Below are 72089 nucleotides of genomic sequence, written 5' to 3' on the forward strand. Positions count from 1 at the left end.
ACCCTGTGGTCTCTGAAAGGGTAGATGTGTTGTTGCTGGTGTTGGTTTCTAGTCAGGTGCTTGAGAATGACAACAGTTAGAGGCGACAGCATGTGAGGAGTTGTTATATGATGTATATATGTTACTGCCAGTTGTCAGGAAAAGCATGTTTATACAGTTGGAATATAAAGTCTTTATTTAGGATACACAACAAAACCTAAGGACTGTGAATTCATTCAGGTTTATGGAACAGAAACATAACCATTTAAAAGTGTAGAAAGATGTGGGAAAACTCGGATATCTGTGAAATGTGATGCAAAATGTTCACTGAGAGCAGTAACTTATAAAGCACTGAACAATAATTCAGATGACACAAACAGACAACACAGGAGGATGACAAGCAGATGACAGGAAGGCTGACACAACAACAATGGATGACTGTAGATAATGGCAAATGTATTTTACAAAACACTTGACACTTTTAGCACAAATGGAATGACATGATAGATTTTCTTGCAAGTAAACAAAGCAAGGAACATAGTTGCTATGATTGCTAACATAGCCTGAAAACAGCACAGATTTGTAAACCAAAAATTGACCTTAATGAATTACTTTATTTACCTGGTTGCTAAAACCTGACAAGCTTTGTTCTGTGTTCTGCATTATCTTGGTCAGCCAGGTCCAAAGCTGGTAGGTAGGCTTTCTGTTGACATCTTGTGGCCAGAAGAGAATCATGCAGCTATGCAATATTTAATTTGGTGCCGCTGTCTCCACTGACTAATCACTTTTCTCTTCATCTTTTTTTGTTCGTTTGTTTTTTTGGCAACACTTTATAATAACTGCACATTATGAATCATTAGTTAACCATTAGTAAATAGTCAGTTCATTCTTTAAAAAGCATTGTTTCAATATTAATAAGCATTAGTAAGCAGTTTATGAATACAGGTATACATGTTTTGTTATTGAGCATATCTAAGTTCAAGTTCAAGTTCAAGTTCATTTGTGTAGCGCTTTTTATGATACAAATCGTTGCAAAGCAGCTCTACAGGAATTTAAGTTTCCACAATATATTTATATATTGCAGAACCTTAATATATTTAACTTATGGCAAAATTTGGTAATTCTGTATGTTGTCTGAGCGTTGGCATCCTCTGAGGTCCTCTGAGGGGTTGGCATCATCTTTTCTCAGGTGTTCGGTCATCTCAGATCATTTAAGGGTTGGATCCAGACTGAAGCTTCTGTCATTCCTAGTTACCACGGGATGTTAATCAACAGAGAAACAAATAGAGACATAATTAGCGTAGCTGCTGTTCCATCTAAGCAAAAATGATTTGTTCAACCCAAGCTCAAGAATAATAATAATGTACGTCTGATCAGATATAACTGCAGTACAAGATTATAAGATGCATTATGTGAATGCTTGGCTAAAGAGATGTGTCTTTAATCTAGATTTAAACAGAGAGAGTGTGTCTGAACCCCGAACGTTATCAGGAAGGCTATTCCAGAGTTTGGGAACCAAATGTGAAAAAGCTCTACCTCCTTTAGTGGACTTTGCTATCCTAGGTACTACCAAAAGTCCAGAGTTTTGTGACCTTAGGGAGCGGGTTGGATTGTAGCGTGGTAGAAGACAAATTAGGTACGCAGGAGCTAAACCATTTAGGCCCTTATAGGCAAGTAATAATATTTTGTAAATGATACGAAACTTAATAGGTAGCCAGTGCAGAGACTGTAAAATTGGGGTAATATGATAATATTTTCTTGATCTGGTAAGAACTCTAGCCGCTGCATTTTGGACTATCTGTAGCTTGTTTATTGAAGATGCAGGACAAGCAGCTAGCAGTGCATTACAATAGTCCAGTCTAGAGCTCATGAATGCATGAACTAGCTTTTCTGCATCAGAAACAGGTAGCATGTTTCGAAGCTTGGCAATGTTTCTAAGATGGAAGAATGCTGTTTTTGTAACATGGGAAATATGATTTTCAAAGGACAAGTTGCTGTCTAATATAACACCCAGATTTTTGACTTTAGAGGACGTGACAGTGCATCCGTCTAGTTGCAAATTGTAATCCAAGAGATTCTGTGTACTGTTTTTTGGTCCAATAAGTAATATCGCTGTCTTATCTGAATATAATAGGAGGAAATTATTGGTCATACAATCTTTTACATTTTTTACACAATCTATTATCTTAGTTTAGAAGTTTCATCTGGTCTTGTTGAGATATATAGTTGAATATCATCAGCATAGCAATGAAAACTAATCCCGTATTTTCTAATAATATTACCAAGAGGCAACATGTATATTGAAAATAGCAGAGGACCTAGGACAGATCCTTGTGGTACTCCATACTTTACTGGTGATAATTGAGATGACTCCCCATTTAAATGAACAAAGTGGTAGCGATCGGACAGGTAGGATCTAAACCATCTTAAAGCCTGCCCTTGAATACCAGTATAGTTTTGTAATCGATCTATGAGTATGTCATGGTCTATAGTGTCGAACGCAGCACTAAGATCAAGTAATACTAGCAATGAGATGCAGCCTTGGTCTGAAGCAAGAAGCAAGTCATTTGTAATTTTAACAAGTGCAGTTTCTGTTCTGGTGAGGCCTGAAACCTGACTGAAATTCTTCATAGAGATCATTTTTTTGCAAGAAGGAGCTCAATTGAGCAGACAGAACTTTTTCTAAAATTTTTGACTTAAACGGAAGATTTGAAATGGGTCTGTAATTTGCCAGTTCATTAAAATCTAGTTGTGGTTTCTTAATAGGAGGCGTAATAACCGCCAGCTTGAATGGTTTTGGGACGTGACCTAAAGATAACGATGAGTTAATAATATTGAGAAGCGGTTCTTCTGCTACGGGTAACAACTCTTTCAGTAGTTTAGTGGGTACAGGATCTAATAAACACGTTGTTGGTTTAGATGCACTGATAAGTTTATTTAGCTCTTCCTGTCCTATAGTTGTAAAGCACTGCAGTTTTTCTTTGGGTGCGATGAATGAAGCTGAAATACTAGACGCAGTAGAATCTACATTTGATATTGTATTTCTGATGTTATCTATTTTATCAGTAAAGAAATTCATAAAGTCATTACTATTAAACTGTGAGGGAATATTTAGATTGGGTGGCGTGTGTTTATTTGTTAATCTAGCCACTGTGCTAAATAAGAACCTTGGATTGTTTTGGTTATTATCTATGAGTTTGCGGATATGCTCTACCCCGGCAGCTTTTAGAGGCTGTCTATAGCTGGACATACTGTTTTTCCATGCAATTCTAAAAACTTAAAAGTTAGTTTTTCTCCATTTGTGCTCAAGTTTACGAGTTTGTTTCTTGAGAGAATAGGTATAACTGTTGTACCATGGCGCAGTATGTTTTTCTCTATGACTATAATGTTTAATAATTGCATTTTCATACTTTATTAATGATCAATTTATAATTTCTAAATTATTACGTTATTTACAAACCAGTTATTTAGGAGCAGTCAGTACATTTATAATTCTTATTATTTAGACACATGATAATAGTTGCTCAGTGTGTTAATAAATGCTTTATTAACACATATTCCTGCTGTAATTTGAGACTAAGTCAGGTAGATATAAAACATTTAGTAGTTGCCAGCCATCTATTTGTGTGAGCTCATCTAAAGTGAGGACTATTTATTCCTTGTAAAGCATTTACAAAGGACATTTAAAGGCTCATTTATCTCCCAAACAGAAAAGTTAAACAAACACAACACAGAGGGATCGACACAGAACAGCCGGTTCTCCAACCCAGCCAATCACAGCGCACCAACTCACCTGAGTATTGATCACCTGCACCTGCAAATCATTCAGTCATTCATCACTCAGCGTACTTAAGCACCATCACCAGCTCACTCCAGTGTCCGGTCTTGTTGATACATTGTGGACTCATTTGGTATGCAAAGCTATTCTAAGTGTTATATACTATACTTACCTCCTGTATTCTCCTCAGTGTGTTCTCCTCGTCCTTGTTCTCCATCGTCTCCAGTTCGTCCTCGTCTCCAGTCAGTCTGCTCCTGTGCCTGCCTCCATTCATCCATCAACCCACGATCTCCTGGATCTGTAAGCAAGGCCTGTCATGACCATACCCATCAAGTTTAAATAAATACCCATTCATCGTCTTCTCTGTGTCCTGGAGTCCTTCCATAACAGAGATACAGAACAAAGAAATATTTTTTCAAGATGCAAAAATTGAAACTGTACAATTGTACACTTGACAAAAAAATTAAAAATAACCTCTGCAATTGCATGAAATCAAGTGTAGTTAATTTTTTTTTGCATCTTGAAATAAGTATTTCTGAGTTCTGTATCCATCTATGTTGTGTTTGTTTATTTTTTCTGTTAGGAAGATGACTGAGCCTTTAAATCTTGTTTGTAATAGATATGCTTATAAATCAAGAACAAGGCATTTATTGCTGTACTTATAAATTGCTTACTAATGACTATTAATGTTGGGACAGTGCTTTATAAAGAATGAACTGACTATTTACTAATGCTTGCCTAATGATTGATAGCGTGCAGTTATTATAAAGTGTTACCTTTTAGAAGAAATCTCATAATAATAATAATTATTATTATTTATTATATTTTTCATAAAGAGTGAATGCATGCCTTACTTTTTTAGGGTATTTGTGTCAGTCTTTAGTTTGGGGACCATTTCTCACTATTAACTAAATTAACCAAAAATGTATGCCTCAATAAACTCCTAATTTGCTGCCTATTAACTTACTAAATGTAAGGTATTTGTTAAGTTTAGGTATGGTGTGTAGGATTAAGGGTTTTAAAATATGTAATAATATGTGCTTTATAAGCACTAATAAACAGCCAATATGCTAGTACGTGATATGCATGCTTGTAAGAAACTAGTTAATAGTGAGAATTTAAAATCATGAATTTAATAGTGAGAAGTTAAAATCAGCTCGTATAAAAAAGGTTATTATACCGTGGCAGCCGTCGTGTAAAGCCCTCCTTGTGTGAAGAAAGAGTGTAAAGACCATCGACTCTACCGTGCGACTCCACTGGGCTAGGACACTGGCAAAGGATATAAGTATCGCTTTTTATTTTTCCTCTTTCCTACTACTTGTTTCACTTCTGTTTCAGTTTTTATAACCATTTCTTACTATGTGTAAGCTGTTTTAAAACATGTGTGCTTGGCTCAGTGTTGATGTCTGTATAGGTTGTTTATTCAGTTTTAGCTTTATTTAATTTGAGTTATTTTAGTACTTCATACTATATGGAAAGGAAATTGTATATTGAATTTATTTTTATATGTATGTATATGTATATGTGTGTGGCTGTACATACACAGGAAGTTGTTTTTTTGTGTTTGGCTTAGTGTTATGTTAGAAGCATTATTATACTCATACCTTTTGTTGTTTTAATATTTTGAATTGTTTTTAGCTTATTTTTTTGTTTTCATTTAAATGTTTAGTATTGAAATGTTGTTGTATGCATTTGTCAATTTAATTTCATTTCTTTATTTTCTTAAATGTGTGCATATAGTATTTACAGAGTTTTGACGTTTAGTTTGTTTTTCTTATTTGTAAGTCGCTTTGGAAAAAAAGCGTCTGCTAAATGACTAAAAGTAAAGTAAAGTAAAGTAAAGAATTGGTCCCTGAACTAAAGTGTTAACAAGGATGTTTCCAGTTCCATCAGATTATCAAGCGGTGCATAGTGTCGTTCATTACTTAAAGGTGCAGTGCGTTATTTCTGGAAGATGCTATTGATATTTGAAATCAACACAACAAGCACGCCCCTACCCAAAAGGATAACGCCGTATCGACAGGATGAGGATGCGGGTTGATGTAGCCTGCACAAAGTCAACAGAATGTGCCATCATATGCGGTGAAGAAGTTGAAGTATCTTCTGGTGTGTCTTCGACGATGGCAGAGTTGATTCCATCTTCAGGAAATTTCCACTTATCAGGGCTGCATTTCCCAAAAGCATTGTAAGCCTAAGTTGATCATAGCTCCATTGGTTTCAAAGGGTTTACGATGTACTTAAGCCTTCGATGCTTTTGGGAAACACAGCCCAGGTCAGTGAAGTGAAGGAAAAGATTCTGATGCAGTTGCCACTCTCGCCGCATTGCCTGTCAGTATTTGCATGCAATTTGCGGTAACACTTTATTTTAGGGTCTCTTAACTAGTTGCTTATTAGCATGCATATTACTAGAATATTAACCATTTATTAGTACTAATTAAGCACATATTAAAGTGCCCCATTATGCCTACCTATTTTTAAGGTAGCTAATATTGTTTTATGAGTCTCCTAAAACAGGTTTACATGCATCCAACGTCAAAAAACACTTTAGTTTTCTCCAAAAATACCTTTAATTTGACCTCATTTCTAAATGATTCCTAAACGACTCGTGCAACGCAGTTCAAAGAATCAGTCTCTCTAAACCGCTCCTTTCCGTGAGCTCTCACTGCTGTGATTGGTCAGATGGCACAGTCCTTTGTGACCGATCTACCGCGTACAGCACGAATAACAGCCCATGGGCCGACATTATGCAAATATGTTACTTCGTGACGTACAGCCATAACAGAATAAGATTTGAATTCCTATCGACTCGTTTAGGCGATTGCGAGCCGACTCTTTTTTTTTTTGATAGACAATAATTTTATATATCGTGCACTTTCGGTTTCACAACTTTGCAGAAAGTTTATGTTCGCATATTGCGACATGACACACTGCATGAAAGGTAATATTTGAAAAGGCATAATAGGGGCACTTTAATGCCTTATTCTACATCCCTAATCTTACCCAATACCTAAACTTAACAACTACCTTACTAACTATTAATAAGCAGCAAATTAGGAATTTATTGAGAGAAAAGTTGTAGTTAATAGTGAATAAATGTTCCCTATTCTAAAGTGTTACCCAATTTGCATAGATATCCTATAAGACTTCAGGATTGCAGAGAAGGGGAGTAGTTTCTCATAGTGATTCTGGCTATATAGAGTGAACGCTTGATAAGGGAACCAATGTTGGAGAACTCATGTATGGAGGAGAAATAAAGCAAACTTGGTGTCCATTTTCAAGCCTTTCCGCTATTTAAGGATCTCCAGCGCTGGAATATCTGGTTAATATCTGGTTTTCACTCACCGACAGTTTTGTGGAAATGGCTAACAAATGGCCGATATTGAAGGCAATTGGCATGCTAAATATCTGGACCTACCAGCAACACACTCCAGTGTGAATCACAGATATATATATATATATATATATATATATATATATACATATATATATATATATATATATGACTCATTAGCGACTGTTTCTATGGGCCATGATACCCTCAAGCAAGTTGACTGTGTGTGTCTACAACAACAAATTATAAGCATGTATTATCTTTGAATATTCATTGATTATTATGTTGAATGACATCAAGTTGCCTGTTCTAAAACGGCAGACGTGTCGATGTATCTAGAGCGGTCAAATGTGGAATCTATACATATCTATGGTGTGAAATGTGTTTTGACTGGAAATGACATCAGAGATGACCTACAACCAATTAGAAAGCAGAGTACAGGGCAGGGGAGAGTTCAGAATTTGGACCTCTCTATCCAGCCTATCTGAGAAATTGATGAGTGGAACATAAATCTCTGCATAGGGAATTTTACTTGGCAAGTCTTAATCATCTGCTATAATTTGTTCCAAGATGTTAACAATATTTGTTTACTCAATCATCACCCGTCTGTGATGTCACGCCCTTCCATTGGACAGATTACAAAAAGCGTGGTGATGCAGCTCGAGTTCCCGAGAAGGAACAGTATAAGCTGTTTTGGGGAAAAAAAGATGGGCTCCAGTCGGACTCAGGCCGAGAATTCTGATAAGCTGTCGGACAAGGACTGGGCTAGGGCCTATATTTGAGGCCCGGGCAGGGCTCTAGTCCACTTCATCCAACGCTGTTTTGTTCTCTGTTGTTTTCATCTGTGAGCATGCTCTTGATAGATGTATTTGACCATTTTGTTGAGTTTATAACGTGACACTTCGTTCTGCTCTCACTGATCATTTGGTCCTCCCACAAAAAAAAAAAAAAAAACTCTGTGTACCCTCGGAAGAAATGCTATAGGCGCCCCTGATTCAACCCAACTAAAAATATTACCTTTGCATTCTGGAGTGGGGCTCTAATTTGTCTAAAACTCCTTAAATATAAAATTTTAGAAAACAAAACAAAAAAGGTGGCTACTCGGGGCATGAGAATGATTCGCTTGGCCACCATCTGCCAATCTGGTTCTGTGGAGAGAGGAGAAATGGTTATTTTAACCTCTTTAATACATACTACATTGCTCCACTTAAAGATAGTTGCTTTTGTTTACTCTCCTCTACCAACCAGCTGTTTCACATCACCCAGTGTTATTTCACAAGTCATAAGCTTCATCTCTGAAACTACCTTCTGGTCTATTTTTCTGTAACTAAAGTCTGTAACTAAAGAAATCTTGAGTTTACATTCTTTAGGTTTGTTTGGTCCAGATTCAGTTAACTATTTGTTTTGAAATACTGAGAGATTTTGACCTAGTTTACACCTTGATTCCTTTGGTCACTTTTAACAGCCCCTGTTTATATGCCCAGTTCCCTAAAGGTTGGAAATGCATTTAGGAAAAATTAGCTTTTTACTTCTCCATTCTAGTGTATTTGAAGAATACTGTATATATATATATATATATATATATATAAAATGAAAAAATAACTGAAATAAAATAATTCCAGCTGCAATGTTCAGTTTAAACATATCCCCATTGTGATTTGAACAGTCAGTGTGGGCCCTTTTCTCACATATTTCACATTGAATCCATTTCCTCCCACTGTCCCACACTTAACCAAAACCATTTGCTGCAGCATCTGAATGCCTGCACTGGATGAGGACATTTGCTAAACAAACACATTTTTAACAAATTGGGTCTTTTTTACTGGCCCTTTGTTTGTGTGTGTTTGCCCGTGCTTTCTCCTCTAAGATCATTTTATAAGAGAGAATGTGATAAAACTGGCACACTTTGCTTTCCTCTTCCATTGTCTGCACTGTTGCAATTTTGATATTGCGAGTGACAGTGGAACGGTCACAGTTACAAAAATGTTTTTTTTATTTTTTTTATTTACACGCCGGCAATGTAACTCAGGAGACAACAGAGATAACAACACCATTGTAATAACATAATAAAGCATTAAACCAGTCATTTTCATTATGTGTTTTAGCCCTGCCCCCAAGACCACTAAGCACAATCAAATTTATTGCAATCAACTCAAACTTAAGTTTATTAACTAAAAGAACAACTCTTCCAATAACTTCCTTAGCTATCCCAGAATATCTCCTATCCATAAACTAATTTGTTTGCTGTAATGTTCCCCTACTGAATACAGTTAATTACTTTGAGCATTAGGGTTTACACTGTGTTCTCAATGAGCTGATCCTTATTTCTAATGATATGGTACTACATAAAAGTCACTGTTACATTCATACAGACAGGACTTTTTGAAATTCTTTATCAACATCAGTACCAACAAACAACACAAAAACATGTGAAAGGAGAGGTAAATTGTTCTACACCTCACCTCAGGAGTTACTGGATTTCACGATCCAAGAGAGAACAATGCATTTACATGTTTGAAACTAGCAAATAAAATAAGTTATTTTTTGACAGGGTTATGTCGGATGTGTTAATGTGTGTTGTATTGGTATTATTTGGTGATGGAGAGGATACTGTACTGTCATGGTGAGTTTTGTTGTTGGCTTAAATGTCAATTAAAAAATAAAAAATAAAGTTATTCAAAAACAATTTCAACCCGGATTCCGGAAATGTTGGGACGTTTTTTAAATTTAAATAAAATGAAAACTAAAAGACTTTCAAATCACATGAGCCAATACTGTATTCACAATAGAACATAGAGAACATTACAAATGTTTAAAATTAGAAATTTTACACTTTTATCCACTAAAAGAGCTCATTTCAAATTTGATGCCTGCTACAGGTCTCGGCACGGGGGCAAAAAAGATTCAGCTGGGAGAATATCTAGCAATTAATTAAGTTTATTCACATCAGGTCTGAAAAAAAAAAGTTAATCTATCAACCATAAGCAAATGCTGATGCAATTCCAAATAAGTATTTTATAGTATTTTACATAGAAAGAAGCTTTGATGTGAGTGAGAGGTCTCTGATAGAAGAAAAAAAAAAATCAACAAAGTGGTTGAGTGGACTCTACATCATGGGAAATCTGAAGTTTGGCCTTTTATATTGCTCTTACGAAAGGTTCCAGTTCACTCCAGTGCCTAGTTTTGCTGAATGAGAGGACAGAATAGTGGAAAGCATTACTCAGATTGAGCAGATGAGCCCCCAGACACAAGCTGAGACATGTTTTATGTTTATGCTGTCTATGATGACATACTGGATGATAAAGCCTTGGAGAAAGTGATGCACAGGTGTAAACCTGGAGAGGACCTGATGCCATAAATTAGCAAAAAGTATGAAACAGCTTCCTAATGTGCCAATGTTCCTCTGGTTTTTACTGGTCAATAGTCACCAGCAAATGAAAAGCAGAGAGCTGTTTTCTTCCTCTGGTTCTGAGCCATTGCAGTGATATTAAACAATCTAAAACACATGTTTCATTGTTCTAAAATAAATTTTAAAAGAAAGAAAAAAGAAAACCAGGAGGGATTTGAACTTTGATTGGAATAAAACATGTTAAAAATATTCCTGATCCATGCAGTCTTTATGAATACTCAGCTGGCTTTCCAAGAAATTGTCTGGTTAACCGACATCAAAATAATTGCTATGCTTTCACATTTGTTGGGCTCTGTATTTGATCTCTCTGATTATGTCTGCTACCACACTGGTTTTATAATATTTGATATATAGGCATTTCATACCATTTACAGGACAGGAATCAGGAAAATGCAACGTGTCAAAGTATTGAAAGACAGGGGAAATGGCATTGTGAAATGATGCAGGCCAGACAAATCCTGCTATAAGGTGGACTTTGTGAACCTACAACAGTGCTGACATCTTGTTAAGACTGAGGACATTTTAATTGCATTTTAACTGCATGTTAATTTAATTCTTAAGAGAATGTGTGGTCGCCCTAGTATGTTGTCTTTGGCATAACTTGATGAACTGAATGCAATGTATCAATGTGTTTTTTACTTATATTGTGCTTTATATAATTCAGATTGCTATGAAGGAGCTTCACAGTAATAAACAGGAAAATAATAATTTTTCAAAATTCATAGATTTTGAAACAACTTTTATTTCAGGTCTCAAGAAGACACCAATGTCATTATTCAGCTCAACTCAGAAAGAAAGAAAGAAAGAAAGAAAGTTGCAAAAGGTGTTGGAAATGTAAATAAAAGGGGTTAGCAGAAAGAGCTTACACAATTATATGCACATTTTGTTGCAACACACACACACACACGTTTGTTTTTGCGATGGTTTTTATACTGTACAAACTTTATGTGCTATTGCCCTACATCAATCCTACACCTAAACTTAGCCCTCACAGGAGACTTTGCATTTTTACTTTCTCAAACCCCGCCCCCCAAAAAACTCCTTCTGTATGAATTATAAGCATTTTGAAAAGTGGGGACATGGGACAATGTCCTCATAAGTCACCCTCTCCTTGTAATATCTGTCATAACCATGTCATTATACAAATTTATGTCCTCATTTGTCACAAAAATGCGCGCGCGCACACACACTCTCTCTCTCTCACACACACACACACACACACACACACACACAGAGCCAGCAGCAAAAGTTCTCTAAGGGAAATAATTCAGAATCATTGCCAGACTAGAATGCGGGACATGGAAGAGGTGGTTGTGTAATGGTGATACAGACAGATGGTAACCTAAACTTTGTGGATTTTTGGGTCTGAATCCAAGAGCAATCCTTGATGATTGAAAAACAAAACAAAAATGCTTTCATGTGGTTATTTGTATAATTTGTTGTATAATACTGTTGTAATGCAGCGAGATTATTGTGTGAAAAAGGAGTCTAGTAGCCATTGATCCAGTGTGTTACCTTGCCTTATTCCCAGGCTTAAGCATCCTCCAGCATGTCTCCCTCTGCAGCTGGACTTGACTTGCTCAATAACAGACCACTATTAGAATCAACAACCACAACTCCTCCATCCTTACCTTGAACACTGGTGTACCGCAGGGCTGTGTGCTAAACCCAATCCTCTTCTCCCTCTTCACTTTCGACTGCATACTTGTACACGGCTCTAACTTCATAATCAAGTTTGCAGATCACACCACAGTGGTCGTTTTAATGAGAGGTGACAGTGAGACAGCCTAGGAAGGGTCACACATAAACTCCCATCTACAGTGATGATGCTGGGGCTTTCCTGCACCCTCAACATCTCCACTCTGATCAAAGAGACAACAACACCTCTTTCCTTAGGAACATCCTGCTGAACTGCTACCTCTGCACTATTGAAAGCAACTTAACAAACTGCATCAGAGAGTGGTAAGGCAACCGCACTGTCTCAGAGCAGAAAACCCACCAGCGGGTGGTGAAAACAGCCCAATACATCACTGGTGTTCAGCTAACCTCCATCAGAGACACCTCTCACCCCAGCTATGAACTGTTTACTCTTTTCCCATCTGGGAGACGTTATGGAGTCTTTTCACACTAGTAGACTCAGAAAGTTTCTTCCCCTCAGCTGTCACTGTATTGAACGCTGAACACTACATTTAACTCAGGGCACTTAACCTCCACACTGCACATTTCTATGTTCTTTTGCACATTTCTATGTTCTTTTGCACATTTCTATTTTACTGCCATGTTCTATGTTACTGCCATGTTCTATGTTACTGCCACTATCCAGATGTGCCATATTGCACATCTGGATAGATGCTAAATCCATAGTTCTGTCATGAAACTCATGAAACAGCATTACACAATATTGTAGTTTTCAATATCAATTTTGTAGTTTACAATCAGATTCTAAGCATCTTGGTCACCGATGAAATTAGGACAATTAAAACAGAAATATGTGAATTATTAAGAAATATTAAGAATTCCTTTGATCTGGTTTCTTTTAAAAACTGAACATTTATTGACTATGTAAAGCATTATGTAATATTTTAAGATTATATTTTGAGATGTATTTCAACGTTGTGAGAAACGTCCTGGCAGAAAATTACCAGTGTACCTTTTCTGGACAAGCACAACAAATGCAATGCACTGAAATATTTTAAGTTAAGTGGTTTTTAAAATTTTTAAGGTAAGTGGTTGCAATCAATTTATTTTAGCTACATTTAAATTAACAAATTTAGTTGATTAACTTTCAACATTTTTTTTCAACATTTTGAGTAAACAGTGTGCTTTATTTAAAAAAAATAAATTAAAATAAAATAAATTAAAAAACAATCTGTATGGATAATGCCTTTATATTAACATCGGACCGTAATTTTTATTTTTACGAAGTTTCATTGTTGCGAATACATGACACATTTACACCAGATGCATCTGTTCACAACATCCACACATCACTGCTGTGATATGACAGTTCAACTTTTGACATAACAGTTACAAATCAACACAGACATGGTCCACAGATTCACAATGACTGAAAATGAGAATCCGAAAGTGAAGAAAACTCTCCTTATGATGATGATGTTTTCCTTTTCCTCCGTGTGAACCTCGCGCACTGCAGCGCGCACGAGAGTATGCGCGTAACCGGACGCGCGAGGTGGAGGAGGAGGATTCAGAGCATTCTCTCTCAGTTAAACCATCAGCCGACACGCGCTTCAGCACACTTGATGCTCTACAGAGCAAATCGACGAAGTGAAGGAAACGACTGTTCCTCACCGGAATTCTTTGGATTATTCATTCATCATGTGGACACTGTTTCATGTGAATCTTTATCTAAATAATTCAACTGTGTATTAGGTAAGCGTGTTAACATTAATAACTGCCATTTTGAACTCTAGAAACATTGCATTTTCTCTATATTATTACGAGACGTCCCTAATGCTGAATTTTCACGGAACAATACATGTCAGTGTTTGTTTTACTAAACATTTGGGATGTGCTTATAACAGCCCGATTCTACAAAGTTAATGATATACCAGACGCTGTTCATAATATTTACATATAATCAGTTTTATTTTTTTAATAGGCTATAAATGAATCATTTGTTGAATAAAAATATTTTTTTTGTTATACGTTCTCTCTCTGAAAAAGGTAATGTTTGGTCTCAGGAGAATATGTAAAAGACATTTGTTATGTAGAACTTTGTTAACAGCGGTGAATGGTAATGTAGATATGATTAACATTGTTTTTTTCTTACAGAAAGCTAATGATTAATGGCAACTCGAGCTTGTCAAAAAATAGTGAAGAAACAGACCTCCTTCTCCAGAATGTGTGGCCCGACAGCAGAGTCATGTCTGTTGTGGAGATTCATGGTGATACTGTGTGTTTTGGCCAATATAACACACAGAAGCAGCGGCTGCCCCAAATCATGCGCATGCTACGCTCCGTCAGAAGTGCACTGCACATTCAGATACCTGAGTGAAATACCCAGGGACATTCAGCCAGCTGTTGAAAGAATTAACCTGGGGTAAAACCTAACAGACACTGTGGAGATTTCTCTAAAAAAGTTGTTGAAAAGAACTTAAGGCAAATTCGCAACATTTGCAATTTTGTGTTTCAGGTACAACAGTTTATCAACTCTTAAAGTTAACGACCTCTCTGGACTAAAAAACCTGGAGCTGTTAATGCTGCACAGTAATATTATCAAGACTGTTGAGGACAGCTCGTTCCATGACCTCACATCTCTGCAGGTACAATACTGAATTCATCTCTTTGGGCAATCTTTATTCAGACAATCTGTTCTTTTCAAAACCGTCAGTTCTTGGCCAGAAAGCTTGAATGAGGACCAAACTTCATGCTGCATTAAAAAGTCTGGTTACATAAGACACTAACTCTGTATACAGCAAAAAAACTAAACAAAAAAACATCAATGTCATGTTTTTCTGAGTTTGTTGGCATGTTTATTTTTCTTTATTGTGAAGATGAGATGACGTACTGCTGCTGTCCTGTTCCATCACATCTGGCCCACGGTTACATCAATATCACAAGCAGTCAAGCTATACAAGTGTTTATTTGCCATTAACATGCATATCAAATGCATCTCCTGTGAATCCAAGGGAAGAGTCTCTGATGACTTGACAACATAAATCATGTACTATAACAATACGAATGCATAATAATTTATTTAGGATGCAAGAACAGAACACAGAAAAACATTTTGAAATATTTGAAATACAAAAGCAGGATACATTAGAGAGTTTGTATGTTATGTATCTACATCAAAATGATGATGATGATGATGATGATGATGATGACATATTGATGATGCTCTTGTGGTCATTAATTGAAGTCCAGTTTTCAATGTAAAAATCGGGCAATCCAATAATTAGTAGAGGAACACAAAGGATAACACAAGGTGTTGAAATGAGCAGCGCCAGTATAACTTATAATAACTTTTATTAATAAATCATTAACAAACATTATATAAATCCTGACATTCTATAATGCCTATATAACAGATCATTAGTTAATATATATTAAAATAGCAAAATTTTAGTGAAAATGTGCTTGTAAATGTTTACTAATTAACTTACAGAATAACAATTAACACATCATTAGTTAACATAAATTAAAATGCTTATTAAAATGTTATTAAACTATCATTTCAAATATGATTATGCACTTTATAAAAATATACAAATGATGTTAACAGATGTTATACTCTGATTAACAGTTTATTTACTAATGCATATTTGAATGCTTACAAATGCCATTTAACTGGTTGTTTAAACTGATTAAAATGATTAATATAAGCACTTCACATTATTCATGCTGACATATGATTAATTAACTCAACCACAGTCTGTAAACGTGTCTGTAAAAGTCATTTATTATTGTAATTGTTCAGGTTTTTTGCAGTACCCAATCTAACACTGTAATAGTTGACACTATTCATAATTTGTAAATGTTTATAAACATACTATTAATAATTAGTACCTTATTGGGAAACAAAGTTTGTGTAATGTGTGATTAGTTAAATATATTCTTGCTAAAGACAAAAATAATATAAATTCTGTTAACCAGAATTTATGACTTTTGGTTGTAAAAACTGAAAAAAATGTATATAGAATTTGAGGCCTTTATTCATGTCCAAGTATTTGGATATCTAAGTATTTTTTATAATTTAGAAAACAAAGTGAAGTATTCAGTTCTGCTTGTGGATGTCTACTCACTACTAACTGCTTCAAACAAAGCTAGCTTCTTTCAATATCTTTCAAAGATCTGATACGATGAATATGACAAACTTCTGCGAATAGTGGCTAGTTCCTCCTCAAAAGCATGTTATATATATATATATATATATATATATATGCATCAGTGAATGGACTTGGTGGTCTGCAGGCATAACATTCGAGGCTGAGGCTGAGAAATTTAGAAAGAAAGCTTACATTGCTTACTGCACATCAAGTCAAGTTCAATTTCATGCATAATCATGGTAATGTAAAACTCTTTAAAAAAGAAAAACACTTGAAACATCAGTCAAATGTTTAGGACACAACTGACTTGCATAATATTGCTAATAAATATTCATCCAACAATAAGACAAATGCTTAGCATGTTGTAACTGAGTTTGAATTGACTAATATTTAAATCAGCACCCCACTTTGAGTAATATTTTAATAATGTACAAATTTCACAGTGAGTCATACCAGAGGAATAGCAAGCCATGGCATTTTAACAATTCATTTAAAATATAAAGTGTAGACAAACTGATTTCAATTATTGTGACAATATATTGCATGTCATATCACGATTGACTCTGGACATTGTGTAGGAGTAAACCATTGATTTTGATTTTGAAACCGGTAGATGTCAGATCTAGCCATCGTCCATAAAGTATCTGGGTCTGCCATCCTGACCCTGTATTTAGTCTGAAGCTAGTCTGAAATGAGAGTCTATTTAAATATTAGAGACAGTTACTTTATTTTCACTCTTAACACCATATATTTTTTTAATCTACTTCTAGGTTCTGAAAATGAGTTATAATCGAGTTGAGAAACTAAACAAGGACACATTTAGAGGCCTGGACAATCTTGTACGTCTTCATATGGACCATAATCACATTACCTTCATCCACCCAGAGAGTTTTTATGGATTAAAAATGCTGCAGTTGATCAACCTTGAGGGGAACCTGCTCCAACAGCTTCATCCAGACACTTTTATATCACTGTGGTTTGGCCAGATTTTAAAATGGTCATCTCTCAAGACTATTTACTTGTCAGACAATGCTTTAACCACATTGCCTGCAACTATATTTTCTGGCTGCAACAAGATAGAGAATCTCTTCCTTAGTGGAAACCCCTGGTCATGTGATTGTCGGCTGGGTTGGCTTGAACAATGGCTAGAAAAACACCCTGGTGAGATTCTGGACTATATTAAACAAATGTTCTATTAAAAATAGCAGAATTGTTTTTTTTTTTGTTAATATAGAAAGACAAAAGCAAGTGCAAAAGGAACATTCTAGTAAATAAAATTGCTTTTATTTAAATATATACATCAACATATAATGATAATTAATTTTGCATTTACAGGTGTACTAAAATGCAAAAGAGACAGGAAGTTTCTCAAAGAACAGTGTCCTATTTGTGAATTCCCAATTTCCTTGAGAGGCAGCAGCATTGTGCGTTTGCAAAGGGATAGCTACACATGCAGCAGACCTTCGATTCATCCTCACTTGAAACAGAGCAATTTTACCTTGGATCATGGTGGCTATACCTCAGTCTATCCTAAAAATTTTGTTGCACCCATTGGCATGTTGGAAATGAACATCACAGATCAATTCCTCAACGACGCCTGGATAGCATGTGTTGTGCAGCAACCTACAGGAATGGAAAACTTAACTGCAAACTTTAGACCGAATGGAAAAGATTTAACTAGCCTTAGTGCGATCATTTCTATATCGCTGGTCTGCAACATTGATTATGATAATATACGTGAGATTTGGAATATTTTGGCTATGTATAGCGAGTCCCCAATGAGACTTGAGCGAGAAGTACTACTTTCTCTGCAACCAGATACAGTTTACACATACAAGCAAGTAGCATCAACGGAAGATGATATTTTTACAGAAATTAAAGCAAAAATAAAAGCCAATAATGAATGGTTAATGCAAAGTACAGTCCTACTACAGTTGGACCGCATCACAACAACATTTCCGAACCTTACTATCAAGTATTTATCCAATGTTCAAATAGATGTTGACAGCAGCAAGGATAGAGGAGACCAGTATGGCTGGGCAATGATTAGAAAGGACAATAAGACCAAGACGGAACATTCAGTCCTTGCTGGTGGAGTGATTGAATTGAACTGCCAGACCTTTGGGGATCCTAAACCCATTATAGAGTGGATTCTACCAGATGGAAGTAAGTTACGTGCACCATACAACAGCGAGGATCAAAGGATTGTAGTAGTTTATGATGGAAGGCTTACTTTAAAATCTGCTGAAATCTCAGACACAGGTGTCTATCATTGCATTACAACTAACTACCTGGATGCGGATGTTCTTGCATTCAGGGTCACTGTGCTTCCCCGGAATATTGAAGAACAAGAGATTAATGGGATCCGAATCTCTCATAACCTTGGTCAGAACCTGCATCTTGATTGTACATCGGCCAGCAGTCCAGAGGCTTCTGTTCAGTGGATACTTCCTGACCACACAATTTTAGACAAGTCCTATGGCAACAGAAAGCTCTACAGAAATGGCACTTTGGTAATACATGGACTGACATCCCGAGACAAAGGATTTTACAGATGCTTAGTTGGGAATTTTCTGGGAGCAGATTTGCTAGCTTCTCACGTAACTGTTCATGGTGATTTGTCAAATAGCACAGAGCCAAAGGAATCTGGTGATCACGCTGTACAAATTACAGATGATAGCCAGAAACTTAGAAGTAGGGATCTCTCTCACAGGGTTAGTGAGGAGTCAAGAAGCATTACCTCAGGCAGACCATTCTCTTGGCTACAGTCCAGATTTCATAAGGTTCCCACTGGCAGAAGAGGAAATAGAAGGAACTTTGGAAGAGCCTTTAATAAAAAGAACCAAAAAGAAGATCCCACTTTCACCGATAAGTCTCAAATGAACAGAGAAAATATAAAGACAGTAAGTTTAGAGGTGTCTAAAACACTCTCTGATGACAATGATGCAACCTCAGGGGATGGTATATCTGAAGATGAATTTATTGTAATGACAACTACTCAAACACTTGAGCATAGTACCATTAAAATCACAGATATTAAAATCCCAGAGACTTATAAAATTGGCAACAGTGCTTTCATTGAAGTAAAACATGATAGCACTAGTAACATTTTAAAAGCAAACGAGAAAACTAATTTGACAACTACAACATTACATTCTCGTACTCAGACACCTGCTACTCCAATAATGGCCACTTATACATTGAGTAATTATGGGACTCAAAGAGATGAGACAACCCTGAATACAACCAAGTCAGATTACATATTACGTCATAGTGTTGGAAAAACCTACATATATGAGAAAGCAACAAACAGACCTTCAGAAGCTGCAGAGCTTATCTTCTCTGGGGATTCAGAAGATGTTACTACTGGAACAACACCACTTTACAACTCCCAGGGCCCAAATGTCACCTATTTGGAACCTAAGAGTCAGGCCATATTCACAGCGGTCACCACAACAAAGGAAGACCAAGAAAAGATCACATTTCAGACCACTCAAAGAATCAAGTCAGAGCTCCTTCCTGGGTCCACCATCATCTCCAAACACCAAATCCAAATTGTCCCCTCCAAAACGATGAGATTGGGAAAGAAGCGTAACTTTCATGGCAGACGCAGGATCATTCGGCCCAGCAAAATTACAGACATACAGTCTTTACTCAATAAATTCAAATACCTTTCTACAAACAAGGAAGACAATCTCACATTTTCACACACTGTGGAAAAAATCACAGATTGTGGCGATGGGAAAAGAGTTACACCTGGAGTGTCTACAGATAAATGCAAAACATCAGTCAATCAAAGCCTGGTCAACCACACAACTGGGTATCACATGTCAACTTCCTCTTTGAGAGTGACAGAAAAACCTGTCATGGCAACTCGTTTGTCAGGCTCTGAAAAGACTTACGCTGTCACTGATTCACAAATGTCAGCAACTATTGTGCCCACCATTTTTGAGAATTCAAGTGATTATAAAAGTTATTTTAATTCAGTAGAGAAAGAACTAACTTTTACAACCACATCTACAATGACAATGTCTTCTAAAGTCACACAGGAGAAGATTCAGTGGCATAGACAGTTTGGGAACAAGGGGGGAATGAAAGAAACTCTCAGCAAGCATCAAAACTCATTTACGCTGTCCACTGATGAGGAACAGAGGACCTCAGCATCCACAGCAGAGCCTTACAAGGCAACAACGACAGTACATGCTACAGAACTAAAGCATACACATATGATTGCGTCGCCTCCAATGACAAGAGAAAATGACAATACTTCAGAGACATCATTTGAAGACTCATCAGGTTCTTCCTCTTTTATAGAAACAAATTTCTCAGACAATGTCATATCCCCATCTACAACAGCTGAGTTTATCAGCTTTCCAGTATTCCATGAGCTGTCCACAACCACAGAGCCAATGGGAGTTTCTCACACTCTAGCAGCCCCACCAACAATGAGAACTAAACTAAGGCAAGAAACTGTTCAGAAAAAGTTCTCAGGTTCTCAAACTGGATTGTGGGGAAAGCAAAAGCCTGGTTATCACAGACGAGGCTCCAAAAGGAGAAGGCCCATTAAAAAAACAAGCACAAAATCCCCAATTATCACAGTGAGTAAAATTGCTGACATACCTGCCACCACCAAATCCACAACTATAACTTCACAAACTAAGCACAGTGGTGAAATATTAAGGCCTTTGCTTACACCCCTTGAAGAACCAGATCAGTCTCCATCACCTGATAATACTGGTTCTGGTGAGGAATGGAGGGACTCTAAAATGTCTTCTACCACCAGTTTCCCAGAGATCATTACTTTGACCACTAAACCCACTAAACCTCAGAGTAGAGCAGTTACCTCAGACACAATGACTAGTTCAACTTCATTTACGTTCACTCCATTTCCATATGGTAGTAGTACTGTCAATCTGAATACATTCAATCACTCTACAAGGTATGACACCTCATCTTTGAGGGATAGTACCTTCAAGCCAAGGATTAATGGTGGAAAAGCTGCCAGTTTTACTGTTCTCTCAAACTCAGATGCTTTCCTCCCCTGCGAGGCCACTGGCAACCCTGAGCCCATCATCAGCTGGAACCGATTCTCATCAACTACAGGTACAAAGGTTAAACCGTAACGCTTACGAACATTTTTAAGAATTGTATTGTCATCAATTGTTATTTTCATATTTATTTTACATTCTGGTATACTGATCATTTTTTGTCTCCTTTATATCATCAGGTAATATGTTGACCATTAAAGGTAAAATGGGTAAATTTGAGGTTCTGAAGAATGGAACATTGTTCATCCAAAAGGCAAACATCAAAGACCAAGGACAGTACATATGTTTTGCCCAAAACAAGTATGGCTCTGACAAACTTGTGGTTACATTGTCAGTTGTGGCCTATCCCACCCGGATACTGGAGAAAAAGATGAGAGATATCAAGGTTCTTGCTGGGAAAACCGTGCATTTGGAATGCAGGACAGAGGGCAGACCAGTGCCAATTGTGTCATGGATTCTGCCTAATCACACCGAAGTTAAAGGTTCGATCACTGAGCATGACAGAGTAACAGTAACTACGATGGGGACGCTAACCATTCAAGAGGTGTCCGTTTTAGATCGTGGACATTATAAGTGTATTGCAAGTAATCCAGCTGGTACTGACACAGCCACTGTTCGTCTACAGGTGGTTGCAGCACCGCCTGCTATACTGGAAGAAAAACGGCAGCTGGTGAGGGCTGATATTGGTCAGAATCTCTTTTTGGCATGTAGCACTCATGGTGACCCGCGACCCACAACACACTGGGTCTTACATGATGGCACAATAGTACAACCTCTAATTTACACACACACTAAAGTTTCTGTTTTTGGAAATGGTACACTTTACCTGAGGGATGTACAAATAACTGAAAGTGGAAAATATGAGTGTATTGCAACGAGCTCTACAGGATCAGAACGGCGTGTTGTTACTCTGTCTGTGAAGAGGACAGAAACTGCCCCTCAGATCACTGTCACATCACAACAAAGAACTGATGTGATATATGGTGGCCGACTTCATTTGAACTGCTCTGCAGTTGGGGACCCAAAACCTCAGATTATTTGGATGCTGCCTTCCAAGGCTCTTGTGGACCAGTCACACAGGTATGCTATTACAAATGACAGTGTTTTTGTTTGATTGTACACACTTAAAACCTGAAGTGTGCAATGTTTTAAAGGCAAAATACTTTCCCCTAACTCTGAATGAACTAGAGATTCCCCACACTTTTGAGTTTTGTAGTCATTTGTGAATGCTGAACAAGAGTTTTCAAAAGTCTTGTTGATGAGATATTTTAGAACTGAACATAACTATTTAAAAATAATAACAATTACAGATTTAACAATAATTTTACAATAATAACAATTACAGACAATAAAGCAGACTTGACTTGACTTGAGATTTATATATACCTAAAGGATTATTAGGAACACCATACTAATACTGTGTTTGACCTTCAGAACTGCCTTAATTCTACGTGGCATTGATTCAACAAGGTGCTGAAAGCATTCTTTAGAAATGTTGGCCCATATTGATAGGATAGCATCTTGCAGTTGATGGAGATTTGTGGGATGCACATCCAGGGCACGAAGCTCCCGTTCCACCACATCCCAAAGATGCTCTATTGGGTTGAGATCTGGTGACTGTGGGGGCCATTTTAGTACAGTGAACTCATTGTCATGTTCAAGAAACCAATTTGAAATGATTCGAGCTTTATGACATGGTGCATTATCCTGCTGGAAGTAGCCATCAGAGGATGGGTACATGGTGGTCATAAAGGGATGGACATGGTCAGAAACAATGCTCAGGTAGGCCGTGGCATTTAAACGATGCCCAATTGGCACTAGGGGCCTAAAGTGTGCCAAGAAAACATCCCCCACACCATTACACCACCACCACCAGCCTGCACAGTGGTAACAAGGCATGATGGATCCATGTTCTCATTCTGTTTACGCCAAATTCTGACTCTACCATCTGAATGTCTCAACATAAATCGAGACTCATCAGACCAGGCAACATTTTTCCAGTCTTCAACCGTCCAATTTTGGTGAGCTTGTGCAAATTGTAGCCTCTTTTTCCTATTTGTAGTGGAGATGAGTGGTACCCGGTGGGGTCTTCTGCTGTTGTAGCCCATCCGCCTCAAGGTTGTGCGTGTTGTGGCTTCACAAATGCTTTGCTGCATACCTCGGTTGTAACGAGTGGTTATTTCAGTCAAAGTTGCTCTTCTATCAGCTTGAATCAGTCGGCCCATTCTCCTCTGACCTCTAGCATCAACAAGGCATTTTCGCCCACAGGACTGCCGCATACTGGATGTTTTTCCCTTTTCACACCATTCTTTGTAAACCCTAGAAATGGTTGTGCGTGAAAATCCCAGTAACTGAGCAGATTGTGAAATACTCAGACCGGCCCGTCTGGCACCAACAACCATGCCACGCTCAAAATTGCTTAAATCACCTTTCTTTCCCATTCTGACATTCAGTTTGGAGTTCAGGAGATTGTCTTGACCAGGACCACACCCCTAAATGCATTGAAGCAACTGCCATGTGATTGGTTGATTAGATAATTGCATTAATGAGAAATTGAACAGGTGTTCCTAATAATCCTTTAGGTGAGTGTATATATATATATATATATATATATATTTTATGGGTTTTCCAGACCAGTTTTAAATTTCCCTGGTTTTATTTTTCCCCTAAACAATTTAAGCCTGAAATGAACAATGTGTGTGAATCTCAATTAGGGCAGAAGCATTAAACATGAGCAGATAAATGCATATCCTACATCAACAATTTTGTAAATGTTTTCAAACCAACAGTGAACAGTTAGAATTTAGTTTGTAAACATGCATTAATTTGACATCATTTGGCACCTATTGTTAAAAATGTCATGTTCTCATTTCAGAATGGGCAGCCGTATCAAAGTCCTGGAAAATGGTACCCTCATCATTGAATCAGTCAATGAAAAAGACGCCGGGGACTTCCTCTGTGTTGCACGCAACAAAGTTGGGGATGATGTACAGTTTTTAAAGGTGTCAGTGTCTATGAAGCCAGCTCGGATTGAACCAAATATCTTTAGCAGGAAGCAAGTGTCTTATGGCAATGACCTAAAAGTGGACTGTGTGGCTGCTGGTGTCCCCATGCCAGAGATATCTTGGGGACTTCCTGATGGTACCTTGGTGAATAGCGCCCTGCAAGCAGATGGAACAGAAAGTGATCAGTTCAAACGGTACACTTTGTTTAATAATGGAACACTGTACCTGAATAAAGTGGGTTCTGATGAGGAAGGTGATTACACCTGTTATGCTGAAAACAAACTGGGTACGGACAAGATGCATGTCCATATAAGTGTGGTAACTGCAGTGCCTCGCATTCAGCACCCAAATCTCTCCCATGCCAAAGTGAAGCCAGGTGGAAACGTTTGCTTTGACTGTAAGGCTATAGGTGAGCCCAAGCCAAAGGTCTTTTGGATGCTTCCGTCCAAAGACATGATTGCTGCATCTAATGAGCGTTACTTAGTGCATGCTAACGGTTCCCTTGATATACGAAATGTAAAATTAGCTGATGCTGGGGAGTATGTCTGCATGGCTCGCAATGCTGCAGGTGAGGAGAATAAAGTATATAAACTAGACATTGATGGAAATCCACCCATCATCAATGGCTTCAATCAAAATAGAACTGTGATGAAAGATTCAGCTGTCAAATATACTAGAAAGCTAATAGACTGTAAAGCTGAAGGGTATCCAGTACCAAAGATCACATGGATCATGCCTGACAATATATTTCTTACCGCTCCCTATTACGGGAGCAGGATTAATGTCCATAGCAATGGTACGCTAGAGATCCGTAATGTTAGGCCATCAGATTCAGCAGAATTTATTTGTATGGCTCAGAACGATGGAGGTGAGGCGGTTATGTTGGTTCAACTAGAAGTGACCGACAAGCTCAGGAGGCCTATTTTTAACAACCCTTTTAATGAGAGAGTGGTGACTCGGGTAGGGAGAACTGCAGTGTTAAACTGTTCTGCTGATGGGCAACCCGTTCCTGAGATCATATGGACACTCCCCAATCGAACTCAGTTAAGTGGAACACCTGGGTTCGAGGGCTCAAGATATCACCTGGGTATGGATGGCACATTTGTTATTTATAACTCCAGCATAGAGGACACTGGTAAATACCGTTGTGCTGCAAAAAACAAAGTGGGCTATATTGAGAAGCTTGTTGTTTTTGAGGTGATCAAAAAGCCTTATATTATAACACGGCCAAAAGGGATTATTCGGGGGATTTCTGGACAGTCCCTCTTCCTACATTGCTTGACAGATGGAGTTCAGCCCAGCATTTCTTGGACCACGCCAGGAGGTTTTGTTCTTGCACGTCCACAGGTGAGTGGACGTTACCATTTGATGGACAATGGGACACTTGTTGTACATGAGACGATCATACATGATCGTGGGAATTACGTGTGCCGAGCAAAGAATGATGCTGGTGAGGCGGTTCTTTCTGTGCCTGTCGTAATTGTTGCATATCCACCCCGGATCACTAATGGGCCGCCACCAACTGTGAGAGGAGTGGCTGGAGTTCCTGTTTATCTTAAATGTGTTGCTAATGGAGTGCCTACACCAGAGATAACATGGGAGCTACCAGATCGATCTATTCTTTCTGCAACTGGAAAGGAAAGACCTCTGGGCAGTGAGCTTCTCCATGCACAAGGGACTCTTATAATACGAAACCCCACTAGAGCGCATTCTGGGACATACAAGTGTATAGCCTTTAATTACCTGGGCAGAGATACCAGAACAACATATATGACAGTAATATAAGTTTGGTTATGACTTCATGACTTCATGACCACTGTGACTATTCAAAAGGCAAGCTCTTAACAAAAAAAAAAAAAAAAAAAAAAAAAAAACCTTGTTTCATACAAGTATGTTACTTTGGTTTTCCAGGTTGTTATAGAGGTTTACTAGACAAAATATGGGTATTTACAGTATGCTGTTTGAGAGAAAAAAAGAACTGTGAGGAATTATGTCTTTGAAATATATATAAAAATGGTTTATGTCCATATTGAATTGTAAATACATAATTTTATATATTATGATATTGGCTTAATATTGTGCATCATTTGTCATTTCTAACATTCAGTCAGAAAGTGTTTTAGGACATGGTTAGGCTGTTTCATGGAGGGTGCACATGCTGTGTGTTTCTACTAAATCAGAGTGAATCAAATCATTATGATTTGCTTAATTACCATGTTTATTTTTGTGGCAATCTAAAATAATAAAATTATAAAAGTAACTGAGCTTTTATGACAAGGTTGGAGTATTGAAAAACCTGGTACCATTTGGGCTTAGCAATTCAATTCTCTTACTTATCCTTTGAGAGAATGTGTGTTACTCAACACTTTAGTCACTAGTTGTTTGCTTTTTCTTTGTAGTTTGAGTGTTATTGTTGGCAAGGATATTAAGCGTGCCTTATTGTGGTTGTGGAACATATTTGTGAAAATGACTTGCTTCTGTTCACCGCTGAAGACATTTATTTATAATGGGACCTCAACATGCAATGTTCCCATTATCCTTTTGAGAAGAGTCCTGGGGTCAAACAACCAGGCTTGTCACAGACAAATGCTTATGATGGCCCTCTTGGGTTAGCTTCAACAGCTTTCCTTTGAGTATATTTATATCTGTCTCTGAAGCTTATTTTCTTCTGCTAAGCATTATACTGAGTCGAAAAATAATGAATGTGTTTTCGTCTCTTGCTTGTAGGGTTTAAACATGTATAAATATTGTGTTCTCACAGAAAGGTCCAGTTATGTAAAACAGATGCATGCACTTACACATATTCACACACACAAACACACACACACACACACACACACTTATACTTAAGAGGAGAATGATTCCAAGAGCTGGAAGGAGGCCCATGCTTTGGTTTAAACTAAAGGCTCTCCAGGTTTTTCTTTCACCAAGTAACATTCCATGGCTTCCCACTTTTCGACCTTTGCTTGGATCAACACCTTTCACCACCACCCCTGGAATTTCACGATAGGATTTGAGAATCCACACCTCTGATCTTCAGACACAAGGGACAGATTCATCTTTTACTCAGTACCTCATTCTGCCTGCATTCGTGAAGCCTAGGATATTATGTGTCTTTTGGAGTGAACATGGAGTGAAGACACGTGAAGATGTTGAAATATAAGCTTAAATTCTGATTTTGTTCGTGTAATCAATTTATATCTTACATCCTTTAGGGAGACAGGTTGCTTTAAACTCCATGTGTGAAAAGGCAATAGTTTTGAATCAATTGCTTTCAAGCATATACATACATTTTCATTTCAAGCCAAGTGCACATATGTACTGAAAAATTATGTGACACATGTATGTAGAGTAGAAACTGTTCCAGTCTATTAAGAAACACTTAGGAAAATAGATGCATTTGAGCTAGTTATGCTGACCGAATGTGTAATCTATGTGCCATTCCTATCAAGAATTAAACCTGGAAGTTCAGTGGTTATGGCTTAAATAAGGTGTTATATATTTAAAATATCCACACTTAATAGACCCCTGATGAGAACAAAATGTTCAGTCTCGTCAACACCCAAATCTTGATAACTTCAAACCATACCCCAAAACCATAATTAAGAGTGAGCCACAAATCATGTGTCCATGACAGACTTTATTGATGGAGTGACCTTTCACCCTTAGAGCCACAGTGGGTAGCTCGGGGTTTATGGTTGGACTAAAAGTGTTGAGGTGTGGATTTATTGTGTGCCACAGGATCTGGAGTCTTGACTTTCGAACTGTCTGAGAAAATGGAAATCCTGACAGAATAACACTGGTTGATTTCTACCATTGGCCCGTGAATGGGTGTACAGTAGGTCACCAGCAGATGGCATCAGGCCACAAACACAAATAAATATACTCAGCATTTAGGTTTTAGGTCTTATTCGTTGATAATGATACCTCAAATGACCACTTCCGTAGCTCCAAGTATTTGTAACTTGCCATCTCCAGTGAGGTTTGTCCTGTGTCGATGAATAGACTGTGGCCACAGTATGTGTTTGCAGTAGTTGGAGGTCAAGTTGTCGCTCCGTCTATCAGGCAGATGTTAACCACCCCACCTACGCATGTCAGGTTACTCGCAAGTCTTGACTAGATGTGCTCTGTGCTGGACATTTGACCACTGAAGCTTCTCAAAGAGGGAGAGTCACTAAGGTCACAGAGTGTATTTGGTGATGGCAATATGTGAAAGTCTCTGTGTTTGTGTGTCAGTAAAAATTTTGTGGAACCATACACTGAACTTGCACATCCACAAAATAGCAACAGCTGTTGCAATATTTAGTAGAACTAAATAGAGGTTTCCATTTTTCAATTAAACCATCAATTATCTTTTATTAGGTAAAATAGCATCTTTAAAATATTTTTCATTCAGTGATTTTCCTCAGTGACAGAGTGACCATATGTGTAGGTTTTCTGTGGTTCACCCACATTTTCAGTGTTCAAATCTCCCAGTTTATTTTTTTTTCAAAGTGAAATAGTTAATGTTACAAAAAAAGACTAAGCTTTAATATAGCAGCTTTAAGTCATGCTATCATTTGTCTTCCTCTACTAATTACTTTCTCATGCTAGTTTTGCCATTGAAAATAGGCCAGCGTGAACAACCAAGTGTCATCATCTTGTCATCATTATCCTCAAAATGTAAAATAATATCACTAATGCATTCAACCTTCTAACCTCAAACACATCTAGTTGCACACGCAAATGATGTGTTAACATTGAAAGTTAGAAAAAAGTTAGAAAAAAAGTTAAAAAGTTACACTTATGTAATGGACTGTGAAGGACACTTTTGGGGATGCTGATGTGTAAATCAATGTTGACCAATTATTTTCCTGTAACACAGAAATCTACATTTAGACAAATGAAAACGATACTAATACAATAAACCATAAATGTATAAGGTAGTTACAATTATTATGCTGTTAGCAAATATTAAGTTGACATGTAGTTGCAAGTTACTTAAAGTTAGACAGAATGTCTTATGTGGACGATCAAAATAAAGTTTTACCAAAATTGTTCTTGAGACCCCTGTTTTGTGTATTGTCCTGATGAATGTCTTAGTAAACATCTAGGAAGCAAAGTAAAGCAGCTTAATTGATGTTATCAAATACTCATTTGTGGAGAAACACCAACAGTGGATATGTTCTTCTTTATCGGACTCATCGATTTCAGGTCTTGGAGTCTCTGCTAAAGGGCTGATGAGTTGAATCAGGAAAAGTTCAGACGTGTGCTGCTGGTGTTCTGCCAGGAACTGACAGCAGTCGATGTACATGCTCTGAATGTATTGTACTGTCACTATGATCAGCACAGCTGTACCTCGGTACATACTGCATGTCTGAAGTTGACAGATAGCCTGAGCAAGCATATGTATAATGGATTTCAGCCAAAATGAGATTCTGTGGGTTATATATATGCTGAGTTGGAAACATTTATTTTGACCCCTACCTTCCTTACCTTCTGGTGCTACAGTTATTACTGAAGAACAATCTCTGTCCAACACTCCAGACTGTGTTGAGCAAAGAGAAGGGTCTATGGAAAAATAAATCTGTTCATAGAGCGAGCTGCCAACATTTTTGCAGAAGTAGTAATCCAACACTGAACAAACACAGACCTGCCTACTCATTCAGGTTTCTATGTGCCTTTATTAGTCTGACCGTCTGCCAGAGAAAATGTGCTCTGAAGGGCCATGTTACGAGACACTGAGTATGCATTAACCATTAAGAGGCTTTGTCTTTTTGCAAATTCTATGCAACTTTTCCATGCATTGCTTTCACAGTCTATCTGAATTATCTTGTGCGTGAACAGGTCACTCATTCAGTGCTTTCATAGCTCAGCATTGTCTATTTAAAGAAAGACGAAACGTCCTCCTCGGGGCTGTGGAAAGAGACAAATGTTTCCTTTCCTTTCTGTACAAACTTCCAGTATTTCAGCAGTTTGTCTGGCAGGAGCAGGTTATGATAGACATGAAGCTGTGGAAATCTTTAAATTCTCATTTAAAAATAGGCTTAATATCAATAAGGTTTTTTGGGTTTGTTTATGGACAGTGACATTAACATGAACTCTGAGGCCTATTCGGTCGACAGAGAAGTAGGGAAGGGACAGAAAACTGCATCTGTGTTTATTTTAATTATGAATGAAAGATGTAGAATGCACTACATGTTAGCATACTTAAAGAATTAATTTCATTGCAGAAATAAAAAATGCTTTAATGGAAACCAACTGACTGTCATCATGCCAAAATTGAAGAGAATCTTCAATAAATAAACATTTTGATGCACCTGTTGATTGTGAAGGATGATGTAAATACTTACACTAGTGTGTACTTGCAATAAAGCTGTAATTACACTAACTTGACTTTCACTAACAAAATTGCAAGATTTTGGAAAGATTAATAAATCAACATTGTTTCATTGTAGCTTCGTAATACAGATCTGTGACAGTGACTTAAGTTTAAATATAAACGGCCCACATGTGGGTTGGTTAAACTGCTTAAGGAAGTCTGAGAAACATTAGGAAACTGGTTTCCTAGCAGAATCACACTGTTTTGTCAACAGTTTAATGATTTGCCTAGTTTTGTTTTTATTACATTAAGATGTAAGAGAGAGTGTTAAGAGCATATGTGAACAATTATTAATCCTTGCAAAGTAAATTAACCTTTTGTTGTCATTGGTTTTCAGTAATGAATACAATCTAATCACTACATATTGGCGTGCAATTCTCAATTGCACCTGTAACAAAAATGATATAAATCAAAATAAGTATTGATGCGACTTGTAGTGTGAAGATATACACAAACTCAGCAGTTTGATGGCATTTTGATGAATAATGACAACAGTCCAAGTCAGCCATACTAAACATTGCCACACAGTCTGTGTGTGTTTGTGTGTACCTAACTAATCACATTTTGGGGACAAACTTGTACCCAGAAGTGATCTAAACCTGTAAAAGTCTCCCAAATCCTCCTTTCCTACTCTTCAGTCTCTTCCTGCTCATTGGTGTTGCTCACTGTGAGATGTGTGCTCATGCTCCTGCTCCACTACACCAAGTTCTTTTGATTGTTATATCTTTTATATAATAAAAGCCTTCCACAAAATGTATGAAATACTGCTTGAACGATACCATATAGTTAGAAGAAGGGAAGAGCATTATTTAAATTATTTGAAATTCAGAATACACATTTGGACAAAGACAGAAAAATACATTACCTAATAATGTATCTATGTATGTATGTAAACGGAATAATTAATAATGTTTAATGCTAATCACCTGAGAAGCTGAATATTTAGTCATTATCATGCATTTTATGGTTGTGACAGTGCATGAATGTAGCAATTATGGCGCAAGAAATATTGCATGAATTAAAAACTATTCCGTGATCCAGTCATGCAACCCAGCTCTGTTGTCATTTTGAGCTCCATATGCTACTCTGCATGCAACCATGGACAATGTTTAAGAAAGCATAAAAAAAATATATCTATTTATGTTTGCAAACATAATGTTTTTTTGTGAGTAAAACTCTGCATTAAGGCTGCAGCTTGTTAAAATATGATTAGGAGTAGCTGTAATAATAGTAATCATGTATGAATTTATAGGAAATTGCGTACTCATAAAATAATTACAGTTTTGGCATTTCACTTTGCTGTTCTGCAAATACTGTATAGAACTGCTATCATGTGTTACTATTCATTTACTTATTTGAAGCAAATAGCATCTTTAAATCTAACCACATTTGCACTGGTCCATTAACATTGTCGGGTGCACACAGAGCACACACTACATGATTATATCCACTGCAAAGCTGTGCAATTGAAACTAGTGAAAACACTTTTACAATCTGACACACTCATTTTACGTCTCTGTCTGAAACCACTTTTCTTTCTTTCTTTCTTTCTTTTTGTGAATGTGTGCAAAGCATTACGGGTGACTGGAGGATGCAAAAGATACAGTTAAATGCATCCTTCAAAAATACACCACACGAAAGCTACAAAACAAAAGCTGCCTTCCAATGATCATTCAAAAGTTGGTCCACTTGATGACTTGGCAGCTAAGTTATACTGTATTTTAGCATTATGTTTGAGAATCACCCAAAATGTGCTAGTGAGAACAAATCATATATCTGTCATGACTTGTGTAACATGACTTACATCACACAAATTGTGTAATAAGATGCTATTTAGCATTTGTTCATTCTTTGTACTGCCAGAAAACGCCAAGTTCCCTAAGCTGAAGTTTTTTTTTTTTTTTTTCCTTTGCCACAGTTGGCTGCTCACTGGGTGCTTTCAGACATTAAGGCAGAATTTTCTGTAAAGATGCTTTGAAACAACATAGATTGTTCAAAGCACTACATGTTTGGAAATTAACATTGATGCTATTTAAACTCAAGGTCAAATATGTTTCACCATTGTTTTTTTCAGTGGTTTTTGAGTCACTCAGTGGTTTTTGAGTTTGGCTCGGTCAGCACAAAAGATGTTGAACTAATGCACAGTTGATGTAACATCAGTTTTTAGACCGTTTTAAACTTCTCCTTGTGTCTGCATGACATAGCAGGAAACACAAAGCAGAAGGGAGAAAGTAAGATTCATTTTCTTTCAGAAAGGCACTAAAGTCAAGCTTGTTTCCTAAAACCATGAAGTGACTCTAGACTTATTTCTTGTAAAACTCATCACATTTCATCCTGGCGTCCTGTTGAGGTAGGTGTTACATTTTGCATAATGACACTTTACTAAAGCGACTTTCAAAACAAGAAACAATTACGAGTACTGATGTCTTTATTTAGGATTAATACACTTATTATCCTCTTTTACTCTCCACACCTCTAGATGCTATTAAAAAAAGAAAAGAAACATATTTTCATTATAATTACTGGTTCTCTCAAATGTTTAATATTGTACATTATTTATTAAATAATTCAAATACTGTAATGCTTTTGTCATATTGTATAAATAAAAAATCAAATCAAATCAAATCAAAAGTATTATTGATATTACATTTTAAATGTGAGTATAAAGTCTTTAAGAAAGTAAAATTCTTCTAAAATCACTTCAAATGGCTTAATTTTATAAAACAATGACCTCTACCATAAACACTATCTACTGCAAAAACACTGTAATCCAAGGGAAAAGGCCATTAAGCTTTTTCTCTCCCACAGAAAGATATAAAATAAATAGCCTATCGGTCACAATAGGAGTTGAACTTTCTTTTCTTTGTTATAGACATGCCAGCTTGAAATGTCCACATTATTGCCAGCTTGCTTTAGTTTATGCACTGACAAATTCAACAATAAATCCTTTGTTTTATAAGCTTTTTCTGTCTTAAAATAAGTCTCAATTTGTTACAAATTGTGTCTGATGTTGCCTAAGGTTCTGCTTTTCTAAACATAGCCAATGTGTGTTTTATGTGACAGAAGTTGCACATCTATGGAGCTCACAACAGCCGTGGCACTCGTCACTTACTCCAACCAGACCGCCAGGAACGAGTCATCTGCGGCCTGTTCGCGCGACAGCGCTCTGAAGACAACCGTGTTCCCTCTTCTCTACACCGTCCTCTTCATCCTGGGCTTGTCGCTAAACAGCCTGGCAGCATGGGTGTTCCTCAGAATCCCCAGTAAATCTCACTTCATCATATATCTGAAGAACATCGTGGTGGCCGACATTATCATGACCCTCACCTTCCCCTTCAAGATCCTCGCTGATGCAAATTTGGCATCTGTCGGCGAGCGTGTGTTCGTCTGCCGCGTGTCTTCTGTGCTCTTCTACCTCACCATGTACATCAGCATCCTCTTCTTCGGCTTGATCAGCATCGACCGCTGCAGAAAGACCATATGGCCCTTTGTGGGCACCAGCCCTAGACGCCTGCTGCATAGAAAGATCCTCTCTGGCTTCATATGGACGTCGCTCTTGGCTCTTTCGCTGCCCAACGTAATCCTGACGAGCCGGCCCAACACTTCGATTCCCTTTAAATGCAGTGACCTCAAGACAGAGATGGGACTGAAGTGGCATGAGCTGGTCAATCATGTGTGCCAGGTGATCTTTTGGGGGAACCTCGTGACCGTGATAGTATGCTACACGCTCATCTCGAAAGAGCTCTACAAGTCTTACACCCGCACACGAGCTCAACACCAGGCAAGGCCGGGAACGAACGCCCCTCAAAAAAAGAGCATTCAAGCCAATGTGTTCCTGGTGTTGGCGGTCTTCTTTGTTTGCTTCGTTCCCTTCCACTTCGCCCGAGTGCCGTACACCATCAGCCAGACCCGAGGACGCATGTTCAATTGCCAGCAGAAGTTGTTTTTCTTCCAGCTGAAGGAGAGCACGCTGTGGCTTTCCTCACTTAACTCTGTGCTGGATCCGCTCATCTACTTCTTCCTCTGTAAGTCGTTCAGGAGCTCACTGTTTAACACCATACGTCTGTCTCCGGGCCGCTGCAGGGCACTCAGGGAGCTCGGGTCAGACACGGCCAGCACTCCTCAGACATGATGGACAAATGCTCAGTCTTTCTGTGTTTTTGGAAACACTCATCAATGTGAAAATGTTAGGGTTCTTCTACACTAATAATCTTACTGACATTAATATTCTTCTGTGTTTAAACATAATTGTAACTCTGGAGCACAAAAGCAGTCATGAGTAGCACAGGTATATTTGTAGCAATAGCCAACAATACATTGTATGGGTCAGAATTATCCTTTTTTATTTTATGCCAAAAATCATTAGGATATTAAGCAAAGTTCATGTTCCATGAAGATATTTAGCAAATTTCCTACCATAAATATATCTAAACTTAATTTTTGATTAGTAATATGCATTGCTAAGAACTTCATTTGAACAACTTTAAAGGAGATTTTCTCAATATTTAGATTTTTTTTGCTCCCTCAGATTCCAGATTTCCAAATAGTTGCATCTCAGCCAAATATTGTCCTATCATAACAAACCATACATCAATGGAAGGATTATTTATTCAGCTTTCAGATGATGTATAAATCTCAATTTTAAAAAATTTACTCTTAAGTCAAGTCAAGTCATCTTTATTTATATAGCGCTTTTAACAATGTAAATTGTGTCAAAGCAACTGCGCAATATCCAAAAAAAATAAATAAAAAAAAATGACTGGACACTCTTATGACTGGTTTTGTAGTCCAGGGTCACATTTTCATGCTGTAACAGCTACATGGATGAATCAAACGTTTTAGAACATATCTGGCTTATATCCTTTATTCAAACCAGTCATGATTGGCTAGTGGAAAAAAGGGTGTAAGCTTAAAGTGTCTTAAAGTGTACCTGGAAACTCATATCTTAGAGTTAGGCATTGGGGTAACACTTTATTTAATAAATTCCACCATGCGCATGAGAAAAGTCATGTGACTTTGCACGATGAGATGGGATGACTTGACTATAACCACCGATCTCAAATGTTGTTTTGGTTGTTCTGAAATGCCCTAGCAAAGTCTGTGGTCAAAGTATTTCTCTGAAAGCAATGACAAGCAATGAACAATTTATTTTGTTTCGTCTGCTCGCTCTGAGGAGCAAGTAATTTATTATATATGAAAATGATTGTCTTCATTGACTTCTCCTACTTATCTTAGTGATATTTCGTGCCAGTTTATCAGAAAGTGATGATTTTGTTCTCTTGACTCGTTGGATGGAAACGGTGCTTATGTTTTATGCTATATTCCAGTTTTGTGCATAAGTTAAATTTGTATCTTTGGGTAGGAACATAGCTCATGTCTAATGATATTGCATAATGCAAACAGCACTAAATAAAATCTCCCTCTATTATAAAAATATTAGACTTAAAAGGCATTGGTTATTTTCATGTCACACATTCAAGTCTGAAACATAACGCATTAGTAGTCTAAAGTAAAGTCTAAAGTCTAAAGTCTAACAAAGTAAAATAATTATATTGTTAACAGTAAACCCAAATAACTACATGAATATTTAATGGTTTAAACATTTACATAAAACAAGCCACACAAGTTGAGCGATCACTTTCACATTTAAAATAACAGCATGCAAAATTAAATAATTAGCTTTAATTCATAATTCACTACAGACTTGCTTTCCACTCACTGATCTCTCCCACTGTACATGTTATAGATATATTAAATGATATCATCTATATTGTAGACTACTGTTTCCACACCTTCCAATGTCACTCCAAAGATAAATGATCTTTATTTCTATTGCATTTTATACAATACAGATTGATTTAAGCCTGCTTTCCAGAGATAAATATGAACATAACAGAATCAATTATAGAACAATTTCAAAGATGGACACAGTTCAGATTCTGTGGTTAAGCAGCTCTAAAAGTAAACAGTGACATTGTTCAGTCCAGTTCAGATCAGTAACAGTGTGAAGTTTATCAATTATAGCTATAAGCAGTTTTACAGAAGGCCATAATGCTGTCATTCAGCTTCAGGCGGTTCATATTGTGCATTTCATAATCAACAAAATTAATAAATATAATGAATGTTGTGGCCCTAATAGTCTAAACATCGTTCACAAGCATTAAAAGAAAAACACAGCTAAATGTCCATTAGTGCTAAATAGAAAAATGATGTAAACACATAATATTGTGGATATTACTGTAATGCAGACACAGATAATCATTTTGATTCTTGAGTGCAATGCTCCTACATCAGTAATTTCCTCCTCCTGTTCACATGTAGTTTTCATTTATTGAAATTGTAAAACAACTACTGTAATTAATATATATATATATATATAAATTTCATATAAACACGTGTGTGTGTATGACATAAAAGTATGGCAAAAAAAACTTATGTTCTCATTTTTGTCTGTGATGTTTCAAAACATGTAAACGTGTTTGACTTCTGCAACGGGTTGCTGTTGTGTCATATGGTTGTACCTTCACAAGGGGAACTTCCCAAACGTTTTGTTCCAGTGTTGCTGCATACTACCTAGCATAAAATGTTGTGCTTTTTAAAATTTGAATTAATAATACTAATACCATATTTCTATACCAGAGCAAGCACACACAAAATAGTCGTGACGTATTGTCAAGTATGGTGACCCATACTCGAAATTGGTGCTCTGCGTTTAACCCATCCAAGTGCACACACACAGCAGTGAGTAGTGAACAAATGCGCACACACACACACACACACACACACACACACCGTGAACACACACCCGGAGCAGTGGGCAGCCATGCTGTGGCGCCCGGGGAGCAGCTGGGGGTTCGGTGTCTTGCTCAAGGGCACCTCAGTCGTGGTATTGAGGGTGGAGAGAGCGCTGGACATTCAGTCATTACAGGACAAAATCAGGAAAAAACAGAAGCACCACAAAATATGCTACACAGATTTGAAGAGGCACAGAGAGCCACATGAACCCCATTATTGCACTTTAATTATATTCTCTTAATCTCTACTTCAAAACCTGAGTTTATGAATGTTATGGAGCATCTGTTTTCTCAGATAAGTGGGAATGGAAAAGCTTTGCTCAAAGACTAAAAGCTGTGGTTACACAAGACTTTAAGCCTTTGAAATTTTGGCCACTGCAACGGTTGGTATATGATATCAGTAAATAACTAAATAACACACATTAATTCATTTCAAAATGTGAATATATCATCTATTTGTACATTTAAAGTTGGGTTCTTAGAATTCAGTCAAGAGATCACCCTGTGAGACATTTTGATCTTCTATTGGTCACTCATCTTCATGTCATATGAATTCAAGGGTCAGAATTGCCCAATTTCGTATGCTGTGAAATGTGAAACTGTTTGTGTTTTCCCACAGTCACATACACATGAATTAAAATCTATGAATAAGAATCTAGTGACTGTCTGCAAGCTACAATTAATATACAATAATAGTCTTCTAAAAATATTTAAGACTTCTTTCTAGAATATTTGACCTATTCAATAATTTTTAAAAGCCTAAAATCGTTAAGACGCCTTATGATGTTTTTAAAGACCCATGGGAACCCTGTGTTCCTCTTTGATGTAATAAGCTACCAACCTCCATATGATCTGCTGACAGCATCACAACTTTCAAGAAACGGCTGAAGACACACCTCTTCCACAAGCACAGTAACTAATCCACAACCATAAACAAATAACCATCCTAACTCTTATTAATTGTTTGTTTATACTTTAAACTTGGCATTGTGTGCTATGAATAGTGTTGCTCATGATAAATTGCTTGTGATGTTCCTTGTTTATAAGTTGCTTTGGATAAAAGATTATGCTAAATGAATAAATGGAATTTTATGGTCTGTTGAAGATACAGTAGGACTTCAAGAGAAAATGCATGTTTTGGTCACACTTTATTTTAAGAACCAATTCACATTATTAACCAACTATTAACTTAGATTTTTTTTCTCAATAAACTCCTAATTCAGTGTTTATTAATAGTTAGTAATAGGTAGTTGTTAAGTGGGATCTAAAATATGCTCATGCAGAATAAGCCATTAATATGTGCTTTATAAGCGCTAATAAACAGTCAATATGCTAGTAATATGCAAGCTAGTTAATAGTGAGAATTGGTCTCTAAACTAAAGTGTTTAGTATATATTTCTCATTAATAAATATACAGCTGAAGAATTCCTCCTTGTATGAAACTAAAGCCATTCCATTCCCATTCGCTTGATCTCTTTATGTACGTTTGCTTTAGATAACTGCAAGTTAGCACATGAACAATATTTTATTGATCTCTTCTTTATTATAACTTTGCACCAAAACTGAGAACAAAAACTGTTTGCACCATGCAAAATTGGCTAGAAATTAATTCTGTTTTATTTGTAAAATCTGATATTTAATTTTGTGTACATCTACCAGTTGTACATTTACCATATATAAAGCAATGTTTAAATAGTAGGTAAAAGTAACAGAAAGTATGTTGATCTAGACATTGTTTTTCAGTCAAAGTAGGAGGAATTACTCATGCTGAGTCTCAGTTTCGTTTTTACCAGTTTAGGGATTTTTTTTGCAAGCCACTGTTGCCCTTGTCTTGCAGATTGTGGGAGCGTCATGTTTATATTGATCAATAGGAACTGAGAAAGACAATACAGAAACAAAACTAAAATGTGTAAAATGAATAGACAGCTCTGTGAAGATAGAAATGTAACACTGAGCATATGAGCATTCTACTTTTTCTGGGGGGGGGGGGGGGGGGGGGATGGGGCTGTTAAACAGACACTGACTTAACAGGCATTTCGAGAGACTAGCGTAAATTGACCGACAGCTGCGGTTTTTTGGGAAAACAAGTTGCTCAATTGTATTTGTGAGAAAATCAGCCAGCACGCATTTGTGGGAAAATCATGCCACGTTTCCTTATAAAAAGGATGAGTCTCACAGTTGTAACACACAATACATATATTTCTCCATACCTCTGCATTTTCTCTCAAATAGGGTTTTGTATTTGCAAATCACTTTGCATTTGTTTGAAAGTCAAGTTTTTCTTTGCAAAGCAGATTTTGTTTATTTGCAAAATGCTGGATTTGTTTGATGAATATTGTCACAAAATTCGCTCCATACTTCATCCCCTCCTTTGGCCACAGGTCAAGAGACTATGCCTCGAGGAAGTGCTGCTTCTTCATGCATCTCTAGCCAGTCCCTCGTGGGATCCAGGGAGCTGGGTAAGTGCTACCCCACAATCACTTTCCTCAAACCAGGACGTGATGCCGCCTGGGTTGGGGCCCAGTGCTCTCCCTCACTGCCCCTTCGTACTGGCTCATACGGACAATCAGACTCGTCTATATGGTTTAGTTCACCAGGTGACCCCCCCAGGTTCAGCAGCATCCTCTTTATCTCTGTGGCTGTGCGTGGAAACTGCAGTACAATTGGCAAAGGATGTAATGAGCCTGTCCCTCCAGCTGAGATGGAGTCAGTATTCTACAGCTCTTACTGCACTGTACACAAGAAAGGCAGCAGGCTAAGACCAATCTTAGATCTGCAAGTCTTGAGTGGGGCCCTGCACACGCTCTTGTTCAAGATGTTGATGAAGAAGCACATTCTCACATGCACCTGGTCCCAAGATTGGTTTGCAGTGATAAACCTGAATACTTGCACGTCCCAATTCTACCTCGACACATACCCTTTCTCTGGTTTGCTTTTGAGGATTGGGTGTATTAGTACAAAGTCCTCCCCTTCGGGCTGTGCCTATCAGAGAGGATGTCCTTTCCCCTGTTAAGGGAAGTGGGAATCCGTATCCTCAATTATCTCAATGACTGGCTCATTCTCTCTCGAGATCTGGCATCTCCACCAGTTGGGGCTTTGGGTCAACTGGGAAAAGAACAAGCTCTCCTCCATGCAGAGCATCTCTTTTCTTGGGATGGAGTTGGACTCAGTCAGCATGACACCACATCTCACCAATGATTGCGCCCAGTCAGTGCTGAACTGTCTGAACGCATTCGGGGGGGGACTATGGTCTGAAACAGTTTCAGAGGCTCCTTGGGCAAATAGCACCCACAGCTGCAGTAACACTGCTTGGATTGATCCATATGAGATTACTTCAGCACTGTCCCGAGATTGGCATGGTGCCGTGGGAAACTCCACATTCCTGTTACACTGAATTGTCACCAAACCTTCAGCCCTTGGTTGGACCTTGCCTTTCTGTGGTTTGGAGTGCACTTAGAACAAGTGTCCAGCATACAGCCTCAAGCTCCTGGACAGGACCTCGATTGCAGTGGCATCTGCCTTTGATCAACTCGATCGAGTTGCTGGCCCTGCGCTCATTTTGTCTATTGCTTCAGAGCAAGCATGTACTTGTCTGCATGGACAGCACTGCGACTCAAGTGCAGGGCACAGTTTGGCACACACTTACAATACCTTTACATTTATCAAAAGTGACTTACAGCTGAGGGATACGACAAGCAATTTATCATAAAGAGACAAATAAACACTGGAAGTGCTCAAAGTAAAAAGTTTCAGACATTGGTTAGTACAAGACTAAGAGATTAGTACAGAGATTAGTACAAACTAGACAGGGGGGATTAAGGAAAGAAAAAGCAACGTTGCTTTTTTAAATTAGGATGCAGTCAAATGTTGACGAAAGAGATGTGTTTTCAGCTGTCGCTTGAAAATTGTCAAGGATACAGCATTCCAGATCTCAGGCTTCTGGAGGTGATATAGATTCGTCAGGGAATTGGAACCTCCACATGTAGCTTCTGAACGGGATGTGGAGGATTTAAGTGGTCTGTCAGGAAAAATGCCCTTACAAAAGGAAAAAATGTCCCCTGTAAATTTAAATTAATTTTTTTGTTTGTTTGCTGGTGGTTCTCTTGATAGCCTATGTGCAGATATAGGGCCAGATTTACTAACAGCTTGCGTCAGCACAAACCATGTTTTGGCATTAAAATAGTACTGTCAGGATTACTAAAGACACACAGTGAAGAATTAGCACTGAAAAGGTGTGGACACACTCATTTTTGAGTTTGACCTTATTGAATATGCATTTGTAAAAGTTTCCCTTTCAGATGCACAATTTATGGGAGTAGAGTATTAAAATGAATCACGCATAGAGAATTATTAGTAGGCCCTAATTTGCGCTGCTCTTGGTAGATTGCTGTTACAGAAGCAGACGGAACACTCATGATAAAAAAAGGTAAGGTTTATTGGACAGATGAGCAAAGGCAGGAGATATCAACGGTAAGTATCAGATGCAGAGATGTAGAATGATGGGGATGAGACTTTCACTGAACCGTGGTGTTTTCTGACAGGAGCTCGTGGATGAACGGGAACCACACACCTTGACGCTTCGTCGTGAAGCTCCAGGAAGGACAAACAGGGATCCAGGACACAGATAACAACACTCAAGAGGTAAGTTCACAGGTAGGTAAGTAACAGGTAGGTATCAGCATTAACATGAAGGAGTCCACCTCGTACCAACAAGACCGGACGTCAGACTGTGGTGAGGTGTGTGGTTTTATGGAGTGACTTGATGAGGTGATGACGATGTGCAGGTGTGCTCATTAGAACTCAGGTGATGGGGCTCGCTGTGATTGGCTGGAGTGAGAGCCTGGTCGATCTGTGACAATTGCACTGGTCATTATGGAAAATATCTGGCTGCATCTGTGTCCTTTAATGTGCTCATTGTCAGTAAATCACACACAAAGGTTTCCCCTCCCATCGGCGCTTTTCTGGAATTGCGCTCTAACACTAATTTTCCCTGTTTAGTAAGTCTGGCCCCTTGTAGGCTTAAAAAAGTTCTGCTTAAAAACCATTGTCTCTTTGGGAATTTGTAATTGTCTTGTTAAGTATTACACATTATTTTTAAGTATTACTACTGTTAAATATTACTAAGTGTATATATTTAAACAATTAATTTTTCCATAAATAATTAAGAGAAGGGTGATCTTTTTTTGCTTAAGCACCTGCTCCCCAAAATTTCCATGTGCAAGGCCGTCCATCTGGGAATGTGAAGATGAAGAAACACTGTTGAGCAATTTAGCAGCCACTGGTGGTCTTTTCTGTTTCAAGGAAGTCCAGATCCACGAGTGAGTGGAGAGAACGTCTGTGCAATCATATAAAATATACAAAAACTGTTTCTGACAACAGCTTTTATTTGAACATTCTAAATAACTCCTGATAAACCTTCCCTGATAAACATGGTGACATCACAGCTTTGAAACAGCGATGATACAGCTTTGACATTACTCAGAAATAATCGGTTGCAACCATTCAAAATGAATTATTCTAGTGAGTCATGTAATAAATAAAACACATGAGAGTCACACTGTGATCAGAGGAATTTTAATCCAGCTGTCAGCATGTGCACTATTAGTCAAACTGCACGTGTTCTTCCTCTTTTTAGTAGTGCCAAACAATGAAAGACTATAAATTCAATGTTAGGAAGTTGATTTTTCTCTTAGCATACTCACACTTACATCCTCTTTTAACTGACTTGATAGAGCAGAAATAGAAGTAGAATACTGCAAACACCTGAGAATGCAATCCTGAAACACATGCATTCATACAGGAGCCCCTGAAACATCCAGTCTCACACTGTAGTACTTCATTTCCATCTAGTGGCCAACTTGCACAATTGTTGTGACACAAGGCAGAATAAACATCTCTCCTCTCCTGCCTGTCCCTTAGGCCCTCATCCAGTGTTGCCAACTTAGCACTTAGCACTTTTGTTGCTAAATTTAGCAACTTTTCAGACTACCCAAGCAATGTTTTCTTCCAAAAGCACCTAGCAGCATATTTAGCTATTTTTAAAATTTATTTGTCAACATTTAGCAACTTTTGATAAGTAACTCAAGCAATGAAAGGGCACATATTTTCCATCTAAATTACACAAAAAGAGGAAACCAAAGATGCCTAGAAGTACACACATCACGTGAGTTAAGTTAGCTGCTGTTTGCAGTTGTTCAGTTTAATAATAATTGAATAATTGTTTGTTTATAATACACCTTGTTAGTAGCTTGTACCTGTGATTGTTGATCAGTTAGTACACTATAAGAAAAATATCCAGAAAAAGAAAAGGTGCTAGTGATTTTCCAGGACATTATATGTTATCCATTATCCATTGTAACCCGAAAACACAAAACACAATGCGTAATTAAAAATGCAGGTAAAAAACCTGTAGAAAAATCAATATGGAAAGTTCCTTCATATTAACATAGTAGATTGTGCCCTATTTTTACATACTTTTCTTAGAATGTAGCATACTAACTAACTACTAATACACTGCTTAAAACTATAATTGTTCAGAATTTGCAGTTTTACTAGTTCACAAGCTATTAAAAACAAAAACTTAAATTTTAATCATTCAAAAATGTGTAAGTGTTCAATAATTCCATGCTGTGTTTAAAATGCAGGCATTTATGTTTTAATATTATATTATGCATTTATGTTATTCAACAAACAAATCTAAATTAACATATCTAAAATATATTTTTTGCTGAGATTTGATGTACAGTAGTGACACAATTTTGCATGGTGATTTTGTAATGACATCATCACGCAATGACATCACAACATCATTTAGCAACTTTTTGCAACAAATTGACCTTCCTTTAGTAACTTCCCCTGAAAAATTAGTTTGCAACACTGCCTGCATCACTCACAGCAGAGCAAGCCTGTTCTTGATAATGCTGCTGTGTACATTTAGGAACTACCGACTACGAGGCACATTTTGCAGCATCTGCCTCCAAATTTTTAAGCTACTTTTCCCTGAGCTTTTCAGCACCACCGTTTCGCTTTGGCCTGTACATTTTGAGAGACTGAGAGGAAGGTGGAAGAGAGATGAAGCGATATTTACACAGGCGGAGCAAGATCCCTTATCACTCCGTTTATATAGTGATTTGTGATGGGCCGCTGTCCCTGCATGATGGGCTGGTCCTTTGAAAAAAAAAATGTACCGGCCCAAAAGTGCGTCGGCCCACAGGGAAAATGCCCGGTATGCCAGATTACCAGTCCAGCACTGGCTAACACTGTAACAAGTGCTATACATTTTACAGCTAAATTCTACAGAAACTTACTGTTTAAACATTTTACAGGTTATTACTGTAATTTGCAATGCATTATGGATCATTAAGTATTACAGTTGTTAGCAGAATATTTCCATGTCAACTATAAGTAAATTTACAGATAGGAGGTGTTGTAGCTCACCGGAGCTCATGCGCTTTTTTTTTTTTTTTACAATAATTTACTGTGATGCAGCATTACGGAATAGGCTGAACGCTGAACTTTGAATTGTTTTCATCTTACTACAAATTCAATGTAATATACACAAAATGTACATAAATATAAATGTATGTTAACACTACTTAATACATTAGAAGTGTAACAAATGCTTATTGTAAAGTGGCATTTTTACTTGATTTTATTATTATTATTTAATAAACTTTTTTTTCTAAATAATCTTTGTGCAGATAAAGACAGCCACAACAAAGAGGCAAAAAGTGGAAAGGTTTTAGAGGAGAGGAACAACACAGTCAGCTCTCGTGTGTGTACTTTTCTCAGAAGGTTAATGGACTTGGTGGTTATGTGGTTATGCAAGTTTACAAATGTATCAGAACTTTGATATATGTGTTTTTAAGTTTACGTTTCAACATTTTTGGTCCAGTTCAGTAATATCTTGTTCACTGGCGAGAAGTGGGCAACTTGCAAACAAAATGCTTAAAAATCAGTGTTTAAATGTTTTTAGATGGAATATTTTGGGTTTATTAATCAACATCATTTGTGACACTCTTGTTAATCAAAAACACTTTGTTTTTTTCTTTAAAAAATAAGATCTGAGTTTTAACAGGAGTCTTGTTTTTTCTTTTTTTTTTTTGGTACCATAATGTGTAATCAATTTGTTGATTGAGCTCATCTTTTATTGACCCTGAATATTGTGTTAATCTTAAGAGTTGTTTTTAGATATTGTTGGACAGGAGGTAATGAAACAATTGTAACCAAAGACAAAGATAAAATAATTAGACAAAGAGATATTAAGCATGGAGTGTCACCACTTCTCCTATACCAGCACTGACAACAATGCTCAGATATGGTATTTCAAAAAACTTTATTTATATATAACAAACAAGAAAATAACATGGGAAACAACAAAAGGCTTCAGGAGAGGACCAGGCTTAAAAAAGACACTCTCATTGAAAGGGGGAAAGATAATTAACCTACAAATTAAAACAGAAAATAACACCAAAATTATTATTTCAGCTCCCTATCTTAAAAAAGGGAGGAAAACTGCATATAAACCCAACATTAATATAAACACAATAAACCCAACATAAACCATGTCCCTACAAGTTTTCCAATATAACTATTAAAGGGATCACTCACCTGAAATGAAACATTCTGATATTTTGATGAAAGATTTTATTTTTTTTGGCCAAACTATTTATTTACAGGTTCTGAATATAAACAGGGTAACAACCATCCACTAAACACATTAAGTGAATAAGAATAAAAATATTACAACTATTTTCAAGCTACACATATAACAGCTTTGAAGTTCAACAAGCTTGAACATGAACATGTGGATGAAAAGAGACTCTCTTTGTGCTATATTCCTCTTCACTCTTATATAGGCTACATGTTCCTCTCTCAGGAATCAGTCCACACAATTACTGAGAAGCCACAGTTGATGTCCATTTAGTGGGCTGAGATTGAGACAGAACAACACCAAAAACAGTACCCGTTTCACACCCTACAAATCTGTAACTTTACGAACATATATATGAGAGGACATAAATACAAAAAAAAAGACTCAGATGTGTTCTGCATATATCGGTTCCAAGTGATGAATTGCATGTATATAAAAGTGATGGTTTAGAATTCTAACAAACCCAAAAGACACAGAATGCAGCAGTACTTACAGTATATATTCAAACCAATCACCAAATTAGTACATTAATTTAAAATTGATTCATTCTCTGTTCCTCCCTTTACACTACTAATTATCTCATCATTGGTGTTCTGTGAGTAAACTGATCCTGTGTAGGGTTATTCATAAACCACAGTCTACCACAGGGTGTCTTATAGAGGAGATTGACAAGATGCCTCCTATATTTCTCTCGCACAAACACAAAGAGAATGGGATTGATGCAGGTGTGTGAGAAAGCCAAAGCTTCGGTGATCTGCAGACTTTGACTGATTGCCTTACTGAAGTCACATGAACTAGATACGAGTCTCTTCAGCTCTAAGGCTTTCACAAAATTAGCAACATTACATGGAGCATAACAGCAGAAGAACACCACCATCACAATGATGACATGGCATATGTCCTGCTTTCTGGAAGAACGGGCTGTCAGGAGTCTCTTCAAAATCATTGAGTAAAAACTTCCAATGATGATAAGTGGGATAATTAAACCTACGACATTCATTTTGAAGACAGCAAAAAATATTGAAGAATGGTAAGAATTTAGATCACTTGTTGGATCATACAAAATACAATAGATGTTTTGATTGAAATTATTGGTTTTGAAGTGCATCACCTCAGGAAATGATGCAGCAACAGCAACAATCCATACAACCACACTGGCTAAGATTCCATATGTCCTTGCAAGCACATCATGAACTATTACCATGTATTGATCAATACTCATCAGTACGATGAAGAATATCACACTGTAGAATCCAATGTAGTAGACACTGTAGACCACAGTGCACATTACATCTCCAAAGATCCACTGGTATCTGGCATAGTGTGCCAGGAAGGGGAAAGATGAAACTAGCAGCAGGTCAGCTAAAGCCAGGTTCAGGAGACAGACGTCAGTCATGCTTCTCAGCTTGGCACCCATGCAGACCACCCAGACCACCAGCATGTTACCCAGAAACCCAACCCCCCCAAAAAGGGAGTATAAAATGGGAAGAATGCTAGCTTCAAGTTTTTCATAATGACAGGGCAATACAGATGAATCATAATCATAGTAGTAATAATAGTAAGCTGAAGTCTCATAATCCACAGCCCCAATCGTGCTATAAATTAAATAGAAAAGGGAAGTGTAAGGAAAACAGAACTCTAAGATAAGATCTCACCTGGACATAATATGATGCAGGTCAAGTGGACTACAGGATACCATCTTTGTTCATGGAGACAGGAAACAAGTGCTATCAAAAATGAGGCAAAGAAATGTATCACTCAGTGGATAAGCATCTGTGGTGAACATCTCAGGCATTGGTTTATCACACTTCCTGTGGATGTATTAAATTTCAAATAAATAAATAAATAAATAAAATGTGGAGTGGGGGGATCACAAGTTTCACAAAGTGTATACATTTTTGTATAAAGAGCAATAAAATAAATCTATCAACTGTTTTTGTTCTTATTTAGCACTCAATAGGTTTAGAAATAATTAAGTGATCATGTCTCGTATTTTATGTTGGCTGTTTAGAAATTGAACCGATGAAGGCAATTAGTGAATCATGCTATGAGTTTAAATTAGTGGTTGACCAAAATCATTCATTTTTGATTTTCCAAATGGCCAATACATTTTTCTGTTTGGCCAATACGTGTCATAAGTGGGACTATAATTTTCACAGCGCTGAGAACCTTGCATCTGAAAGCAGATGCATAAAAGTGCTCATTTTCTGTCTTCATGAGTTTGCTTTGTTTGTTTAGCAATATATTATTTATTTTTTGGTTTGGTATCATCTGTATGGGTCACCTAGCTAAAATTCATAAAGAACAGGAAAATCAAGTTATATTTGGAATTACCTCATTCCTAAACAAAGGGTCAAATAGCTTTTCAGATATAAATATAAAACAAATATAAAATAACTACAAAGCAAGTTAAACAACATCTATAAAAATAAAAAAACTGAAGGGGCCTTTTATAAGGTCTAGGAAAAGATGGCCAGAGGAAGGTGAACAGAATACCTCCTACTTCTTTAGACTAGAAAAAAATCTGGCTACATTAAATACTATTCATCAATTAAAAATTAATGATAAAATATCAAAGGTCCCTAAAGAGATTTCAGAGTATTGCTCCATTTTTTACCTTAACCTGTCTGCATCATCACAATTTGATAAAGCTTCTAGTGATTTCCTAAATTCAGTGGGAGATTAAATAAATAATTTAGGTAAAGCGATGTGTGACCTGTCAGGGAACTGTTGTGTGTGTCATGTGTTCCTGCCTCTTGTGCCCATATTTGGTTTGTTTCCTGCCATGTCATTAGTAGTTCATTCCGTTCAGCTGTGTTTGTCTCATTGGCTATGATTTACCTGTGTATATTAGTCCTGTCTGTTTAGTTAGATTTGGTCTGGGCTACTCGTTATCCCCGGTGTTGGATGTCTGTGTCTTACCCTGCCTTGCCTTGTCTTGCCCTGCCTTGATGTCAGTAAAGTGTTATTTGAGTTTATATCCTCGTCTGCGTGTTCCTGGTATCTCCCTTGTGTGTGCACCGTGACATGACCAACCTATTAGTTAAGAAGAAATAATCAATTAAATTAATAACTTAAAGGGGTCATTTGATGCGATTTCAAGTTTTCCTTTCTCTTTGGAGTGTTTATGCATAGATAAGATCCCTGAAGTTGCAAAGACTAAAGTCTCAAAGTATATAGATATATAGATATTTTTTATCAAAAGTTAAGATTCGTCCACGCCCCCCTAAAACGGCTCATTCAAATACGCCCCCACGTCTACGTCACTGTGGAAATATTTGTGTAACGCCTCCCAAATGTTCGAGCAAAGAAAGAAGGCGTGGTTTCAGTAATCGCAGTAAGTGTTGATGGAGGCAGTCATGACAGGGAGGAGCTGTGTGTTTCTATGCGAAAGCAAAATAACTTTATTTAGCCTTCCGAAAGTAGATGCATTTAGGAATCATTAAGATTACTTACAACAGAACAGCACAACTCAGTTATCACAACACATTTTATGGACGACCGTTTCATGAACTTAGGAGAGGAGGTATTACTGATTTTGCTATCACAATCTGTTGCTTCTGAAGCAGCGACTGTATTTGCTATTGACTGTTCAAAAGCGGAGTTTTGCGCGCTGAGTGTGTGAGAGAGAGGGGGTCACATCACAGTGGAGTCAGCTGTCTTAATCGCGGCTTGTGTGCAAACACATAGGAGCTTCATAACTGTGTCTGTCACGCGACTCTGTTCCCCTCCCAGGCTTAAACTGATGGTAAAACTAAGGACATTATTAGCTGTCTTTACATTTACTTTAAAAGATGAAGCTCGCCATTATGGAAAGGGGCGTTACATTTCCGACGAGTGCTTGTGGTGTTCGGCCAATCACAATGCACTGTGCCAGCTGGCCAATCAGAGCAGACTGAGCTTGTCGGAAGGAGGGACTTTGTAGAAAAACGACTCGTTTGAGAGAGGCGGGGCATAGAGGACCTACAATAATGTACAGTATTTGAAAAATAGTGATCTCTAAAAAAGCATCATATGACCCCTTTAAAAATTTATAAGTCTCCCGGAACTGACAGTCTAACCTCTGAGTTTTATAAGTTATTTGCTGAGCAGCTAGATCATTTTCTCCTTTTAGATTTTGTGGAAGATTATCTAATTTCAACCTCCCATCTACTATGACTCAAGTATTAATTACCCTTATCCCTATTATGGATTATTTCCACCCAATTAGTCTTTTGAATAATGATTATAAATGAATTGTCTCTGTATTTGCTAATAAAATAATAAAAAAATTATTAAACTGTAAAACATAATGTGAAATCTACTGTAATTTAATGTGTTTTTACTGCATACTAGTTCACAGTAGAATACCATAGTTTCAGTTATAATTGCAGTAATGTAATAAGTACTGTGAGTGTCACAGTAACCAACAATGTCTTGTAGAAAAACAGTAACTTCCAATGTATTGTATAAAACAGAATAACTAATTATGTACTGTAGAAAATTAGAGTAATTATCAATGTATTGTAGAAAACACAATAAGCAATTATGTACTGTAGAAAATTACAACAACCAACAATGTGATGTAAAAAAAAAAAAAAAAAATCATAGTAACCTAGCTCAATTTTCACGAGAGAGCGGGCGCAACTATTTGTAACTTAAATGTGTTTGGCTTCTGGTGTATTTTGCCTCCAGTTATGTTACCTGTAGAAAAACAGCCCATTATACTGCTACATGCAAACTTTTAATCATTATCATATTATTTTAACTTCAGTATCATAATCATAAATACACCCCCCAGAACGCGATTTCAGTGTACTGCCCTAGTGGGGTTTTCTGAAATCCAGCCACTGGGATAGAGAAGGAAAACACAGTACACTGGCAGCTGGGTTTCCAGCTAATGACTACATTTAATTTGACCTCACTCTAATTCAATTACATTTTAAGTTTGAATATTGAATACAGGAAGCAAATGTATTCTTTATTAAATAAATAAATAAAAAAAATTACCAGAAGGTCATCAAGATTGTATTGTTTTCAACACATCTAGCAATAAGTGAAGAATGATTAATGAACGATATTCTAGTGATTAGCACTGACATATAGTGCAACTGTGTCTCTGATGACCCATGTTCAATTCCTTCAGGAGCTTGAAAGGAAACTTCAGGAGCTTGACAGAGGGGTCTTTAGATGTGCAGTCGTTGGTGTACAGGGAGAAGAGCAGTGGAGAGAGAACGCAGCCCTGAGGAGCTCCAGTGCTGATTGTACGGGTGTTGGATGAGAATTTTCCTAGCCTCACTAGCTGCTGCCTGTCTGTCAGGAAGCAGGTGATCCACTGACAGATGGAAGTGGGCATGGAGAGCTGAGTTGGTTTGGACAGGAGGAGGTCTGGAATGATAGTGTTAAAGGCCGAGCTGAAGTCCACAAACAGCATCCTCACATAAGTCCCTGGTCTGTCTAGATGTTGCAGAACATAATGCAGTCCCATGTTGACTGCATCGTCCACAGAACTGTTTGCTCTGTAGGCAAACTGAAGAGGATCCAGCAAGGGTCCAGTAATGTCCTTCAGGTGGGCCAGCACCAGTTTTTCAAATGACTTCATGACAACAGACGTTAGAGCCACAGGCCTGTAGTCATTTAATCCTGAAATGTTTTATTTCTTTGGGATGGGGATGACGATGGAGCGTTTGAAGCATGAAGGGACTTCGCACAGTTCAGATCTGTGTGAAGATGGGGGCCAGCTGGTCAGCACAGGATTTCAGAGAGACTGGTGTAACATAATCTGGGCCTGGTGCTTTCTTTCTCTTCTGCTTCCGGGAAGACCTGGTGCACATCATCTTCGCTGATCTGAATTGCAGGTGTGGGGGAGCGGGAAGTTGCTGGCGGTGTTAATGGCTGAGTGGAGAGATGTTCAGAGTGGGTGTGGGGTGTTTTTTCAAACCTGCAGTAGAACTCATTCAGATCGTCTGTCAGTTGTTGATTCTCCACAGTGCTGGGGGAAGGGGTCTTCTGGTTGGTGATCTCTTTCAGAACTTTCCACACTGAAGCTGTGTCACTGGAAGAGAACTAAATCCTTATTTTTTCAGAATAATTTCTCTTTGCCACTCTGATCTCCTTTTCCAGTCTGTATTTGTCCCCCTTCCTGTAAGGATCTTCTTTGGCCTGACAGAGCTGTCTGAGTTTTGCAGTGAACCACGGTTTGTCGTTATTGTAAGTTAGATGAGTCCTGGTAGGAATGCACATATCCTCACAGAAACTGATATAAGATGTTACAGTCTCTTTTGAGCTCGTCCAGATTGGTGACAGCAGCCTCAAAAACAATCCAATCAGTAAGGTCGAAACCGGCTTGTAAAACCCGCTCTTGTAAAACCCGTTTCATTAGTCCATCTTTTAACAGTCCTTAATACAGGTTTAGCTGATTTCAGGGACATGTAACATGCTGTCTGTATTTTGGCAGTTCACGGGAGAAATTTGTTTTATTAAAGTCCCCAAGAATGATTAAAACAGAGTCCGGGTGTTGTTGTTCTGTGTCTGTGATCTGATCAGTGAGTTTCTGTAAACCCAGGCTTACGTGCGCTTGCAGAGGAATGTAGACACTCACTAGAATGAACGAGCAAAACTCCCGCGGATAGTAGAAAGGCTTGCAGTTGATGAAGAGCACTTCTAGATTGGAACAGCACATCTTCTTTAACACTGTTACATCTGTACACAACCTTTCGTTGATGTAAAATGTATGACATTGTTGAACATAGTTTCTTCTTCTTCTAAGATTTTTGGATTTGGTGAATTTTTTTATTTTTATTTTTTTTTGTTCAGCAGTTGAAACCCTGTATAATAATGCAAATTGCTCAATCAAATTGAAATATGGAACTACCTATCGATTTGATTTAAAAAGAGGTATTAGACAGGGTTGTCCCATCTCTTCGTATCTTTTCCTGCTTGTAACTATTATCTGCGAATGTTAAAAAGAGTATTCTTAAGGGTATCTCAATTCAAAATAGAGAAATTATTATAAGTTAGTCACCCGATGATACAAACTTTTTTTTTTTTTTAAAGTAGTGACCAAATTCCAATTGCAATTTATGATATCAACAATCTCTACTTCCTCTGGTCTGATCTCAATATTAGTAAATGTGAACTAATGGCTATTAAAGACTGTGATCAAGTGAGTATTTGTAACATTCCTGTAAAAGATAGTGTAACATATTTAGGAATCATTATTGTTAAAGTCAAATGTCAAAACTAAAAGGAAACTCAGCTTCCGGATCAAAAGTGTCTTTCGCACCGCAGGAACCTTTTCATAGTACCTGAACTATTTGTGGAACTACTCACTTTTTGGCGTGTTTGCACGGCAGGAACTAGGAACGGTTTTAGTTCTTGGAACTCCGTTTGGTGGAACTAAAATAGCTCTTACTTCAGAGTAGGGTCTAAAACAGTTCTATAGGAACTATCAGTGACGTAAGTGTACGCTGATTGGTCAAACACCGGCTACCCGGCATTTTTAAAAAGTCATGTAAACATATTTACTCCACGAACATGTAAAACAGCGATGATGGCATTTACCTGTTGTCTGCAGTGTTATGTTCTTTTCTCAGCTTCGATGATATGTAACACTGCAAGTTGTCAATTACTGCAATTGTGCATTAACATTCCATCTCCATTATCACAAAACCCACGACACACAGCAAAAACAGCTCTGATCACGGCGTCCTCCATTCACCGATTGTTGTCGTTTGTTAATGCCATGCAAAAAGACATCGCTGTTGGCCGCTTCAGAGTTCCTGCTGCCAATGCAAATGTAACCAAGAAAATGGCCCGAGTGAGAAATTGGTTCTCTAGGAACTACCCTGCTGGCAAAGTCCCTAGAACTACACGGTGCGAAAGTCAGGCTATTAAAAGGAATAGCCTGACTCCTTATCTTTGTATATTGATAAATGTACCAGTAAAAATATAGATAAAATGCTCTTTGATTTCCTATGGAAAAATTGAACACACTATATTAAAAAGACTGTACACTCTAAAAAATGCTGGGTTAAATACAACCCAGCGCTGTGTAAAATATGGACAAACCCAGGGGTTGGGTTGTTTTGACCCAGCGGTTGGGTTAGTAGTAGTAGTAGTAGTAGCCCTTTATTGTCACTAGTCACAAGTACCAGCGAAATTAGCCATCAACCTGTCCATACATACACAACATACATACAATATGACAAGGGGGTAGACAGGACAGGAAGACAGGGAATTGAGGAAGAAATACAGCATAACATGAGGAAGGGGGGGGGGGGGGGATTACCCCCAGACTATGCTCCTTTGGGAGTACAGTGTGAGAACAGGAAAAACACCCCAGCAACAAAAGCGCATAATCAATACAGCATAGACTTTGCAACAGGGGAGGTAATCCAGCTCTGGCATGCAGCCATCCGGTCCTGCAGCCATTCTCGGCGCTGGTCACAGACCCGCTTGTCAGACTGGCGGTACAAAGCGGCGAAGGCGAGGGATCGGGGGTGGGGAGGTGAATGCATATCTGTATATATGTTTCGTATGTGTGTGTGTGTGTATGTATGTAGTTCGTGTATTTGTAGGCCTGGAGAGCCGCCACGCTGGCATTCAAATCAAGTTGTCTCAGTCCGCAGATTGTGACAGCGACACAGCAAGTTGCCATGGAGACAGCCTTGATCAGGACCCAGACAGAGTCAACAATCGGCAGGTGTCTGTGGAAGGGGGAAGGAACGCAAGAGCGTCTCACTGCAGTGCTCTTCCCGGGGTTGTTTTTCCCAACAGTGACTTTGGCCAAGGCCAGTGCTGGTTTTTAGGGGAGCCGAAAGAAGATAACATTGCGATTGTTTGGTCTTGGGGTGAGTAGCCGCATTCCAATTTTCACGGCTACTCTCTTTGTCCATTCTGGTCGCCAAATCCATCAATTTTCCTTTGCAAAGCCGTGAGCTTCTCCGTGATGGTATCCATATTGTGGTTAATAGTCTCAGTCTCAGTGCTGACCGCTCTGCCCACTGCTTCAATCATGAGGGGCAGCCTTGTGAGGCTTTGGACAGCTGTTCCCATTTCCTGAATTCTTCGATAACACAGGGCAAAGCCTAATCCAATCAGCAGAAGACCTGTTATCTTGGTTCTGAATAGGTAGATATCTTCAATGTCCTCCACGGAAAGAGCCGCCAGACACACGACCCACCACCTCTCACGCGTCCATCGTGTAGCCAGCTGCGAACGTTCCGGCAGGGCAGTCAGGTTCCCCTGAGCCCAAGCTTCTCGTTGAGAAAATGGTGTCAATTGCGTTGAGAGACCAGTTGATCAAATCCATGATTTTTCAGTTTGGAGAGCAGTGCAGAGAGAGTGTCTCTTACTGCCCAGAAGGTTGAGTTAAATATTTAACCCAACTGTTGGTTGAAAACAACCCAATCGCCGGGTTTGTCCATATTTAACCCAGAATTTTTAGACTGTAATTATGAATACATGAGAGAACTATGGCCTTAATTTCTTATATTTCACCACTATGAACCATACCTTTAAGATTAATTGGATTAAGCATAAAAAACCCACTGCTGTTTGGAAATGTATTCCTTACTATGTTTTTTTCAAATGTTGGTGGTCTTAGTTTTGTTTTTATTTGTGATCATAATAGTAGTTTCACTTTTATGCGTGGGGGGCACCCACTAGCAGACGTTTCTACATTTCATGTATTTATGTACCATATATTCCACATTAAAAATACATTTAGAATTAAAAATGACTGTTGTACAAAGAGTGAAAAAAACATACCTAACGCAGAAAAGCCGTATCTTTTTATTTCACTTTCTCCTCTGATAAATCGTATTCTATGTGCAGTAGAGAAAGATCTGAGAATCTGTCATTGAAGATTGGAATTTCTTAGTCTCCTCTTAACTGAGAAACTTATTTCTGATGGCCAAATCAACAGGCAGAGTGAGTGCAAGCTGCAGTAGTCTGAAAAAGTTTGGTTATTTGTCCTTCTGTACTTCATCTTTTAGTTTTTTAGAGTGATAGGTGAGGCAATCCCTCATTTCAAAAGATCCATTTCTGCTATCACAAACTGAGGGTGAATCTTAAGGCTTTGGATACATGCTTAGTAGAGGACTGAAGCCATTTTAGTCACAACTGAATACTGTATCACACGTCACAGTCAAGGCCACCACTCCATGTGAAATCGCATGTCCAATTCAGCCAGCAGGTTGAGGTGACTCGATATAGGCTACTATTGCAACTAATTGTTCTAAAAACACAGATTTGTGAGCATTATTGGAATTGAAGATGTTAAAATAAACCGGAAACACGTCATCGTTGTCATGTGGTGAATATGGTGAATCGTGAAACAGCTGTGTCATCATCAGAGCTCCTGCGGTCGCTCTGGAGAAACTGCAGTCAGTTGACTGCTCTCGGAACGCTCTCGCGGTACTTTGATGCTTTACGTCACAGTGACGTGGTGTCGGCACCGTCTTAAATCGGATAAAATTTCTAACCGGCATGCACTGCTTCAAGTCAGCCGCCGATCGGTCAGCACAGTGCTGCATGAAGTCGAACACAATAGGCTTGTTCGACTTCATGCGGCACCACAAAGATCGGCTGCCACCTGACAAAAGCAATACATTCTGGTTAGAAAATTTGTCCGACTTTGATCAGCGGTGTAGCCGCCTTACGATCACATGTGCTATCAAAGTACCGCTAGAGCAAAATGAGACCAGCCGCATAGGTCAAGAGCAGCAGTTGCTCAAAATGAGCTGGGAAAGCCTTGATGATGACACAAATTATTCTCATTGGTTTGATTCTGTGATGACAAAGATGACGTGTGTTGCATGTTTTTTCTTAGACAAGTACTTGTATTTAACCAGACTTGATCATGAATATCTGATATGCAAACAAAACACACAAAACATTAAAAAAAAATAAGATCTAATATATATATATATATATATATATATATATATATATATATATAAATATATTTATTCAGTCACACTTTATTTTATTTCTACACAAACAAAATTCTGCAAATAATAAACCTAAGGTTGTATTATTTAAAAGTTAAATAACACACTATTTTGAGACTCTAAAAGATATGAGGAATATAAAAAGCACTATGGAAAGCATGAAGTGTCCGACCTGATGGCCGTCTCTTTACTCCTCCCCGCCTACAACCGGCAGATCTCGCCAGCCGGTGACAGGCTATTGTAGTTCATCTTAAACAAGCCTATTGTCTTGTGAGGTGTTATCGGTTCTGTCTTGTCACTGGTTCACTTTCTTGATTACTATCAGGTGTATCTTGTTAGTCTATTTCTGTATTTATAGCTCTCATGTTTCCTGTTTAGCTTTATTTCATGTAGCCTGCTGTTGGTAAGTTTCGTGTTGAAGTCTATGGTCAGTTCTATTTCACATATGATCTGTTTGCAGTATCTGGTATGTGGTGCTGAAGCAGCATTCGCTCATAAGATGCATTTGCAGTGCACTACTGCTGTACTGCAGTTACCGCACCACATCTTTGTGCAATGTGAATGATCTGACCTTTTAACATGGGCACGAAAGAGAGAGAAAAAAAAACACTGCATATGTACTGCAAATGAATCATGTCTGAAACAGGCATAAGATATCCATGTTGGCCATCAAAAAACCTACAAAGTTTGACCAGTAGTCTGAATCATTTGATTCCATGACAATAAACACAGACATTGCCATGTTTTTTGATAAGTAACCTATCAGAGAATATCGTAAGTTTAATCAGTTACAGTTACTAGTTACTTCCAACCAGGGCCGTCCTTTGGGAGGAGCAACTGGTGCGGTCGCACAGGGCCCCGCGGCAAACCAAACCCCACATAAAAGTCCACATCGCCTCCGTAAACAAATGTGAACATTCATCAAGTTCATCTCGGTTACTTTTCATTTCTGAAAGAATACGCGCTGAAAGGAATAACCCAGAATCTACCTCAGAAGAAGAACGTGATGCGATGCACAGCTTGAATATAGTATAAAGTGCTTTGGAGTCTATAGTGTAAATACATATGGTAATACCGTGGGATTCTTTGAACCATTATGGACTACAATGTCAATACATAAATATGATAATTACCACAGTTATAGATATTAAAGAACCACTGCAATACTGGATAGAGTTATTTTTTAACTACTTCCTTTGCTCATTAGTCATGCTTTAGAAGGAATAAATTCCTGAAATACACTAAAAGACCAGAATCATTAAATTCCCTAATTAATATTTCCCATCAGTACTGTCCAGGTGTTACGGGGCTGACGAGATGTGAGACGTGCGGATCCATATGCAAGGCTTTATTATAAAACATGGTCAGAAAACAGGCAGGGTCAGACAGTGGCAAACAGGTATGGCAAGGGCAAGACAGAGCAATCCGTGGAGCAAGCGTGGGTCAACGATCAGCGAACAATATCCAAAGGGGCAAGGCAGAGAGATAATCCAGAGTCGAGAGCAAAAATCCAAACGGGGAGCGAACAGAGTCCAAACGGCAGAGGCGAAGGGAAAATCCAGGGAACACGGGCAGGGTCAGACACGGCAGGAAAACAAGGCAAGACTAAGACTATAAGAATGGCTCTGTAAAGTTGCTATCTCTAGATGAGTGATATACGCTAACAATACTCGGCCCTGATGCTGAGGAAGTCCATGGTTTAAATAGTGTGTGTGATTGTGAAATGAGCATCAGGTGCGTATGATGAGTGAATGGTGACAGCTGTGATCTGTGCAATGCATAGTGGGAAATGGAGTCCAGTGTGCTGTGTAGTGTGAGAGTCAATGTGGTGAATGGGTGACCTCTGGTGGTGGTAAAAAAGGAGAGCATGGACCAGATTCGTGACATAGCCCCCCCCCAAGGAGCGGCTTCCAGACGCTCCTATATAGTCCAGGAGGGTGGTGGAGCGGAGGCGGAACAGGGGGAGGGAACGGAGGGTCAGGTCCTTGAGGAAGTGGGAAGACCGGGGACAGAGGCAGAACCGGCAGAGCAGGAAACCAGGGCGGAGCCAGAGGCCAGTTCAGGACCGACAGAGCAGAGGCCCACCAGGGCGGAGCAGACGGCACGGGAGCCCACCAGGGCGAAGTAGACGGGACCGGAGCCCACCAGGGCGGAGCAGACGGGACCAGAGCCCACCAGGGCGGAGCAGACGGGACCAGAGCCCACCAGGGCGGAGCAGACGGGACCAGAGCCCACCAGGGCGGAGCAGACGGGACCAGAGCCCACCAGGGCGGAGCAGAAGACCACCAGACTCGAGCAGAAGACCACCACGGCGGGGCAGATAACCACCAGACCAGAGCAGAGGACCACCACGGCGGAGCAGATGACCACCAGACCCGAGCAGAAGACCACCACGGTGGGGCAGACGACCACCAGACCCGGGCAGAAGACCCCCATGGCGGAGCAGACGACCACCAGACCCGAGCAGAAGACCACCACAGGGAGGCAGACAGGGCAGGAACCCATGACAGAGACTGGGATCTGGGGAGAACAAGGACAGACAACACAGAGAGAGCAGAGACAGACAACACTGGGAGAGTCTTCGTTGCAGGGCAGGACGGGACCAGTGCCCACCTGGGCGGAGCAGGAGACCCCCAGAGCCAGACAACTGACCACCATGGCGGAGTAGACGAGCCGGAGCCCACCAGTGTGGCGTAGACAGGGCAGAGTATCTCCACGGCAGAGCGGACTGGTCAGGAAGCCATGACAGGATCAGGGATCTGGGGAGAACAGAGACAGACACCACAGAGAGAGTCCCCATGGTCACAGGAGCCGTGACCGAGCAGGTCGAGAGTTCATGGACGGTCTCTATGGCTGTGGCAGGACAGGGCGAGAGCTCACAGACGGCCTCTTTAGCCGTGACAGGACAGGGCGAGAGCTCACAGATGGCCTCTTTAGCCGTGACAGGACAGGGCGAGAGCTCACAGACGGCCTCTTTAGCCGTGACAGGACAGGGCGAGAGCTCACAGACGGCCTCTTTAGCCGTGACAGGACAGGCCGAGAGCTCACAGACGGCCTCTTTAGCCGTGACAGGACAGGGCGAGAGCTCACAGACGGCCTCTTTAGCCGTGACAGGACAGGGCGTGAGCTCACAGGCGGCCTCTTTGGCCGTGACAGGACAGACAGTGAGTTCAGGGGCGGCCTTCATGACTGTGACAGGGCAGACAGTGAGTTCAGAAACGGTCTCCATGGCCGTGACAGGGCAGACAGTGAGTTCAGGAACGGCCTCCATGGCCGTGACAGGGCAGACAGTGAGTTCAGGAACGGCCTCCATGGCCATGACAGGGCAGACCATGAGGTCAGGAACGGCCTCTGTGGCCGTGACAAGGCAGACCGTGAGTTCAGGAACAGCCTCCGTGGCCGTGACAGGGTAGACAGTGACGTCAGGAACGGCCTCCATGGCCGTGACAGGGCAGACCATGAGGTCAGGAACGGCCTCCGTGGCCGTGACAGGGCAGACAGCGAGTTCAGGGACAGGTGCCACCACTTCGGGAGGTTCTGCAGCGGAAGCCGCCACCTCTGGAGGCACTGGAGTAGACTCGTGGACAGGAGAGGCCTCAGGAGCACAGTGTGCAGCCCACACACTCAAAATGGCAACCGCCATAACGGGAAGTACTGAGGTCAGGGGAACACTCTCTGTAACAGACAGGGTTGAGGCCCTGGGAATGCCAGCTACTCGCACTGACATCAGTGGTGGGTCCATCACACTGGATATCGGAACTCGAAGGACTGACCTTGAATCTGTGGTAACAGACTCTGGCTGAGGAGCTGAGACGTGAGCAGACTCTGGCTGAGGAGCTGAGGCGTGAGCAGACTCTGGCTTGGCAGGCGTGACGTGAGCAGACTCTGGCTTGGCAGGCGTGACGTGAGCAGACTCTGGCTTGGCAGGCGTGACGTGAGCAGACTCTGGCTTGGCAGGCGTGACGTGAGCAGACTCTGGCTTGGCAGGCGTGACGTGAGCAGACTCTGGCTTGGCAGGCGTGACGTGAGCAGACTCTGGCTTGGCAGGCGTGACGTGAGCAGACTCTGGCTTGGCAGGCGTGACGTGAGCAGACTCTGGCTTGGCAGGCGTGACGTGAGCAGACTCTGGCTTGGCAGGCATGACGTTACGGGGTGGTGTTGTTGCCGCCATTTTGCAAGTGAGTGCGGTGTTGCATTCCTCCGCAACACCCACAGTGAACGGAGAGCCCACACACAGCAAGGCATAGTCCATAAATTGACTGAGAGATGAACGGGGACCCTCGCGGATTAATTTTGACCGGAGCGGCTGATTAATGCCCTCGCAAAAAAAATCTATTAGAGCATAGTCCGGCAGATCAGAAAAATAGGCGAGGTCTAAGTACTCTTGTATGTATTCCTCGAGTGGTCTAAAAGCCTGCTCGAGGGTTAACAACAGTCGTGCAGTGTCCATACCTGGCCAATGTCTACTATAAAAGCCGCTGGATCCTCTTGTGGCCGAGTATTCTGTTACGGGGCTGACGAGATGTGAGACGTGCGGATCCATATGCAAGGCTTTATTATAAAACATGGTCAGAAAACAGGCAGGGTCAGACAGTGGCAAACAGGTATGGCAAGGGCAAGACAGAGCAATCCGTGGAGCAAGCGTGGGTCAACGATCAGCGAACAATATCCAAAGGGGCAAGGCAGAGAGATAATCCAGAGTCGAGAGCAAAAATCCAAACGGGGAGCGAACAGAGTCCAAACGGCAGAGGCGAAGGGAAAATCCAGGGAACACGGGCAGGGTCAGACACGGCAGGAAAACAAGGCAAGACTAAGACTATAAGAATGGCTCTGTAAAGTTGCTATCTCTAGATGAGTGATATACGCTAACAATACTCGGCCCTGATGCTGAGGAAGTCCATGGTTTAAATAGTGTGTGTGATTGTGAAATGAGCATCAGGTGCGTATGATGAGTGAATGGTGACAGCTGTGATCTGTGCAATGCATAGTGGGAAATGGAGTCCAGTGTGCTGTGTAGTGTGAGAGTCAATGTGGTGAATGGGTGACCTCTGGTGGTGGTAAAAAAGGAGAGCATGGACCAGATTCGTGACACCAGGTATATTGTAGATGTTAGGTGCAAGAATACTCACAAAGGTTTGATAAATGGAGTTGTCCTTCAACCTTCCAAGCTAATAAAGGACGTTGCTAGAGATTCTATGATCAGACAAGACCTAATGAAATCTAGAAAAGGGGAACTGAAATAGTTTCACTGTGTTTATAAATTTAAAAAGGAATTGCTCAATTTCATATACATCAGCAAAACCAAAGAGGATACTGACAAATCTGTTATTTTTTTAGAAAAACAAAAACAAAAAAACATGGTACAATAGCAGAACTTAAACAGCAACTTGCATGCAGTTCTGTCGTTTCTATTTATATGCAATCAAAACTCAAATTTATTTTAATGTGATAGTTTGAAAAAAGCACTGAAACAGCTTAGGTTATATCTTTAAGTTTTTAGCCCATGCATTTTCTAAAACAAATAATTATTATATACATATATATATATAGTTACCATGCATTTGGTCTCTTCATGTAAATCATGTGAACCACCCTTTCTAGATAATAATTTAACTCACTGTTAACCGTTTAGTTAATGTTTTAAAGTATAAAATGTTTATTATTTGATTTGATTATTTGATTATTCTATAAATGTATACTGATTGGAATCAGAACAGAAGTCGCATTATGTCATTGTGAAAAAGGTCTATACAAGTAGTCATCCAAAAAAAAATCCCTTCAATTCTAAAGCCATGGCAAAATATATAAGGTGAAAATTTGGCCCATATGTGCTCAGCCATGCCATATCTAGGCCAAATGTAACTGCTATCACCTATCAACGCTTGAGTGTAATGAAGCCACCTGTGCAACTTTTAAGCTGATTGTGGCCACAGTAAAAGTAGAACAGACAAGCATGCATTTCCAGGTTCAAGTTACCACAACGTTTGTGTGGTTGTGCTGTTGTTTTGACACAAATTTGGCTATGGTTATGGTTTAAAGTTTGTTCCACATTAACCCTCTGGGCCCTGAGGGTGTTTTGGGGGCCTGGAGAACTTTCGACATACCCTGACATTTGTGCTTTTTTCCGTTGCTTATAAAAATATAAATGGCTAAAGTCTAATAACACTGTAAACAGCACAAACTGGGCTACAATGTTATGTTAGCAGCATTTGTGTACATGATTGTGTTTTTGAGAAAACAACGTTTATGCGTGGTTAGTGAAAAACTAAAATTTTGAAGTCACTGAAATAAGACCATAAAACACATACAGAACAACTGATCACAAGACTTTTGAGAACCAGATCTTGTAGGCTAGAATATTTACTTCACAATTATGTGAAAATTATTCAGCTTACTCATTCACAGAAAACAATATATTGATTTCAATTTTTAAAGACATGTTTTGTTACTGAAAGCCAATATGCGAGGGAGTGGTAATGGGCTTGAATAGTAAGTGATTCTCACCTGAGAGACAAAGGGCCCTCCCCTAAAGCTGCTAATGGCCCATCAGTGTGACTGTGACTGAGGCAGGTAAGAGAGTGAGTGTGAGGAGACTGAAAAAATGGGGTTTTAAATTATTTGTATTTTATTTACGACACAGTATAATCAAAACATACATAATGAAGGTCAAAGACACATTATTGTGCACTGATCTAACCACAGAGATGTGAACAGACTTTGACTCGTTCCTGCAACAGATTCTGTTCAACAAGTGAAACAGATAAATCATACCTGATATTTACGTGTTATTTAAGTGTTTCTGCTACTTTCCATGTATTCAAGAAGAAACTGATATTTGCCCAAAAGTAACTATCCAAAAGTAAAACTCACATACAAATAACAATGCCTGAATCTGCACGAGCAGCAAAAACGCCTGTGTTGAAAGTCACAGTCACTTTAATATTTGTAATGTGAAATTAAACAATTCTGCTACTTCATATGATATGTGCTTTAGAGTATTTAACAATATTAACAAATAAAATAATAATAATAAAAAAACTTTCATCAATTTTAATCCATTTATTTTTGTTCTGTAAATCCTTTGTTTTTACAGTTTCTTGTCACCTCAATAGGGTGATACATTTTAATTGATCAGATTTAATGAATATGCTGTTTGTGTGATTAATAAATTCATTAAAATGTAAACGAAAAGAAATGAGCAGAATCAAAGTCTAAAATAATCTATTCATCATTAAAAAACAAACAAACAAAAACAACTGGGGGTTAAATGGGTAACTGTGGTTATATGACTCAGTGGAGGTATCCTAACTTACCTAGTAGAGTCTTTCTCTGGAGCTCATATTTTTGCCAATTATATATATCGCTCAAGTGGAGAGCCTATAAAGGCACATCACATCAAGTTCTACTTCCTTTCATTCCAGACTGCCAGAGTGGTATCGTATCTAGTGGAGGCCGCATACCAATGCAGTCACAAGGGTTTCACTACCCATTGTTTACAGTTGCAACAACATGTTAAAAGGATTGTCTGTGATTTATACCCCAATGTCTCTGAGTAATATATGCAACAGTCACTTTGTTAATGTGGAATTAAACTTTATTCAAGTTATATTTGTAAGTATCATAGAACACATATTAAGCATGTAAATTCTGGAACCTTCACATATTTCAGATAGTTGCACACCACACAGGGCTGCCCAGGAAGTGGCAACTGCATGCACTGAAGGCCAGAAGTTCATCAACTGCATTAGAATAAGCATGCATGATTACCTCTGTTACCCAATGAGATAATCTGTCCTTAGACACAGTTATAACATAACACAAATGGCTGATCAGTGGCTCGACAGGAGAGCCCTGGCTGGACACAGGACTGACCTCAGTTCATCTGCAAAATAGGGCTGCACAATATTGGAAAAAAACAAGAAAAAAACCTGGCCTTGCAGTATGCAAAAAATAGCTTTATTCGGAAAGAATGAATCATTCTAGAGTTAGAGGGGTGGTTTTGTTGAAAAGTAAATTTTTTATTTCTTTCTATTACTATTTTTTTTTTAAAGTGTCCCTATTATGGATTTTTGAAAATGAGCTTTCATGCAGTGTGTAACACAGCTCTAAGTGAATGAAAACATCCTGCAAAATTTAAAATCTGAAAGTGCACCATGTATAAAGTTATTGTCTCTCAAAAGAAAGAGTCGACTTGGAATTATTGAAATGACTTGTTTTTAAAACGAATCCCAAGCCATTTCATGGTGACGTCAACATGAAACATTAGCATATTGCCTGCCCACTTGTTGGTCTGAATGAAAATGCAAATTCATTCTTTGCCACTAGGTGCCGCTTTTGGAGCGTTAAAAGCTCACAAACACTGCTTTACATGAAATCGACCAATCAAGTTCAAGTTCAAGTTTATTTGTATATCGCTTTTTACTATACAAATCGTTGCAAAGCAGCTCTACAGGAAATTAAGTTTCCACAATATATTTATATATTGCAGAACCTTAATATATATAACTTATGGAAAAATTAGATAATTCTGTATGTTGTCTGAGCATTGGCATCCTCTGAGGTCCTCTGAGGGGTTGGCATTATCTTTTCTCAGGTGTTCGGTCATCTCAGATCATTTAAGGGTTGGATCCAGACTGAAGCTTCTGTAATTACTAGTTACCACGGGATGTTAAGAGGCCCATTATTACTAACTCATTATTAGCTACCCATACACAAGCATTATATTCATGTCTTGTTAATGCATTATTTTGTCATGACTTTACTTGAGGGGGCACATCATAATTAATTTACTGTATTTACTATATTCAGCTCATGATTTATAAATTTACTATCAAATACACACGTACTAGTACAACTTGTATTCAACCCAGTTATGGGATATTGTGAGAGAGTGGAGGTAAAGTGTCTGCATGGAGAGTGAATTGTACTGATACCCAGCAAACGGTCCCCTGACCTCAGTGCATGTTTCCTGTTTGGTCATTTTTTTGGGGGGAACCGATTCTTCAGGAACTGTTCCGCAACTGTGTATAAGTCACAGTAAGTTGAATTTGATGGGAAATGGAATAACACAAAACAAATTATTACCTTAATATATTCAGTTATTAGTGTATTTAGTATTTTGTACATTTGATGAGGATCAGTAAAAATAATATGGTATATGATATTAGTCTCAAATTTACTGACAAATGCATGCAATAGCATCCAGGAACTTGATAAATGCTGCAAATATATCTCACAATCCACAACCAAATGCCTGTCAACTTGTGTCTGTGAAATTCAGAATTACATGAACATGCAGTGATTTGTACAAATAGAAACATGTTTGTGAATGCAGATGTTTTCTTTTGCATTAGTGTATCAGAACTGGCACATGCAACAAGGAATATGTGCATTTGTGGATTAAGTGGCACACCTGCATTCATTGGTGTCTTTTCCGAGTCAATCCTGTTTGATTCATTTGTATTTTGAGACTTTCTTTGTATAGTTTTCAGCATTTCACAACCCACGCACAAACAATTACCAGTGAATAAGCCCCAGTGCTGTTCATTAATGTGTGCACATCGACCCAACCATTAGAAAAATTCACAAATATATCTTAAATAGCAATCCACAAACAAACACCTTTCAACTTGTCTGTGAAATTCAGAATTGCATGAATGTGCAGCATTTTGTTCAAAGAGACATGTTTGTGACAAATGTTGTATTTTGCATTAAAGTGTCATCATTTGTGCATTAGATATGCATTTGTGAATCAGGTGACACGTGTGCATTCATTCACATCTCGTCTGAGTTGATTCTATTTGATTCATTTGAAGTTTGAGACTTTCATTCCGCCCTCTTAGCCTGGGACAATCCACACACACAGCGCACTTGATCCACAGGCAGCTGAGCCAAAGAAAATCAGCGACCACTAGATGACACTAGCCCCAGCCACATGTGCACTTTTTGTTTGTTTGTTTGTTTGTTTTGTTTAAAAATCAAGAACAGTACACATAAAATAATACAACCATCAACATAAAAATTATAAACAATAATAACAAAAAAATAAAGTAAAAACAAATAAAAAAGAAGACGAGTTTATAAAAACAAAAAAAGAGAGGTCTGGAATTTGAATATTTGCACCTGTGGATGTGAAATTAGGCAAGAAGCAAAATCAGATTCACTACATGAAACTGTTTCCTTTTAGATTGTTCATACACAATAAAAGCCAATGCTACGTCATTCCAAAACATAATACATACATCTTGCCAAAATTTATGTATAAATGGAGAGTTCCAAAAGTGATGAACAACAGCGTCGTTTCAACAGAGTTTTTTTTCATGTAATGCTTAATAATTAATGCTGTAATGCAGGAGAGAACTTATGCATTATTTTGTTGGAAATCTCTTTTACTTTGTTAGTTAGTAAATAAGTATGAGGAAGTATAATAAAATACTTAAACTAAATAGCCTACTAAACCAATGAGCTTTTAATAGGCTAAAGCCTGTTCCCCAGCTAACAATATTCTGAGAACTTTTTTCAAACTTTCTGTTTTGATTGTGGGAGCTTGATTTGAAATGTTTTCATTTTGCTTAACGTTGCTAGAACGTTATTTTATGGTTAGCATAACATTCCTACAACTCTTTTTACACCTACATTTTATTAAATATACAACATTCTAAAAACAAGTATTTGGAACTTTACAAAGTTGACTTTAATAAAATGTTATTTTAAGATTAGCAGTGTTGCAACATTCTCTTTCAACATCACTTTTATTACAACATTTCAGATACAAGCAAGTATTTAATTACATATGCATTTCAACAAGTATTTGAATTAGTAAAGATGCACACATCATGTAAAACAGCTGAATATTTAGTTTAATATTTATAACAATTAAGTACAACTTCACAGCTAAACATAATAAACTATCATATTAACATTTCATCAGTGAGAACTTCTATATGAATTTGTGTTGGTGCTGAAAAACTAGCACTGTGGGAACTGTGGTCCATGGCCTGTCTCTTCATGCTCCATCTGTAAAGTAAACAGATTGCAACCTGGTTTCATAAAAATACGTACCTCTGTGCACTTTCTGTGCGACATCGTTGTACGTACCTTACTGCACGTTTCCCCGCAGTTTCAAAGAAAAATGTTCACTGAGTGGCGCTAAAACAAAGGTTAAATACGTGAACCCTGGCAAGTTTTTATTATGTTGATATAGGTACGTATTTGTCATGGCGTGAAGAGAAGAGGAAGCAAGTTGCGGGTGAAGTATGATTTATTGTCCAAAACAAATAATACAGGCGCAGGAATGGAATGATGGCAGGTGACGCATTAACTGGATGGACTACGCGGCCGGAGGGTGGTGAAGAGTATCCGTGGTGAAGCGTGGAATCCAGACGGGAACAAACGTACACAGCACACCGACACAGGACGGACTTCGACACCAAACAGCGAACCGGATGAGTAGGAACAGGAACAGGAACTGAAACAGCACATGAAGACATCCACAACGATCTGACAAAGGAGAGGAGAAACTGGTGAGTATTTATGGGTGAGTTAAGGAGCTGCAGCTGGTGCTGCTAACGAGGCTCAGCTGAGTGTAGTGAATGATGATGGCTCGGCCACACCCACACACAAGTACTACACGCACACATATGACAATACACGGGACAAGGAGGAAACAATGAATGAGTGAACCGTGACAGTACCCCTCCCCTAAGAACGCCTCCTGGCGTTCCCAGGTTCTCCTACCTGTCGATTGTAATCATCGATCAGAGAGTGGTCCAGTATGTCTCTCGCAGGTACCCAACTTCTCTCTTCCGGACCGTAACCCTCCCAGTCCACCAAGTACTGAAATCCGCGTCCCCTCCGCCTTGAGTCCAGTATACGATTTACCGAAAATGTGTGTTCCCCGTCTACGAGTCGCGGCGGGGGGGGGGGGGGGGGAACCCGGGCTGGCGGATTAATAATAATTTATTTAATTTATAATTAAATTTTGGATACATGAAAGACGGGGTGAATCCTCCTGTACACCGGAGGAAGGTTGAGGCGGACTGCCACCGGACTAATGATCTTGGTGACAGTGAACGGGCTAATGAATTTGGGAGCAAGTTTATTAGAAATGGAGCGGAGAGGAATTTTCTTGGTTGAAAGCCACACTTTTTGACCAACGACGTAAACGGGAGGCTTCGACCGGTGGCGATCGGCTTTAGCCTTGGTGCGCGCCCCCACCTGGAGTAGAGTCTCACGGGCTATAGTCCAAGTGCGGTGACACCTCTGGACAAAGGCGTGGGCGGAGGGGACCGCGACTTCGGATTCCAGACTGGGAAAAATTGGTGGCTGGTAACCTAAACTACATTCAAACGGAGATAGGCCCGTGGACGACACTGGTAACGCATTGTGGGCTTACGCCACCATTGACAGTTGCTGACTGCAACAGGAAGGATTCTTGGAGACCAAACATCGCAACGCCCTTTCCTAATCTTGGTTGGCTCTCTCGGTTTGGCCATTGCTCTGGGGATGAAACCCTGAGGACAGACTAACAGTCGCTCCCAGTAATTTACAAAACTCTAGCCAAAATTTGGACACAAACTGGGGTCCCCTGTCGGAAACCACGTCCACCGGGAGGCCATGTAAGCGAAAGACGTGGTTTACGACTGTCAACGCTGTCTCCTTGGCTGAGGGTAATTTGGGCAAGGGTATGAAATGGGCCGCCTTCGTGAACCGGTCCACCACGGTCAAAACGACCGTGTTGCCCTGAGAGGACGGGAGGGCGGTAATAAAATCTAGCGCAATATGGGACCAGGGTCTCGAAGGGACGGGCAGCGGTTGAAGTAACCCATCTGGGGGTTGATTGGAAGTCTTACCAGTGGCACAAACCGAGCAAGCCAAAACAAAACTGAATGTCGCAAGCCATACGTGGCCACCAGAATCGTTGCTTAACCATAAAATTAGTGCGATTGATTCCTGGATGACAAGCCACATTGGAACAATGCCCCCACTGAATAACGTCGGACCGTAATCCCTCCGGCACAAATAACCGATTCGGTGGGCAACCGGGCGGAGGCATTACCCCTTCTAAGGCCGTTTTGACCTTCGACTCGACCTCCCATGTGAGTGTGGAGACAAAAAGAGTCTCGGGTAAAATGCACTCGGGAGTAGACGGGCGTTCGGAATTGTCAAAAACGCGTGATAAAGAGTCGGGTTTGATGTTTTTGGAACCCGGGCGGTACGAGAGGGAGAAATCAAAACTTCCGAAAAAAAGTGCCCACCGAGCCTGCCTGGAGTTCAGTCTTTTAGCCGTTCTAATATATTCTACATTCCTGTGATCGGTCCAGACGATAAAAGGTACCCCCGACCCTTCCAACCAGTGGCGCCATTCTTCCAATGCTAACTTGACTGCCAACAACTCTCGGTTACCAATGTCGTAATTGCGTTCGGCCGGGGATAAACGATGGGACAAAAACGCGCAGGGATGCATCTTGCCGTCCGTGGAAGAGCGCTGGGATAACACTGCGCCTACCCCCACCTCTGACGCGTCGACCTCCACCACGAACTGACGTGAGGAATCAGGGGCTATGAGGATGGGGGCTGAAACAAAGCGGCCCTTGAGTTTGGTAACACAACCTCGGCTGTGTTAGACCACCTGAACGTAGTTCTGGGGGAGGTCAAGGCAGTCAGAGGCACGGCTAGTTGGCTGAAGTTGCGAATAAAACGCCGGTAGAAATTGGCGAAGCCCAGAAACCTCTGTAGGGCCTTACGGGAATCAGGGCTTGGCCACTCCACCACAGCCTTAACTTTCTCAGGATCCATGCGCATTCCCTCGGACGACACGATGTACCCCAAAAAAGGAACAGACTGTGTATGAAAAGCGCATTTCTCCGCCTTGACAAAAAGCCCATTCTCTAGCAACCTCTGAAGCACTCGCCGGACGTGCTGCACATGTTCCTGGAGAGACGAAGAAAAAAATCAATATGTCATCCAGGTAGACATATATGTACTGATCTACCATGTCTCGCAGCACGTCATTGACGAGTGCCTGGAAGACCGCTGGGGAGTTGGACAGCCCGAAGGGCATGACCAAGTATTCAAAGTGCCCCCTAAGGGTGTTAAAAGCAGTCTTCCACTCATCCCCCTTCCTTATGCGGACCAAATGATAGGCATTACGTAAATCCAATTTTGTGAAAATGGATGCTCCCTGCAACCTCTCGAAGGCTGAAGTCATGAACGGCAAAGGATAAGTATTCTTTACCATGATGTTGTTCAACCCTCGGTAGTCAATACAAGGACGCAGGGACCCATCCTTCTTCCCCACAAAAAAGAACCCCGCCCCCGCCGGAGAAGAGGAAGGGCGGATAAACCCGGAAGCTAGAGAATCAGAAATATATTTCTCCATAGCCTCCCTTTCTGGAACAGAAAGCGAATATAACTTGCCCTTAGGCGGAGACGTACCTGGCAGTAAATCTATGGCACAGTCGTAAGGACGATGCGGAGGAAGAGAAGCTGCTCGAGACTTACTGAACACTTCCCTCAGGTCCTGGTACTCCGCGGGCATGTTAGACAGATCCATCGCCTCCTCCTGAAACACAGAAACAGAAACCAACGGACAGGCAGACACAAGACAGGACTCATGACAGTTATTGCTCCAAGCTATGATGGATCCTTGATGCCAGTCTATCTTGGGGTTGTGATTTATGAGCCAGGGGTGGCCGAGCATGACGGGTGCAAGGGGGGTGTCCATGATTAAGAAGGATATAGTCTCAGTATGGTTGCCTGACGTGGTGAGAATGACGGGTTCAGTGGTGAAGGCAATGGGAGGTAACTTGTGGCCGTTAAGGGCATGAACAGAGACCTTGTGCGTGAGGGGTTTGATGGGGATCTGAAATTTGTGCGCAAATGAAAAGTCCAGAAAGTTACCCTCTGCCCCGGAATCCAAAAGAGCCTGACAGGTGAGTGAACGTGTAGCCCATCTCAGTCTTACCGGGAGGAGGGTCGATGATGTAGTTGAGGTCTTCTCTGCGGAG

At 39.2% G+C, this 72089-nt stretch overlaps 3 protein-coding genes across 4 annotated transcripts in view; 2 read left to right on the forward strand and 1 right to left on the reverse strand.

The window, feature by feature from the left end:
- The first annotated feature begins 13750 nt into the window (after positions 1–13750).
- Positions 13751–26176, forward strand: igsf10 (immunoglobulin superfamily, member 10). The gene is made up of 7 exons (XM_079388209.1): positions 13751–13887; positions 14290–14557; positions 14651–14780; positions 17057–17447; positions 17622–21389; positions 21514–22414; positions 24210–26176. The coding sequence occupies exons 2-7, from the start codon at positions 14304–14306 to the stop codon at positions 26122–26124; spliced, it is 7359 nt and encodes a 2452-aa protein (XP_079244335.1). The 5' UTR covers positions 13751–13887; positions 14290–14303; the 3' UTR covers positions 26125–26176.
- Positions 26177–32865: 6689 nt separating this feature from the next.
- LOC306851372 (P2Y purinoceptor 12-like) lies at positions 32866–36424 on the forward strand. Of its 2 annotated transcripts, none has more exons than XM_079387552.1 (2): positions 32866–33050; positions 33764–36424. In XM_079387552.1, exon 2 carries the CDS (start codon positions 33777–33779, stop codon positions 34830–34832), a length of 1056 nt encoding a protein of 351 aa, XP_079243678.1. In that variant the 5' UTR covers positions 32866–33050; positions 33764–33776; the 3' UTR covers positions 34833–36424. The 2 variants fall into 2 exon arrangements, with proteins under 2 accessions (XP_079243678.1, XP_079243679.1); XM_079387553.1 differs by having other exon boundaries at positions 32965–33050; positions 33767–36424.
- Positions 36425–46721: 10297 nt separating this feature from the next.
- The window catches only part of LOC306851775 (C-C chemokine receptor type 5-like), a gene marked incomplete at both ends in the record, with an annotated part of 25634 nt that continues 266 nt past the window's right edge, over positions 46722–72089 (reverse strand). Inside the window, 3 exons of the mRNA XM_079388210.1 lie at positions 46722–47742; positions 68365–68548; positions 71839–71944. Of these exons, the coding sequence (XP_079244336.1) occupies positions 46722–47742; positions 68365–68548; positions 71839–71944 (1311 nt within the window). The remainder of the gene's footprint in view (positions 47743–68364; positions 68549–71838; positions 71945–72089) is intronic.

The sequence above is a fragment of the Barbus barbus genome, assembly GCF_936440315.1.
Source record: "Barbus barbus genome assembly, chromosome: 31".
Taxonomy (NCBI): domain Eukaryota; kingdom Metazoa; phylum Chordata; class Actinopteri; order Cypriniformes; family Cyprinidae; genus Barbus; species Barbus barbus.

Bases quoted from the DNA above. Each gene is read 5' to 3' on its own strand.
- igsf10 (XM_079388209.1), top strand. From the start codon at position 14,304: ATGGCAACTCGAGCTTGTCAAAAAATAGTGAAGAAACAGACCTCCTTC. The intron at 14,558-14,650 runs GTAAAACCTAAC...TTTGTGTTTCAG, and splicing joins GTTGAAAGAATTAACCTGGG to GTACAACAGTTTATCAACTC. The intron at 14,781-17,056 runs GTACAATACTGA...ATCTACTTCTAG, and splicing joins ATGACCTCACATCTCTGCAG to GTTCTGAAAATGAGTTATAA.
- LOC306851372 (XM_079387552.1), top strand. From the start codon at position 33,777: ATGGAGCTCACAACAGCCGTGGCACTCGTCACTTACTCCAACCAGACC.